The 57127-nt window shown below is 47.1% G+C and overlaps 2 protein-coding genes across 10 annotated transcripts in view; both read right to left on the reverse strand.

Moving 5' to 3' along the window:
• Nucleotides 1-5597: 5597 nt before the first annotated feature.
• On the reverse strand, nt 5598-43968 carry CERCAM (cerebral endothelial cell adhesion molecule). 9 transcript variants are annotated; one of them, XM_043990203.1, is made up of 16 exons: nt 43884-43968; nt 33318-33483; nt 23488-23555; nt 23196-23362; nt 18483-18593; nt 16440-16557; nt 16044-16178; nt 15724-15928; nt 15040-15159; nt 13905-13981; nt 13312-13418; nt 13000-13132; nt 9117-9244; nt 8642-8845; nt 8219-8477; nt 5598-7970 (listed from the first exon to the last, which is right to left on the reverse strand). In XM_043990203.1, exons 5-15 carry the CDS (start codon nt 18554-18556, stop codon nt 8228-8230), a joined length of 1551 nt encoding a protein of 516 aa, XP_043846138.1. In that variant the 5' UTR covers nt 18557-18593; nt 23196-23362; nt 23488-23555; nt 33318-33483; nt 43884-43968; the 3' UTR covers nt 5598-7970; nt 8219-8227. The 9 variants fall into 9 exon arrangements, with proteins under 9 accessions (XP_043846138.1, XP_043846137.1, XP_043846139.1 ...); XM_043990202.1 differs by lacking the exon at nt 43884-43968 and adding an exon at nt 41149-41218; XM_043990204.1 differs by lacking the exon at nt 43884-43968 and adding an exon at nt 38679-39256 and having other exon boundaries at nt 33318-33423.
• Nucleotides 43969-52570: 8602 nt separating this feature from the next.
• URM1 (ubiquitin related modifier 1) overlaps nt 52571-57127 on the reverse strand; it is a 23235-nt gene continuing 18678 nt past the window's right edge. The window contains exons 3-5 of the mRNA XM_043988506.1: nt 56478-56559; nt 54237-54285; nt 52571-53812 (exon numbers count right to left, since the gene is read on the reverse strand). Coding sequence (XP_043844441.1) covers nt 53744-53812; nt 54237-54285; nt 56478-56559 — 200 coding nt within the window. The 3' untranslated portion in view covers nt 52571-53743. The remainder of the gene's footprint in view (nt 53813-54236; nt 54286-56477; nt 56560-57127) is intronic.

The following is a 57127-nucleotide window of genomic DNA, read 5'->3' on the forward strand; positions in this document are numbered from 1 at the left end:
TGAGGTTGGTGACTTTGCACAGGCTTCCCTCACTTAAATCCAATTCACTACAAGTCATGATATCACCCCGATATCATGGTCCTCTTTGAGAACTAAGGATAAACAACAACAAGGGCAACTAAAGCAGCTCACATAAGCTCATGCATTGCCAAGCAGGTAGATGGTACAATGGGCAGAACACTGGACCTGGAGTTGGAAAGACCTGAGTTCAGCCCCAGCACTGTGTGACCTTGGGGAAATCATTTAACCTCTATCGGCTTCAGTTTCCATATCTATAAAAAATGGAGATAATAATAACACTGCCCAGGATTGTTATGAGGATCAAATTAAATAATATTTGTAAAGTGACTTACCTTAGCATAGCACCTTAAAGTGCTATGTAAATGCTAGCCATCATCATTATTCCTTATGTGTACAGAGAGAGGACATATATACGCTATACTAGTTTACGCCACAATGTAGTGTAATGTTTGAGTTGTCCACCAGATGGTGCTTTACTCAAACCACTAGTGGTCTCATCAGCGTCTCTCTGGAACACATATGTTAAATAAAGCCTTTCATTCAGCCAAGTCACATTGTTCTGGGCAAGTAAAAACACACTACTTGTGTTTTGGATTTAGACCAGAGGATGATGAAATATTGCTCAGAATTATTTTTGAAAATATGAAATCAAATGAGATAATTGTAAGGCGCTTAGCACAGTGCCTGGCATATAGTAAGCACTATACAAATGCTAGCTTTTATTTTTTAATAGCTATTATTAGCTATTGTGTATTAACTATCTAATGACATAATTTTATATTACAGTAATAGCTATTATTAGCTCTTGTAAAATAGGAAAATGTTTGGCTCTGTTCCCATCCTGAAAATCCATTTTCTTCTTTCTATCAAACAGCTCCTTACACAAGCAAAACACAAGCAATCAACAGACTGTAGCCACATAGTTTATTCTGCAAAGTGAAAAGAAAAAGAAAATTATTAAGGATTCCCCCTCCCACCCAGAGCTCTCTGCCATTCTTTGGAATGATAGAAAAAGGATCCAAAGCCCCCACAGAGCATGGAAAAAAAATAAGGGTTGGGAGTTTGTGTCCCTGCCTGTGGGTTAGCTGTTTCTAAGGCTTTAAGATAGCTACCAGTCTGGCACCTGGAGCCTCCTCTCCCTACAGTTCTTACATCTGCTCCCAGCCTGATTGTTTCCTGGTTGAAAACAGCATTATTTTCAGCTGTATGAGTCAAACTTGGTCATTGCTGCCACCCACAGTCATCTCAACCATACCAGTGCTGGTCCCAGACATTAGTAATACAAGTGTGGGCCAAGGTAGTTGGCAAATTAGGAGTCTGACTTCCAATGTTGCTTCCTCTCTCTTGCCTGGTGGAAGGGTAGCCTCTGTCTAACTATGGAAGTTATCTTTGCTTCCAGAACTCAGAATAGCTCATGGGAAGTCTCTCTCAAGAGCAAAGGAAGAGAAAATAGGGAACTCGAAGCCTGTGTGCCCTTGAGCACCACTCCATAATTCACAAATCAATTTCCCCTGTGGATAGGTCCCTCATCTCCCAATAGAGATGAGATGCTTGTTACACTGGTAAAGTTAAGAGGGAGGTGTCAACAGTGTTGGCATTGTGTGTTGTATAATTGGAATACTTTGTAGGTACTCTTGTAGAAGATGCAGGCAAAGGGGAGGTAAGACTGCCCAAGTGTTATTATAGATACCCATGATGCCTAAGAACAATGATGTCAAAGAAAAGGGAGAAAATGAAGAATATCCATACCCACACTAATTAACTGTTGTGTGAAAGTCAAATTTATGATGTCTACAATATCAAAGGTTGATTGGAATTGCTACACAATATATGTGATTTCTTATTATTTTCTTTTAAGATGTATTGCATTAGGGGGCAGCTCAGTGGTACAGTGGATAAAGTACCAGCCCTGGATTCAGGAAAACCTGAGTTCAAATCCAGCCTCAGACACTTGACACTTACTAGCTGTGTGACCTTGGGCAAGTCAACCCCCATTGCCCTGCCCCCCCACAATGTATTGTGCTTGATGTGCTAAGCAAGGGGTGGATTGTATTGGGTAAAGTTGTTTGTGGTATTCAATTTATCACAAACACTCCACTGTTGCTGTGTTTATAACTGTAATACTACCTCTGAGACATTGCATCAACCTGTACTCTAACTCATAGTTTGGGTTCCCAGAGGATGGTTGCTACCTAGGGTCCTAAAGGTAATCTTTGGGTTATTCCTCCTACTCTAACTCATGAGCCCCCACTCATCCACTTCCCATTAACAATCAGAAAGTAGATTTAATTGGCTTTTATCAAAGGCATTTAATAAGATAGTATAATAAGAATATTCACGTCAAAACCTGGGTCCCAGTCTTCCACAAATGTACACAGCAGCCTTGGAAAGAGTGGGTTGATGTTTGAAGTATGATGATGAGACAGACATTGAGATGTGGAGGGAACTCTCCTCTATATAGTGATTATATTCTGGGCTTCTGTAATTATACTAATAGCAAAGGGGGAGGTAGAAATTACTTTTGGTCAATAGAGGGATTTACACCCCCCCCCCCCGCCCTGTATTTTTATTTTCCCTTGATACTCCAGGGCATAAAACTATGCATTAGTTCAGCTGATTAACCAGAGTTGCCATAATAGGACCTTCCATAAAAAGAGTATAAACTGGGGGCAGCTGGGTGCACAGTGGATAGAGCACCAGCCCTGGATTCAGGAGGACCTGAGTTCAAATCTGGCCTCAGACACGTAACACTTACTAGCTGTGTGACCCTGGGCAAGTCACTTAACCCCAATTGCCTCACCAAAAAAAAAAAAAAGAGTATAAACTTTGTCAACAAGTTGGTAAAGTACAACTTTGGGAAGTTCTCACTGGATGCTGCCATGGCCTAAAAGAGAACTACAAGAATTCACCAATACAACAATTCTTCAAAAAGCATTGATCCAGAGGTTCCTGGAAGATGTAACCTTAGGCTTGAGAATCAATTAAAGTTGCCTGTTCGTCTAGAGACAGGCAGACTGGACTCTGGATGGACTTGCACAAGAATTCTTTTTTTTTTGTAAGGCAATGGGGGTTAAGTGACTTGCCCAGGGTCACACAGCTAGCAAGTGTCAAGGGTCCGAGGCCGGATTTGAACTCAGGTCTTTCTGGATCCAGGGCCGGTGCTCTATCCATTGAGCAACCTAGCTGCCCCCAACTTGCACAAGAATTCTAAGAATTTTCATAATCAACTGAGACATGAGATAACCAACCCTGGCCCTTTGGACCAGCACGGCTGCAGAATTTGAACTGTGGCCACAAAGGAGCAGTGCTGGGTTAGATCACACAAGTGTTAGCTTCCCAGACAAGGAACAAGATGAGTTGTGGCCATACAACAAGACAGTGCTTTCTCTCTGGTCCAATTCAACCTTCAAAGGAATACAATAACTGGAGTTGGCCATGAAGCAGTAGCTAAGCACCAGCTTTTGCTCTGATGCATTCTGGGAACAGGAAAGCAGAAACCACAGAAGGATAGCCTGTTACTTGCTCAGTTGTCTCATGGTCCATTGAAAGGAAATACTATTAGGAGAATTTGGTGCAGAAGTTCCCAGTAAAAAATAAATAAATAGGGGGTAGCTAAGTGGCACAGTGTGGATGAAGCACTGGCCCTGGATTCAGAAGGACCTGAGTTCAAATCTGGCCTTAGACACTTGACACTTACTTGTTGTGTGACCCTGGGCAAGTCACTTAACCCCCATTTTTCTGCAAAAAAAAAGGTCCAGTGTTCTGAATCTGAGGTGAAGAGGGGCCTAACAGACAAGACTAAACAGAGCAGATAATCTGATCCAAAAGTGTGGCAGAGCATAGAGCCTGGTCCTAGTTAGTACAAAACCTAAACTAAGGAATTATGTAGCTGGAGAGATAAGCAAATTAAAAAATACCAATCAGTATAATTAAAAATTATTGTAGATCTAAAGATACCCCAAATAAGGAGGGAATAACTATGTAACAACCACAAGAGGTGACTAAGGACTTTCCCCAAGTATTATATAAATACCTAAAAACAAATAAAGCAAAAGATTATAAATGAAATAAAGGCTCTGGAAGAAATAATTGAAAGGAGAATAAGTAACTTGGAAAATTTTAGCCAGGTAATAGACTGTGAACATTTTAAAATACTAAACAGAAATCAATGACTCCTGGGGGCAAGTCACTTAACCCTCATTGCCCTGAAAAAAACTTATCAGAGAAACTTGCTGCAAATTGCACTTTCACCCCCAATTTCCCGTTTCTCTTTTCACTTTAGTTGCATTGGTTTTGTTTGCTAAACAAGAACAATTGTTAAATTACAATAATTAAATTAACAATTGTTAAACTTAAAACTTTTTAATTTTTTTTTTTTAGTGAGGCAATTGGGGTTAAGTGACTTGCCCAGGGTCACACAGCTAGTAAGTGTTAAGTGTCTGAGGTCAAATTTGAACTCAGATACTCCTGACTCCAGGGCCGGTGCTCTATCCACTGTGCCACCTAGCTGCCCCAAAACTTTTTAATTTTTTGTAATCAAAATTGTTTCTTTTACCTCTTACAAATCTCTCTATCTCTTGTTTGGGCTGTAATTCTTCTCCATCCATAAATCTTACAGGTTATTTCTTCTATGCTCCTCTACTTGTGAAAAAAAAACAACCAAACTGCAAAGAGAAACAACTTTGAAAGACTTTTAAAACACAATTACCAGGGGCAACTAGGTGGTGCAGTGGATAAAGCACGGGCCCTGGAGTCAGGAGTACCTGGGTTCAAATTCGGCCTCAGACACTTGACACTTACTAGTTGTGTGACCCTGGGCAAGTCACTTAACCCCAATTGCCTCCCCAAAAAGAAAAAAGAAACACAAAAAAACCCAATTAAAAAACCCAATTACCCTCCATCATGATTCCGGAGGACCAATAATAGAGCATATTGCTTACTTGACAGAGAGGTGATAGACTCAAGACACAAAATGAGACATATATTCTTAGACATTGTTAATATGGGCATTTGTGTTGTTTAATTATGCTTATTTATTACAAGTTTTTCTTTCCTCTCTTTTAATGGGGGGGGGCAATAATAATGCAAAGAAAGGGGGCCATTGAAATTTTTTTTAATGCATAGAAGGTATTTGATTGCTTACTACCTCGGGGAGAGGGGAGGGGAGGGAGGGAAAAAAATTGGAACTCAAAACCATAAATAAAAATGTTTATTACTTTAAAAAATTCATAGAAGGAAGTCCAAAAGGAAGCACAGGAAAGAAGGACTGTTTTGAAAGTGACATGAAATTATTATATACTTTTAAAAAAATTAAAGTGCTACAAAATGGATAGTTACAGTTTTATTATCATCCGCTTTTTGTCTTCTGATATGTATACAGAAATGCTCTTTTCTGGTATCTGAGTTTGTGTGTATATATACATATCTGTATACACATGTGTATAGATATATATAGATATGTATACACATATCTATATATATAATTTTAAAGAGAATATGGGGGGCAGCTAGGTGGCACAGTGGATAAAGTACCAGCACTAGATTCAGGAGGACCTGAGTTCATATCTGGCCTCAGATACTTGACACTTACTAGCTGTGTGACCCTGGGCAAGTCACTTAACCCTCATTGCACCCCCCAAAAAATAAAAATAAAGAGAATATGACTCTTACCTACCTCTAGGCTGCAATATTGAATATTCCCACAGAATGGCAGCAAGTTTTGATCCCTTAACTACAGTAATGTGACCTTAGTTACCCTTTCAAAAGGCAGAATTGCACCCCAGAGTTCCCCACCAAGGGTTTTGACCCTTGGAGGGATGCAAGGGAGGAAAGAGTTCTAAAGGTTGGGTATATGTGATGCTCTAGGCAGGTCTTATGCAGATTTCCATGAGAATCAGTTACTGGTCCTGGGATAAGGGAGCATTTCTCCCTGGAACCTGGCTGGTCACTGACTCAACCTGCCCTTTCCCATACCCCTAAACCACAGAGCAACATATGACGTACTATAGGATAGAAGGTCTCTCATACCCCGTGTGACCGAGCTTGAATCTTGCAGGTGATGGGAGGAGGAGTCATGCACAGCAACTCCCTCCCCATTTGTCTCTGAGGGAGCTCTTATGGGCAAATAACCATGGTCTCAGTGCTGGATGCCCCACTTCTCTCCTTTTCCACAGAGCTGGACAAATCAGGGCAGGAGAGCTTCCCGGCCTCCTTAGTCACACAACCAGTATTCAGAGAGGATTTGGGGTTTAGGTTGGAGTGGTCATGATGCTTATTTCTGGATTAGCAAAAAAAGTTACTGTGTTCCACCCTGCTACTACCTTGATGTATGACATTGGGCAAATGTCTTGCTTTCTCTTCCTCAGTTTTCCTCTCTCTGTAAAACTAGGGTCTGGTACTAGTGGCCTCCAAGGTACCTTCTGGCTTCAGTAGCATCCCAAAATTCTCTTGCCTTTCAGGGGCAAGTGTCATACACACCTAGCACCACTAGATGGTGCCAGAGACCACCCCTTGCCTCCTTCTCTCTCCTTGGCCAAATGAGCAAATGATGCTTCCCCAACTTTTTTTTGTTTTGTTTTGTTTTTGGCAAGGCAAAGGGGGTTAAGTGACTTGCCAAGGGTCACACAGCTAGTAAATGTCAAGTGTCTGAGGCCACATTTGAACTCAGGTCCTCCTGAATCCAGGGCCAGTGCTTTATGCACTGCGCCACCTAGCTGCCCCCCTTCCCCAACTTTAAAAAAAGCCATTGTTTGTTGGGAGGATGGCTGACCAGGGAGTTTCTGGGCTGGTGCAATGAAATCCCCACACTGCTTTAGTCTGTAACTTCCCCAAGGGCAAGCACTGGCTTATCTTGGGCCATACCTAATCTAGGCTAGTCTGCACAAGTGGCTATAGCTTGATATATGGAAAGGGCCTAGGGCAGAGGTTCAGGGCACCTGGGTTCTAGTTCTAGCTTTGCTACCAACTCTTGAGTGTCCATGACTTCACTAGGCCTTGATTTTCTCATCTGTTAAACAGTTAACCACTATTACTCTTCCTTTAGAATCAAAGATCAGATTTACATGTGATGAGGCAAGGGCAAAGTTTAAGTGCAAACCATTTATTTATCGCAAGGCACCAGTTCTGGGCTGGATCCTGCTCTATCTTCCTGGGATTGGTCCTCTAAACACCTAACTCATCCTGTGTCAGCAACAGCCTCCAGAAAGAGCTAAAGAAAGGGGGTGGAGAGGGTTTCCCAGGCCGTTTGTTGGTATCATCAGATAGCTGCAAAGAAGTCATTCAGTTTTGCTACTGCTAATAACCTCCTGATCCGGAGCTATGGAATCAGTGAGTGTTTCATCTTGCTGCCTAGTGGTGATGGGGAGCCCAGTTGCCAACCCCAGATTCCCAATCCTTGTTTCTTCTGTATTCTCCCCCTCAGCCTGTGGGAGATTTCCAAATCCATTTCCTCAGCCCTAACTTCAGGGGAAGAAGGATACAGGCTGGAGGTAAGGTGAGAGGGGTAAAGCGGACAGCTCTAGGTTCTAGCAGATCAGCTAAGAAGTCCAGGGTCTCCCCTGTCCTTCCATATGCATATACCATTGGGGAGATACTAGAGCATTGAGACGAAAGTAATGTGTCTGTGACCTTGAAAGAGAGATTCTTGGGGCCTCGGTTCCTGCCTACCCTCAGTGAAAAATGAGCCACCAACTGGCTAGTAGTTCCCTTGCCTTAGCACCTTTGGGGAGAGGGAGAATGGTTTGCTGTTGCTTTGGGGAAGAGGGATGGGGAATCACAGTGGTAACAGCCCTGATTTTGACTCAAAAAAGGAAACACCAAAATGAACAGCAGCAATCTCTCCACTGGACCTAGGGAACCCCCAGTTTCTTCCAGCTCCTCCTGGCTCCTGGCTGGAGATGCTTGTGTCTCCTCTGCTTGTGGAGGCTCATTCATTGATCCATAGACAAACCCTGAGAGATGGGAGGGAGAGAGGGAGGAGAAACCAAAAGAAAAAAAGAGAGAGAGAGAGAGAGAGAGAAATACAGAAACATAGAGAGACAGACATAGAAACAGAAAAAAAAATAGACAGGAAAAGTGAAACAAAGACAAGTAAAGGCCCATATATAAAACTTTGATGCCCTAGAAGGCAGGAGGATCTTGGATACAGAACCAGTTCTCCTCCTCCCTTCCTCCCTCTTCCCAGTCAGTGCTTGCTTACCCCTCAGCACTAGAGCTCATCGTGAGAAGTGGAATGGAAGCTGTGTCCGCTGCTGCCCACCCTGTCCAGCCTCGGGTCCCTCAGGGTCTTTCGAGAGCCGCTCCACCCAGTGGCCCGAGTGTCATCATCCCAGATGGTGGATGTCTCTGTGTCGCTCAGCCACTGAGCATCCCCTGCATAGTGGGTGGGGAAAGCGAGCAGCGGCCTCACAGCAAAGGCTCGTAGGTCCCGGGGAGAGAAGTGCTTCTTGTAGTCTTCACTGCAGGGAAGGGAAGAGGCAGCAAGGAAGCTCGATGTGAGGCTTCCCTTCTGAAGCCTGGGTCTGAACCCAGGAGGAAAATGCCAACAGAGCAGAGCTTGAGGAGCCCTAGGGCAAAGCGTATTAGCCCCATTTCCACCCCCGCCCCTGAGCCTGAGCCTCACTTTGGGTGCCGGTCATACATGATGGGCAGGAACTCATCCACAGGCAGCATCCTGCCCAGAGGCTGGGCCTCCAGCAGCTTACGAGCCCCGCTTAGGGACAGAGTGTAGGCCAAAGTCCAGTAGGAATAGTTGGCCACCACAAGGTGGCGCACTCCTTCTACAGCTGGCTCCTCCTCCCAGGTAACTTGCTTGCGCCCTAGATAACTAGAGGAGTGGGAGCGAGAGAAACCCAGAGAATTACAGAGTCCGTCGTGCCCCCCCCCCCCCCCCCCCCCCCCCCCGCCGCATCACCTCCCCACGCCAGCTAAGTCTTCCCAGCTCTGTCCAGCGCAAGCTCAGAGAGCCGCCTGGAAAGGAGAGGGCCTGACTAGTTAAAGGGACTCGTTCCAACTCAGCCCATGCAGTTTTCTGCCAGCAGAGGTCCTGAGGGTGCTGCCCCTTCCCACCTCACCTCACCCCCAGCCCCATAATTTACATCAGCTCCCAATGCAGCTGCTCCTGAGACACCTCCTCCATCAGCCGCTCCAGCCGCTGCCTGAAGCTGGCCTCGAAGCGCACATCGTCCTCAAACACCATGACCCGTTCCAGGCCCCGAGTGACCATCTGTATGCACAGGGAAGGAGGGACTCCACCCTCAGAACCTGAGGATCCCCCATGCTCATCACCTCTAACTTCACTCCCCTAAAAGTACCGCCTTCATGATATCATGGCTCTCGGGGGCAGCTAGGTGGCGCAGTGGATAGAGCACTGGCCCTGGAGTCAGGAGTACCTGACCTCAGACACTTAACACTTACTAGCTGTGTGACCCTGGGCAAGTCACTTAACCCCAATTGCCTCACTAAAAAAAAAAAAAAAAAAAGGCTGGTAGATGATATCATGGCTCCCCTACTCAGGAACCTCCAACAGACTAATAATTCAAATGCCACCTCATACAAGAAGTCTTCCCTGATCTCTTTCTTCTCTGAAACTTTAAAGCACTTTACTCCTACTTCTCATAAACTTAGTACATTCTACCTAGTTTGTCCATTTCTTATCTCCCCTACCCCATCTTAGTCTTTTTTGTACCATCCTCCTCTGGGGAAACAGGGCACCAAGTAGTTTTCTGTTAGTATGTCCCAAGGGTGCTTCACATACAAACATTTCTTAAGCACCTATTATATGCAGAGCCCTGTGCCAGGAAGTACAAAGTTTGGGTAAGTCAGGTTCCTACCCTAATAAAACTGTTGGGACACAGTGTCCCAAAAGTCTTAGTGTAGCTTTAAGACTCATGGGACACCTATAGTCCTCCAACAAAATATTAGCTCCTCAAAGGTAGGGATTTATATTCTCTCCTCTCCTCTCCTCTCCTCTCCTCTCCTCTCCTCTCCTCTCCTCTCCTCTCCTCTCCTCTCCTCTCCTCTCCTCTCCTCTCCTCTCCTCTCCTCTCCTCTCCTCTCCTCTCCTCTCCTCTCCACTTCACTCCACTCCACTCCACTCCACTCCTCTCCTCTCTCTCCAGAAAGACTAGCACAATGCCTGGCACACAGAGAGAACTTAATAAATGCTTGTTGCTTGACTCACAATAGAGGACCATAAACATGTATGATTTTCTATAATATGTATTCCAAAAAGGTTCAGAGCAAACTTTGTGAAGGAGGCACCATCTGAGTTGGATTTTAAAGGCTGGCAAAGAAGGAAAGCATCCACAGGCTCATAGGATAAGAGGATTTTGAGCTAGAAGAGACTTTGTTGCAGGAGGAAGAGCCTGAGCAGAGATGGAGGTGACAAAGCACAGGATTTGTCTGAGAGACCAAGAGTGATCTGGCTTGGCTGGGGAGTGTCTCTGCTTGAAGGGAATAAGGAGTAATATGAGGAGAGCCTGGCAAGGTAGGGTGGCTAGTATTAGATTGTGGCGGGCCTGGAATGCCATACAAGTCTGAACTGTCCTTGGTAGGGAATAGAGAAACAGCAAAGATTCTTTGGAAGTAGTATGAAGATGGAAGAATGGAGGGATGGGGTGGTGAAGCAGCAAGACCTGTTAGGATATTACTATCATAGTCTAGCTAGGTGTACTATGGTGGCATCGGTGGCAACAAGAGGAAAGGACAGATTTAGCAGATGTTATAGAGACAGTCTTCAGCCCAATGGAGGCATGCCATCGACCTGTCCTTTTATTAAAAGGTGGCATGCCCTATTAATAAATTATACTTGGAAAATGGCCACTTTTTATTTATTGGTTAAATTTCTCCCATGACAGTTGGTGGAAGTAGTGGGATATGATATAAGAATGCCACATCCCAGACCCTTATTAGAAATCTCCCTCCTCAGGAAAGCTAGGTGCTACAGTGTATAAAGCACTGGCCCTGGATTCAGGAGGACCTGAGTTCAAATCCTACCTCAGACACTTGACACTTACTAGCTGTGTAACCCTGGGCAAGTCACTGAACCCTCATTACCCTGCCCCCCCAAAAAAAAAACAAATAAAAACAACAAAAGAAATCTCCCTCCTATTTTATAGGGCCCAAGCAGAAAAATTTATCCACAAGGGGAGAGCTTTCTATTAGGGGAGCTGTGGTTGTGGACTGACTCTCTCCCTATTCATGATAGTCAGATCTTCTCCAGGAAAAGCAGGTGAATGAATAATCTTGCGTGTTGTGATTTGTAAGTTGTTTTGTGTCCTAGTTTATAAGTTTTATGTTATAAAATTTGAAATATTTGGTAGTATTTAAAACCTCAGTACATTTCCTGGACCATCCATCGTTTGTAGGGAATTAATTCATCCATCAAGGAAGATAAGGCACAGCTAGAAAGCTCAGTGGATAGAGTGTCAGGCCTAGAGTCAGTTCAAATCTGGCCTCAGACACTTACTAGCTGTGTGATCCTGGGCAAGACACCTGACCCTGTTTGTCTCAGTTCCTCATCTGTAAAATGAGCTAGAGAAGGACATGGCAAATCACTCCAACGTCTTTGCCTAGAAAACCCCAAATGGGGTCACCAAGAATTGGACATGACTGAAATGGCTCAATAACAACAGCATGGAGGCAGAATTGACAAGACTTGATAAGAGAATGGATAGGAGAGGGGAGGGGAAGGAGAAAGCCAAGGATAACTGCAAGCCTACAAACACAGGAGACTGGGGCAGCTGGGTGGCACAGTGGATAGAGTACCAGCCCTGGATTCAGGAGGACCTGAATTCAAATCTGGCCTCAGACACTTGACATTTACTAGCTGTGTGACCCTGGGCAAGTCACTTAACCCCAATTGCCTCACCAAGAAAAAGAAAAAGAAAAAAACAAACACAGGAGACTGGTAATGGTGGGGCCACAACTCCAGAGTAGGAGCAAGGTTAAAGAAAAAGGCAGTGAACATGGTTTTAGACATCTTGGCTTTGAGTTGCTGGTGGGACATCCAAGTGAAAGAATTCAGCAGGTGGCTGGAAATGTAGGTCTGAAGCTCAGAAAGAAGGTCAGTACTGACAATAGAGGTTTGAGAGTCCTCTGCATAGCTGAAACTAGGAACAAATTGTATCGGCAAAGGAGAAGGCATCAATAGAGCAAAGAGGAATTGTTGGGAGGAGGAAATGCTTTAAAAGGCTCAGGAGAGAATGAGGAGCCAATGAAGACTTTCCAAAGGAGAAAGAAAAAAACAATTAGAGAAGAATGACCAAGAGAATGTGGTGACTCTGAAGGTGGATGAGGAGAAAGAATCCAGAGGTGGTAAATTATACTAAAAAGAAGTGAAGGAGCTTGGGGCTGCAAAAGAAGCCATTAGATTTGGGGACCAGCAAGTTATTGGTGACCTCAGAGAGAACCATTTCAGTAAAGAAATGGGGACAGAGAGGGGTAGGGTAGCTAGGTGGCGAAGTGGATAGAGCACTGGCCCTGGATTCAGGAGGACCTGAGTTCAAATCCAACCTCAGACACTTGACACTTACTAGCTGTGTGACCCTGGGCAAGTCACTTAACCTCTCATTACCTTGAGAAAAAAAAATTGAGGACAGAAGCCAGACTGCAAGGGATGGACCTGGATTGGTTAGAAAGGGCACAGTAACATCCATAGACTACTTCTTTGAAAAGTGGCAGAGAAGGGAAGAGGAGAAACAGGATGGTGACTGGATAGAGCAGAAGAGTCAAGGGATAGCTTTGGAGGAATTGAAGAAATCTGAGCATATCTGTGGACAGAGAGGGAAACAGATTGAAGATGTGAGAGAGGATGGGGTATGTAGCTGCTAGTAGGGCAAGGTCCTGGAGAAGGCTGAGAAAGGTCAAAGGTAGTGGAGGAGAAGCTCTCCCTATGACTAGAGAAAGGACATTGCACGTGCAGTCGACATTTGCAAAGTTGAAATGAACACTTGGTTTCCCCAGGGCCTATATCCTCACCTCCTCCCAGATGGAGTAGTGGCTGAGGAAGCAGCCCACCTCTCCTTTGGTCAGCGTGCGGCCAGAGTAGGGGTCATAGTAGCCGGGTAGAAGGTCCACACCCAGGCTTTTGATGGTGCTGCTGTTGAGTGCACTGTAGGGAGATATGGAAGGGATTGATTTGGTTTTCAAGTCATACCCTCCCCAGACACCCATCTGGGTCCTCACATCTGAAACAGATTTCCCCATTCCCCTTTCATCACTGACTCAGAGGTCAGTTACAGCCCTTTTTCTGGATACCAGCCAGGCCAGCTCAGGCCCCAGGGTCCTCACCTGCCATCCACAGCTTCTAGTACCCGTCCAGCAATCTCCATCTCCCACAGGGAGCTTAGCATCCGTTCTCGGCGTTCAGGCCGACGGGCTAGGCTGATGACAAAAACCTTAGGAAACAGAACTAGTGGGCATCATCATCATCATCTCCCTCTCTCTCTCTCTCTCTCTCTCTCTCTCTCTCTCTCTTTCACATCTTCAATCTCTCTTCCTCAATATCAATCAATCAATAAACATTTATTAAGTGCCTACTATGTGCTGAGTTCAAGGAGACAAAAAGAGGCAAAAGATAGTCCCGGGGCAGCTAGATGGCGCAGTGGATAGAGTACCGGCCCTGGATTCAGGAGTACCTGAGTTCAAATCCGACCTCAGACACTTAGCACTTACTAGCTGTGTGACCCTGGGCAAGTCACTTAACCCCAATTGCCTCACAAACAAACAAACAAACAAAAAGATAGTCCCTACCCTGGAGGAGCTTACAAAATCCAATCTGATCTTCTGTCTACAAATATACTCAGGAATGCAGAATAGAGGCTCAAGGAAGGAGATTCATCCAAGCCCCTCCCTCCCTGACCTGGAACCCATAGGACACATACCTCATCAAACCCCATCTTGTTGGGCCTTTTCGGGGGCAGGAACACATGGGCTGAAGGCTGCATAGGAGGGCCATCCACTGTGATGGAAAGATCCACCCCCAGAATCTGGTCATGAATTTAGCCAAGTTTCTTCTAGCTCTTTGTCTCGTTAACCCCCTCTCTTCCAACCTCCCCGTACCATAGGATATCAAAATTAGAAGGCTCCTTAGAGGTCATGTAATCCAACCCTCTGATTTTATAGTAGGGGAAGTGAGCAGATTTATGTCACACAGCAGGTTAGAAGCAAAGTAGGGACTCAAACATTAGTCCTCATCTAGGACCCACAGAAACTCAGACACAGGGAGGAAGGAGTCCAAGAGAAAGCTGAGGACCCACTCTTATCTTCCATTGCAGAAAGAGTTCAGGACTAGACAATGAGTCTGGGCTCTGGTTCTAGCTCTGCCATCAAGTTAGCTTTGTGGCTCTCGGAGCATTGCTTCCTCTGGCTGGGTCTCACTCCCCTTAACTGTAAAATGATGGGGTTGGCATGGAGGACCGCTAAGATTCTTCCAACTCTGACAGCTTTAGGTACTTGCTTGGCTACTGATTGGCTTCTTGGCCCAGAGCTTTGGAGCTATTGGAATGAAAGGACATTGGAGTTCTGAGGCACTGTATTAGAAAGTCTGAGGTATTGTAGTACAGTTACAAGTGGAGGGCCAGGTACCATGGACAAGTAATGGAACCTCTCTGAGCCTCAGTTTCTTTATCTGTAAAAGGGGAGGCTTAGACAAGATGACCCCTGAGATCTCTTCTAGCTCTTGCACTACTATCCTATAATGCTGGATCCTATAACAAGGGCAAGAGGATATGGAGACAAGGGCAGCTAGGTGGCGCAGTGGATAAGGCACGGGCCCTGGATTCAGGAGGACCTGAGTTCAAATCTGCCCTCAGACACTTGACACTTACTAGCTGTGTGACCCTGGGCAAGTCATTTAATCCTCATTGCCCTGCCAAATAAAAGAGTATATGAAGACCGAGAAAGGGCCAGAACTAAAAGCCAGAGATGGGGAAGGAGAGGCAAAGCAAGGCTATGTGTGTCACTGAAGCTTCCTAGGGAAGAGAAGGCGCTACCTGCCATGGCCCAGCACTCACTCACCCAGGGCTTCCAAGATCAGATGGACAAAGTTGACTTTCTCATCCTCCAGTGTTTGGTGTGATTTGACTGGGACATTCATATACCCGAAACGATGCTGGTTGCAAATGTGAACTGAGACACCTGGAGGAGTGAGGCAAAGTAGAGAGAAGAGAATCAAAGGATCTCAAAGCACCAAAGACGGTTCTTTCCAGAGCTCTGCCTACCCTTTAGGTGGGTCTCCTCCCTAGTGGCATCCTCTCCAGTAAGCTCCCCTCCCCATAATCCCATCCTGGGCTGGTTTACCTGCTTGCCTCCTAGGGAAGACCTCAAACTCCTTTGTGACCCTACTATTCTAGAAATCTATGCTCTAATATTTTATATGACCTAAAGTTCCTTCTAGGGGGCAGCTAGGTAGCTCAGTGGATAGAGCACTGGCCCTGGATTCAGGAGGGCCTGAGTTCAAATTCGGCCTCAGACACTTGACACTTACTAGCTGTGTGACCCTGGGCAAGTCACTTAACCCTCATTGCCCCGCAAAAAAATTAAAAAATAAAGTCCCTTCTACCTCTTGTATTCTATGTTCTAAGGATCCTCCCAGCTCTCCCACCTGGTTCTAAGGTCTCTTCCTGCTCTAACACTCTAGGTTCTAGGTTCCCTTCTAGACCTAACATTCCACGATTCCCAGCCCGACTTGACACCACTCACCTGTAGCCTGGCAAGAATAGGCAAAGACGATAATGTCATCAAAGGGCCACGTATAGTTGGGATGTGGGGGATAGAAGGCCAGTTGGTCAACTCCCTTGCCCCGAAGGGCCAACAGAAAAGTAGAATGTACCATGGGCACTTGGAAACAGCCCTGACGCTGTCGATTCTTGGTAGGGAAGTAATCTGATGTACGCCGGTAATAGCCCTGAGGTGGGGCAAAGGAGACCAGGATTGTCGGAGAGTGGCTAGGCTATTCTCTCCTTGCTCTCCACTCACCCCCACCCCCCACCCCCAAATCAGGCTCCCATTGAGGACCTCACCTGCGGGGTGATCCCACACCAGAAGTTGGAGTAGTAAGTCTGTGAGTCTAGCATAGGTGCCACCACTGGTAGACCCTTCCCAACCAGGAACTTCAGGGTTTGGTTGTTGGTCAGGATGTTGTCAGTGTCTGCAAACTGGGGGTGAACAAGACAGGCTTGGTCACAGACCAGTGTGTCACTGACCCAGGTCAGTCCTTGGCAGGAGTCAGTCAAGGAGTATCCCTACAAGTTTCCCTGCTCCAGAGTAGAGTCAAAGCCTGACTGGGGGTTTCTGGTATGATGTGGAGAAGTGATATCGTGATTGGATCCAGGGATCTGGCCCAGTGGAACTAAGGAGCCTCCCTGAAATTTTGTAGGCCAATGGCCAGGATAAAGGATGGTGTGAGACTCTCTTACCAAGATATAGTCCGCTCCCCAAGCTCGGGCAAAGTCCAGGGCTTCTTGTTTTAGCTCCATGAGGAACTGGTGGCGTTCCTTGGTCCACTGTTTGGGGCTCTCTTCATCTGGGTACAACCTGGATCAAAGATCAGATCAGGCCAAAGATCAGAAACTGGGCCAGTGTCTCTGGGGAAGGGGCCTCAACCACCCCTTGGGGTGACTGACCAGGGAGTTGAAAAACCTGGATTTTGGAGTTCTAACTTTCCCACTACTCAACTGTATGGCCCTTGGGCAAGAAAGTTGTCATCCCTTTAGTTTAAGACTTTGAGTTCTATTAAAATGTAAATTCCCCTGTAAGAGACTACAGCAATCATTAGTAGTTTAATATAAATAAATTTCACTGGAGCCTGTCATGCCTTTTCATGCACTGGGTTTGGGTTAGGATGAGAGATCATTCATTCATCAAGCAGTACCTACTATATGAAAAAGCCTTGTGCAGCTGGCCCACTAAGATAAAAGTTAGGCAAGGCACACAGTCCCCCAGTCTCTTAAAATTCAGCCCACTAGGGACAGCTAGGTGGCGCAGTGGATAAAGCACTGGCCTTGGATCCAGGAGGACCTGAGTTCAAATCCAGCTTCAGACACTTGACACTTAACTAGCTGTGTGACCCTGGGCAAGTCACTTAACCCTCATTGCCCCGCAAAAAAAAAAAAATCCAGCCCACTAACCACTAAACCATCTTGCTTTCTGGGCTAAATAGATTATACTCAATGTTATTGTCTCCTTAACAATTGCTTGTTGTTGTTGATCCCATTTGGGTTTTTGGGTTTTTTTTGGCAAAGATACTTGAATGGTTTGCCATTTCTTTCTCCAGCTCATTTTCTTTCTTTATTTCTTTCTTTTTCTTTTTTTGTGGGGCAATGGGGGTTAAGTGACTTGCCCAGGTTCACACAGCTAGTAAGTGTCAAGTGTCTGAGGCCAGACTTGAACTCAGGTACTCCTGAATCCAGGGCCGGTGCTTTATCCACTGAGCCACCTAATCGCCCCCTCTCTAGCTCATTTTATAGATGAGGACTGAGACAAAGAGGGTCAAATGACTTGCTCAGGGTCACACAGCTACTAAGTCTGAGGCCAGATTTGACCTCAGGTCCTACAGACTCCAAGTCCAGGAGTTCCATCCACTGTACTAGCTCGAGGCTCTGATAATATAAACTTAGATTATAAGAACTAGACAGAGACTTAAAGGTTATCATGTCTAACTTCATGAGAAGTAAACTAAAATCCAGGGGAAATGACTCAGGGATCTTAGTGGACCACAGCTTGACGTAAGTAAACACTTTTTAACATGAGCTAGATGGAGTGAGAAAAAGAACTAGAACCAATGCTGGGAATGCCAATGTTAAACTTCTCAACTTATATTTTTGTTAGGGCTGGCCCAGCCTAAAGCCTAGCTGCTTCCACAGCTGCCTCTAGCCCAGAGCAGGCTAGAAACAGGAAGAGCCTGAGGGCTCTTCCTGTGAACTACAAGTGACATTGTCTTACACCCCTTCCCCTGGCTCCACCTTACCTTTCCAAATTCATTCCATATTATTTCCCTTCACACATGCTACATTCAGCCAAATTCTCCCAAGAGCCATTCCCTTGACTTGGTATTTTCCTTAGACTCAATATTCCGTCTCTGTATCTTCACACGGGTTGTTTGCTCTTCATACTGGAATGCATTCCCTTCTCACCTCTGCCTCTTAGAATCCTGAGCTTCCTTTGTGTCTCAGTTCAAGGGCAGCCCCAACCCACAAGTGCACGGTAGGGTTTGGGCAATGGACTTCTCGGTATAGGTCCTTCCTGATTTTTCCAGTTGTGAGTGCTCTAAATTATTTTGCTTTTTCTTATTTGATCCCCTAGTCAAATGTAAGCTACTTGAGGGCAGATGCAATAGTTTCATTTTTGTCTTTATAGTCCTAGCCTAGCATGGTGCTTACATACAAAGGGTAGGTGCTTAATGAGCAGTCCTTGAATTCAATTAATTTGAACTGAATCCCTGGATCCCCAGCCCTACCCACCTTGGCTCCCCTTCAGGTCGCCACACCACTTCAGCATAGTCCTTGCCCACAGCAGCCAACCACTCCTGAAGCATCTCTGTCGTATTGTCCACATTATGGTCTGTGGCACACCTGTGGTCAGAGCAATCAGGAAGAACGGGCAAGATTAAGTCATCTGTGATTCAGTGGGAGAGACTAGACAGCAACCTGAACTCATTTGGGGACTGAATCCCAAATCCAGTACTAGACCTTTCTAGTTTTATTCCATCTGAGTGCTAACCATCCTCAAGGTTAGGATAGCTCTGAAGAGCCCTAACCAAGGCATGAGTACAGGCATTTTGTCCCAGGGTACTGACAAAACTTTCAGTCCTTCAGCAGCATTCAAAAAATTTGGCTTATCACCTAGTTAAGAAAATAATTGTTGGGGCAGCTAGGTGGCACAGTGGATAGAGCACCGGCCCTGGAGTCAGGAGTACCTGAGTTCAAATCCAGCCTCAGACACTTAACACTTACTAGCTGTGTGGGCAAGTCACTGAACCCCAATTGCCTCACTAAAAAAAATAAAATAAAATAAAATAATTGTTGTTTAGTAGTGTCCAACTCTCCACGACCTATTTGGGCTTTTCTGGGCAAAGATACTGGAATAGTTTACCACTTCCTTCTCTTGTTCATTTTACAGATAGGAAACTGAGGCAGACAGGGTTAAGTGACTTGTCCAAGGTCACACAGCTGGTAAGTGTATGAGGCTGGATTTGAACTCAAGTCCTCTTGACTGCAGAGCCAACACTATCCATTACGCCACCTAGCTGTAGAAAAGCTATGTATAAATTGCCACAAAGTGATGTAAGCAGAATTAGGAAAACAATATACACAACTAAATAAAAAGAACAAAACAAACAGAACTGAATGCTGGTAAAATTATAATGCCCAAGTTTTGCCATGAAGAAGAGATAGAAATAGGTACCTCCAGGGGCAGCTAGGTGGCGCGGTGGATAAAGCACTGGAGTTCAAATCCAGCCTCAGACATTTTGACACTGGCTGTGACCCTGGGCAAGTCACTTAACCCTCATTGCCCCACAAAACAAAAAAACAAAACAAGACAAAAAAAAAAAGAAATAGGTACCTCCTCCCATGGTTTGCAGAGGTGAGGGGCTTTTGTGATATTTTGGTGAGTTTTGATGAACTTTTCTTTTTTTGTTACATGGTTTAGCTTCTTGGGAGGTGGGCTATAGTAGGTCTCCCAAAAGTCTTAGTGCAGGTTCAAGCTTTAATAACTTAAGCTTTAATAGCTTAAACCTCCACTAAGACTTTTCCTATATTGGGAAATGTAAGTGATATAAAATAAAAAATAAATAAAACAGGAAGCCATGAGATGATGACTTGCCCCTCTAGAGATACCCTTAAACTAGCTGGTTTGACTCTAATTCCATCCCCAGAGGAACCTCCCGAGCCTGTGCCTCACTCCTCTCCAAGTCTCCTCACTTGAAAGTCAGTTTCATGCTGTTTATCCTGGGTACAAAAATGGCAAATTATGGCTCTGAGGTCAGGCCTCCTGAGCTAACTAAATTGTGTGTAGGGGGAGGGGTAAAAACATATATAGAATCTTCATTTTTTAAATGAGGAAACTGAACCTAGAGAGGATTACTGACTTGTGCCAAGCAAGTGTTCAATGGCGAAGCCTAGATCTGACCCCACGTCATCTAAGTCCAAATCCTGGACTCTCTCCCATGCAAAACACTGCCTCCATGCAGAGATGTAGTGGAAAGAAACTTGAATTTGGGCATCAGGTCTAAGTTTCAGCTCTTCTACAAACTTAATAAGTAATCATGGGGGTAGCTAGGTGGCGTAGTGGATAGAGCACCCGCCCTGGAGTCAGGAGTACCTGAGTTCAAATCCGGCTTTAGACAATTAACACTTACTAGCTGTGTGACCCTGGGCAAGTCACTTAACCCCAATTGCCTCACTAAAAAAATAAAAAATAAAAAAATAAGTAATCATGGGAAAGTCACTTTCCCTGGATGAGACAGTTTCCCTATTTGCTACAAAAAAGGACAGTATTGCTCTTCTAGGTTGATGAGGAAAGAGTTTAAGTGGACCTCATGTTTAGTGAAAGATTTCTAAAAGTTCAAGGTAGGGGAGTTGGGGGGATGGAAGCTGGGAGGCAAGGGAGAGATTCTTGGGCTGTGAGACAGAGGGCTGGGCTCTGGTAAGGACTCTACCCCTGATTTAGTGGTAACAACCTTCAACCAATTACTCCACTTGTCTGGGACATAGTCTCCAGATCTATAACATAGGAGAGAATGACCACTCCTATCCATCTCTAGTCACAAACTCACCCAAAGTCACTGTGAAGGAGAACAAAATAGCTTTTTGAGCAATTAACAATAGATGCGCTGTGTTAAGTCGAAGGTCCCATTAGAGTTAGGGGAGGCTTTAGTCTTTCTCTGTTGGAGGGATTTTAAACAAAACCACCAGTTTTAAATGTTCCTGTCCCTTTAAAGAGCTGAGAGATGAGAGCAAACGTGTCATTCTCAGCTAGGGGTGGGGACCAACTCTCTGTGCCCAAAATTGTGGGAATTGTGGGAGACCTCATTTGGTCACCAGCCCACACCACCCCTCACCAGCCAAGGGCTGAAGGTTGAGGGGGAGGGGGAGTCAGTCATTCCACCCTGTCTAATCCAACCCTCTGTCCCTACCAGGTCTTATCCCTTCACCAGTTTCCATGGGGGAGGCCTTTGGGCTCCAGGGTGTGTTCTCTGCTACCCTGCTCAGCCTGCTTCAGGGCCTAGGATAGAAAATACCCTATGAGGGAGCCAGAGAAATTGACCCAACCCAACTGGGATTACCCTTAATCCTTTGATTCCCTTCCTTTTTATCCATGTCTCTGAGATAATAGAAGGAATGCCCCGCCACCCCCAAAGGGAAAGGTGTATGAGAAGAGAAAATATAATACACTGGTATCTGATTCGATCAGATTCCAGATTCTAAGAGATCTGGTGGCAAAGGGGTGAAATTCTCTACCAGAGCTGTCTGGACCTCAGAAGGAAAGGGGCTAGGGTCTTATTAGGGCTGAAGACGCCAGCAGTTGAGGACATCCCCCTAGCTTCAGAGTAACCCCCTTCTCCACAAGGCTAACCAAGTCCAGGTGGGAAAGGACAGACACTGAGCAAGCAGTCAGCTGTGCACCCTCCACCGCGCCAGATGAGACCACAGGTCCTGACAGAGCAAATAAGGTTGGAAGGAGAAAGAAGAGAATGAACATGCTTGTTAGGGAAAAGAGGCGGCTTGGAGGGAGGAGTGGGCATAGGGGTGGACATAAAAGAAGGGGGTAATGGCTCGGGAGGGAAAGCCAGGAAAGTGAGAGAGGAGAGGGGGTGAGGTAGAAGGAGAAAACTCCCAGAAAGGGCCGGCGAAGGGGGGCCACTGTGAGCTGGGGGCAGGGAGGCTCCCTGGGGTCTCTCACCAGAGGGCGAGGCGGGCCCGGGGGTAGTCCAGCCGCTCCAGAGCCCCGAGATAGTGCGGCAGGGAGTATCCGGCGTTGCGAGCTAGCACGGCGATGACCACAGCTGGAAGCGGGGGCTCAGAGGACCCCCAGGAGGGGCTGCCTCCGAGCAGCAGGAGCAGCAGGAGCAGAAGAGCTGAGGGAGGCGGGTGCATGGCAAAACGGGCAGAGGAGCGGCGTGGGCCCCCAGGGCTCGGAGAGCCGAGCCAGGCAGGGGGGCTGACCAGAGAGCGGAGAAAGAGCAGTGGGGAACGGGGGCTGGAAGCAAGGGGGAGGCTGGGGGCGGGACCAGGGGAGGAGTGTCTGGAGGGGAGGGGCTAGCCCCGGGACTGGGGAGACCGGTCTGCAGGGAAAGGGTTTCCCGGCCCCTCCCACCTCCAAATCTGTGGACCTCAAAGCATTTCCTCCATTTTGGGGGGACCCAAGTGTCCCAAAGAACCTGAGCCTCTGAGGAGCCGGTATCCCCGCCGGTGTTGGAGCTCAGGAGGCCCAGCCCCCCCACCCCCCAGCCTTGACCTTGGGGCGTGGCAGAGCCGATCAGGGGGATGTGGCTCCCAGAGCTGTCTGGCCGGACCCCTCCTTTCCCTCCCTCCCTTCCCCCAGGCTCCAGCCTGCAGACTTTGGATCTGGCCCGAACATCGGCATCTGGCGGGTTCCCAGAACATGATCTGAAGGGGAGGTGCGGAGCGGGCTGTGGGAATGGGGGATTCTCAGGCATAGAATTTTGGAGTCATAAGACCTTAGAATGTCAGAACTGGGAACAGGGCGTGAGGGAGAACCTTAGAGAATAGCTAGTTCAACCCCACTCGTTTTACAGATGGAGAAACTGAGGTCAACTTAATCGTGACCCCACGCAGAAGGGAAATCCAGCTGCCGTTCCTTCTGGGGCGGGGCGAGGGAGCGCGGAGATCTTTGAGCAAACTTTGCCAGGATTCCCCAGAACCCCTCTTACTCAGCCCCCCTCTGCGCCATCTCCTGGTTAAAGACTAAAAAGGCAGGAAATGAGAGAGTGGAATTTGGCAGCTCCAGGATTCCCAAGTTCTCCCTCCTCCTGTAATGGGGTAGAAGAGGGACAGGAAACGGGGTTTGCCCCTGGAGTAAGTAGACAGGGAATCCTCCACCATTCTGACAATTCACATAAGCAGGAGCATCTAGGAAAGAATGGGGGCATGGAGGAGGTTGCAGGGAGGGAGGCTGGAGGAGTAGAGGAAGGGGATAAGTGTTCATCTGACCTTTTTATTCTTCCAATTCTCCATCAAAAAGTCTTTAGTGCTCAGGTCGGATAGCGATGTCCAGGGTGCTGTGTTCTCTTTCTCATGGTGGCTCTTCTGAATTACAGGCCAGCGTCTCCCCCGAGGATAAGGACATACTGACATTGATGTCCCACCAGCACTTCAAACTGCAAGAGTTCAAAACCAAACTTTATCTTTTCCCCAAACCTCCTTTTCCTTACTTCACTCCTGATCGCCTGATCTCCCATATTTGTAACCTCGGGGTTACCTTTGATTCTTCCCTCTTCCTCACCTCTCACACATTCACCAGGTCCTGTTAATTCCATCTCCACCCTTTCTTCTCTCTCCTCATTGCAGCTCCTGATGGGAGTGGAATAGATATACTTACTTCCATTCTTTAAAGCTCAGCTTAAACAACTCCTCTTCCTGGAAGCCTTCTTTGATAGATAGACTCAGTTGGTAGCAACCTTCCTCCACTGACCTTTATTATTTAGCACTTTATTTTTGAAACCCTGCACCCTTAAAGCCACAGGTCCTGTCCCTATCACTATCTAATACACTGGTCATGCATTATTGTGTGTTCTGGTGATCTGTGTTTTATCACCCAGCTTGGATTAAGCTTGTTGAGGGCAAGAACTGAGTCTGTTTCAGCTTTGGATCTTTTCCAGGACCTCACAAAGTGCTCTATGTGCTGCAGACATTTAATAAACATTTGTTGGGGCAGCTAGGTGGCACAGTGGATAAAGCACCAGTCCTGGATTCAGGAGGACCTGAGTTCAAATCCAGCCTCAGACACTTGACACTTAACTAGCTGTGTGACCCTGGGCAAGTCACTTAACCCTCATTGCCCTGCAAAAATTAAAAAAAAAAAAACATTTGTTGATTGATTAATGTCACTTTTATCATCATCACCATAAGCTTCATAAACAATGTGCCTGGGGCAGCTAGGTGGCGCAGTGGATAAAGCACCGGCCCTGGAACTCAGGGAACTCAGGAACTCCTTACTTCTTCCTTGGCTATTCCAACAACTTGTTAATTGAATTCCTGTCCTCCACTCTCTCCTCTCTACAATATATCTTCCTAGGGCACAAGTCTAGCCATAGGATTCTCCTGTTCAATAACCTGCAATGGCTCCCTATTACCTCTAAACACCCCCTTATCCCCACACACATACACCTTTCTAGACTTGTTTCATATTACTCCCCTTTACACTCTGAATTGAAGCCAAACTGGGTTACTTACTGTTCCTAGACTTGGCATTCTCTTCTACCTTCTACTTTATTTCTTTGCACAAGCTGTCCCCTATGTTTGGAATGCCTGCCTTCCTCACTGCCAACTATTAGAATTCCTGGCTTCCTTGAAGGCACAGCTGGTGCCAGCCTCAACAGGAAGCCTTTCCTGGTCCCTTTATATGTCACTGTTTCTCTCTCCTCGGGTAATAATTAATATGCTTATTTTTATATTTTATATTTTCCCTCTAGAATGTAAGCAACCTGAGGGCAAGGATTGTTTATAATTTTGTTTTTATATTGCCAGTGTCTAGCACATAGCAGATGTCTAATGAATACTCACTGAATTGGATTGAATCGGATTGGTAACTTAGCAGCAACTTCAGTGTGGTACCCTGAAAAGAACGGTGGACTGAGAGGAAATCTTGGTTCTTCTATCCCTGGCTCTGTTCTCAACTCATTGTATATGAGTTGGGGCACTAATAGTGCCACCTCACACTGATATAGGATGTGTTGGGTTTTTTTTAATTTTGCAGGGCAATGGGGATTAAGTGACTTGCCCAGGGTCATACAGCTAGTAAGTGTCAAGTGTCTGAGGCTGGATTTGAACTCAGGTACTCCTGAATCCAGGGCTAGTGCTTTATCCACTGTGCCACCTAGCTGCCCCTAGGCTGTTTTTAAAATGTACAAATGACTTTTGATCACAAGCCCATGACATATGTAATACAAGTCTTATTATCCTTATTTCACAGATGAGGAAACTCACCCAAGATGACATCAAGTGGAAGAGCTAGAAATTGAACTCAGATCTCCTCTGCCCAAGACCAGAGTTCTTTGTGCTACCACAGTCTGATCCCCCTTCTATCAGCCTCAGTTTTCTTATCTTTAAAAATTGTTTTTAATTTTTTGGATTAAATTGTCTCCAAGTTTTCTCCTTCATTATCTTCCCCCCCAAAATTTCTAAGTTCCCTACTTCTGTTGGAACCACAATCATCCTTCCAACCACCTGGTTTGGAAACCCTGGAGTCACCCTTCACTATTCCTTCTCCTTCCCTCTCCCTCCCTATCCAATATACTCTTGTCAAATATGTCTCCTCAATATGTCTTGAATATGTCTCCTTTCCACTCACCGGCCACCTTCCCTATTTCAGACCCTCATTACCTCTCACCTAGATTAAATAATCATTTCCTAATTTGTCCCTCCCTCACTCCAGTCTCTCCCCTTTATCCACATACGTGCCAAAGAGATATTCTTAAAGTACAGTTAAATTCTTAAAGTACACAGGAGAAAGGTGTACACGATAACAGCAATAATATACAATGATCAACTGTGAACGACTTAGCTATTCTCAACTACACAATAATCCAAAACAATTCCAAGGGATTTAAGATGAAAAATGCTATCTACCTCCAGAGAAAGAACTGATGGAATCTGAATGTAGATCAAAGCATACTTTTAAAAAACTTTTTCTCAGGGCAGCTAGATGGCACAGTGGATAGAGCACCGGCCCTGGAGTCAGGAGTACCTGAGTTCAAATCCGACCTCAGACACTTAACACTTACTAGCTGTGTGACCCTGGGCAAGTCACTTAACCCCAATTGCCTCACTAAAAAAAAAAACAACTTTTTCTCTTTTTCTTTCTTTTTTGGGGGGGTCTGTTTTCTTTTACAACACAATTAATATGGAAATATGTTTTGTATGACTACACATGTATAACCTATATCAAATTGGTTGGTTGGTTGGTTTTTGTCCTTTGTGTTCAAAGAGGACCAAAATGATATCACTATGTTAGGGGTAAGGTATAGTGTGTCCAACTGTGGCTGATCAGACCAATATGGGCTTGGAAGGCTCCACCACAAGCTGGGCACCTATGGTCCATATGAACATTTGGAGTAGAGATATCTCTAAATTTGTGCATCTCACGTTTCTTTTGAGCTACTATAATTCTGCTTTGCTCATAGAACAAATCACCTTCTTTGATGGGGGCACACCATGCTGAGCAATCCTGTTCCAATGTCTCCCATGCCTTCCAATGGATTCCAAAGTTCTACTGGTAGACCTTGAGAGGGTCCTTCTATCAATTCTTCTGACCTCCATGTGAGCACTTAAATTGTGTGAGTTCTCTGTAAAATAAGCTTTTAAGCAAATAAGTCTGGCGTTAGAGCATGACCAATCCTGGGCAGCTAGGTGGCGAAGTGGATAAAACACCGGCCCTCGATTCAAGAGTACCTGAGTTCAAATCCAGCCTCAAACACTTAACACTTACTAGCTGTGTGACCCTGGGGAAGTCACTTAACCCCCATTGCCCCGCAAAAAAAAAAAAAAAAAAGAACATGGCCAACCCATCAGAATTGTGCTCTCTGCAGTAGAGATTGAATGGTTGGCAGTTCAGCTTGAGAAAGAACCTCAGTATCTGGTATCTTATCTTGCCAAGTGATCTTCAGATTCTTCCTAAGACAGTTCATGTGGAAGCGATTCTAATTCCTGGCATGGTGCTGCTATACTTTCCAAGTTTCGCAGGCATGCAACAATGAGCTCAGCACAATGGCTCTCTAGACCTTCAGATCGGTAAGCAGTATAATACCTCTTCTCTCCCACACTTTCCTTCAGAACCTCTCAAACACTGAGCTAGCTCTGGTAACGTGTGTGTGTGTGTGTGTGTGTGTGTGTGTCGACCTTATCCTCCTGGAAAGTATACTGCCAACGTAAGTAAACTTATCCATACATAGTATTCGAATTTTCTCCCTTTGCTGCAACTGATGGTTCCACATATGGATGGTGGAGGGATGGCTGGTGGAGAACCTGTTTTCTTATTGTTAATTGTCAGACCAAAATTAACACAAGCAGCAGAGAATCAAGCTATAACCTGTTGCATCTCTGTCTCAAAGACTGCACTGAGCCCACAATCATCTGCAAACAAAAAATTGCATACCAACTCTCCCTCCACTTTGGTCTTGGCTTGTAGCCTTTTCAAGTTAAATAATTTATCATCAGTGTGGTAGCTGACCTCGATGCTACTTTCATCCTCATTGGAGGTACCAATGATATCACTGAAAACATCATGCTAAAAAGCATGAGAGTAAGTAGGCCTACAGCCCTGCTTCACTCCACTGGTAACTGGGAAAGCTCAAGAGCATCATCCATTATCCACAACCCAGGCAAGCATGCCATCATGAAACTAGCATACAATACTGATGAACTTCTCCAGGCAACCAAATTTTGCCATGATCTTCCATAAGCCTGCACAACTGATAGTATGAAAGGCCTTGGTCAAATCAACAAATGATATGTACATACCTCTGTTCTGATACTGGAAGCAAGCACCATATCAACTGTTCCTCATCCTTTCTTTCTTTCTTTTTTTTTTTTTTGTGTGTGAGGCAATTGGGGTTAAGTGACTTGCCCAGGGTCACACAGCTAGTAAGTGTCAAGTGTCTGAGGCCAGGTTTGAACTCAGGTCCTCCTGACTCCAGGGACGGTGCCCTATCCACTGTGCCACCTAACTGCCCCTGCTCAGCTTTTTTTTTTTGCAGGGCAATGGGGGTTAAGTGACTTACCCAGGGTCACACAGCTAGTAAGTGTCAAGTGTCTGAATCCGGATTTGAACTCAGGTCCTCCTGACTCCAGGGCTGGTGCTTTATCCACTGCACCACCTAACTGCCCCTCCTCACCCTTTCTTAAGCTACAGTGGCTCTTGAATAGATAACCATCTTCCTGGTGAAGAATCAGCCTGTTAAGAAGGGTTTGGACAAGGATCTTTCCAGCAATAACTAAGAGAGAGAGGATCTCCCTCTTAGTTATTGTCACAAGACAACCTATTTCCTTTTCCTTTATAGAGATGGACAGTAGAGGCATCTTGGAACTACTCAGAGATAACCTCTTTTTGCCATAAAATCCAGAAGATTTTAGTCAGCTTTTGTATGAGCAGTGGACCCCCTACCTTGTAGATCTCTGCCAGAATGGAATCTATACCAGGAGCTTTGCCACAGGAGAGGAACCTAATGGCATTCAAAACCTTTTTTTCAGTTGAAAGTTTGGCTAGAGAGGGATTGACTCCAATCTGCGGTAAATGGCTAATGGCTTCAGCAATGGTTGATGAAAATCTGTTGAGAATGCTATGGGGGCAGCTAGATGGCGCAGTGGATAAAACACTGGCCCTGGATTCAGGAGGACCTGAGTTCAAATCCAGCCTCAGACACTTGACACTTACTAGCTGTGTGACACTGGGCAAGTCACTTGACCCCCATTGCCCTGCAAAAAAAAAAAAAAGAAAGAAAGAAAGAGAATGCTATGTAATTACTCAGTCCATCTCTCCAGGACCATGTCCTTATCACTAATCAATGTGGTTCCATCATCACTGAATAGTTGAGATGCACCATAGGTTTTTGACTCATAAATAGTCTTCAGGTCACCATAAAAGCACTTTGGATTGTTATTATCAGTGGAAAGTTGAATTTCATCTGCCTTCTTACTGAGCCAAGAATCTTGCATTTCTCTAAGCTTTGCTTGTACTTTATATATTTTTTTGGGCAGGGCAATGAGGGTTAAGTGACTTGCCCAGGGTCACCCAGCTAGTAAGTGTCAAGTGTCTGAGGCTGGATTTGAACTCAGGTCTTCCTGAATCCAGGGCCAGTGCTTTATCCACTGTGCCACCTAGCTGCCCCAAACTCAACAATTTTTTTTTTTTTTAGTGAGGCAATGGGGGTTAAGTGACTTACCCAGGGTCACACAGCTAGTAAGTGTTAAGTGTCTGAGGTCAGACTTGAACTCAGGTCCTCCTGAATCCAGGGCTGGTGCTTGATCCACTGCACCACCTAGCTGCCCGACCTTGTACTTTACTTTTGATGGAATTAAACACTGCCTTCTTACAAATGGATGAGCTATCCTCCTGGTAAACCCTATAGAGGTCTCATTTTTTTGTTTATTAGCTTCTGAATTTCCCCATCATTTTCATCAAACCAGTCTTGATGTTTTCAAATATTCTGGCCCAGTTAAGTAAATGTAATGTTGTACACCAAACTCTGAAAGTTGCCCATTTCTTTTCTGTTCCTCTATTGTTAACCGTGTGTTGATTCAGATTTCCCTCCAACTTAGCCACAAACTGTTCACACATGGAGAAACACTCTAAACTGTTGACCATAAGTCTTCTGGTTGTCTTGCCTTGGATCCACTACTTTTGTTGAATGCAAATTTTTAGCTTGGAGAGGATAAATCTATGATTGGTCTAACACTCTGTGCTACACATTTCCTTTATCTCACATTCTGTCCGTCTCTTTTCCTTATAGTGACATAGTCTATTAAATGCCAATGTTTGCTGCCAGAGTACATCCATGAAGTTTTATTGCATTTAGGTAAATGGAAGACAGTGTTGGTCATGAGGTTATGAGACCCACAAGTGTTCAGTAGTAAGTGACTGATGCTATTGCTGTTTCCAATTCTGTTCCTCCCAAGGACTCCCTGACATGTTTGATAGTCTGTGCCTACTCTGGTGCTACAGACACCTAGAATTTCAAGACTGTTCTCTTTTGAAACATTGATGACAAGGGCCTCCAGGTCTTCATAAATTTTTTCCTTGACCTTATCAGGGTTCATCATGGTGGGAACATGCACACTAATGATGGTGGTGGTGCTCCCCTGCAAATGGCAATTGCATTATCATGAGTCTGTCATTCACTCCTTTTGGGAAGCATGCAAGCTTATTGATGAGATTAGCGGGGTTTTTTGTTTTTGTTTTGCCAGGCAATGGGGGTTAAGTGACTTGCCCAAGGTCATACAGCTAGTAAGTGTCAAGTGTCTGAGGCCAGATTGGGATTCAGGTCCTCCTGAATCCAAGGCTGCTGCTTTATCCACTGCGCCACCTAGCTGCCACCAGATGAGATTAGCTTTGATTGCAAAACCTACTCCAACTTCATGGTGGTCTCCATCACTTTGGCCACTACAGAAAACAAAAACAAAAAAAATGTATCCAGCTCCAAGTTTGGGAAGCTGACCTTCATTTGTCAGCCTTGTTTCATTCAGGGCTGCCACTTGGATGTAATACCTGCTGAATTCTCTCACAACAAGAGCTGTTTGTCTTTCTGGTCTACTGGCTTTTGTCCATAAGCGTGTATACATTCCATGTACCAATGGTAAATGGAATTATCTTCTCAAAAGTTCTTGTGCTTTTTTTAGGTTTTTAGCCACAGAGTAGGATCCTTACCTGCTTCAGTAAGCAGGGTTAGGTGAAGCAGAAAATTTTTAGGGCACCTTTTCTAGCTCCTTCCTCATTCTAGGAAGTGAACAGTGTGATCCTTAAAAAAGGTTGCTCAGACACTCAGGGGCTGCTTAGTCCTACTGCTGTTTTAGTCCAGTGAGAAAACAACCGAATGCCCTGGTCCCTATGTGCCTGTGTGCAGGACTATGACTACAGCTCCCAGTGTTTCTGCACCTGCTTCTTTGCCACTTGTCCATCACTATAGGACTTTGAGGTAGGTAAAAATGCTAAAATGGTATGAGTAATGTCTTTTGATTACAATATAAATTGGATTTAAGTGAGGCAGAGTTGTGCCTCATTCTCTCTTCCAGAGTCAACAAAGTCCAATGACAAGACAAGTCAGGATGACTGGCAATGACTCCAGATGCAGTGAATGACCTTGGCATCTTGGATAGCTTGCCAAGTTCTAAGAGCTCCATAATGCCTGCTTCTGTCTTCATGACCCATTGGAACAAATCATTCACATTTGCCCCGGGAAGTCTTCACATACTTGGGATAAATATCCCCCTAATTCACCAATGGGTTTGTGGCTTGTCAGTTACACTCAACCTGGTTTAGCCCAGCTGCTGAAGAGGCTTACTGGGCTATGGCCACTGAGTATGCTATAGATTCTTGGAGCCACAGGTGAGAATTGGGTGGCAGGTAGACACCAAAGGTAAAACGTAGCCCTAAAAAGGGCTCAGCAGCCCACATTCCAGAAATGCTAGCCCACCCTCAACAACCCTTGTACCCCTATATTAAATTGCTTGCCTTCTCAATGAAGGGGAAGGGGAGGGAGGGGAGAATTTAAAACTCAAAATTTTTTTTGGCAGGGCAATAAGGGTTAAGTGACTTGCCCAGGGTCACACAGCTAGTAAGTGTCAAGTGTCTGAGGCTGGATTGGAACTCAGGTCTTCCTGAATCCAGGGCCAGTGCTTTATCCACTGTGCCACCTAGCTGCCCAAACTCAACATTTTTTTTTTTTTTAGTGAGGCAATTGGGGTTAAGTGACTTACCCAGGGTCACACAGCTAGTAAGTGTTAAGTGTCTGAGGCCAGATTTGAACTCAGGTACTCCTGACTCCAGGGCGGGTGCTCTATCCACTGTGCCACCTAGCTGCCCCTCAACATTTTTTTAAAACAATGTTAAAAACTGTTTTTTAAATGTAATTGGGAAAAATAAAATATTTAATGTGTTTAAAAGTACAGTTCTAATCATGCTCAAGAAGCTTCAAATGGTTCTATTAACCATATCATCTCCTTTTTTTGCATTTAAAGCTCCTCATAATCTCTTTTCAGATTTTATTTCATCTTACTCCTCTTCCTACACACTTAGTTCCAGCCAAACAGCCCTACTTGTTGTCTCCTATGCACTGGATTCCATCTCCTATCTCTATGCCTTTGGATATGCTGACTTGTGTTCCGGGAAGGCTCACTCTCCTGATTTTTTGCCTCATGGCATCCCTAGCTTCCTTAAAGACTCAGCTTAAGTACCACCTTCTACCAAAACCCTTCCTGCTTTCCCCAATGGTTCAATCCCACCCCTTAAATCATTTTGTCTTTACTCTATGCTTTGTATTTATCTGTGTACCCATTTCCCCTACTAGAACAGAAATTTCTTTGGGACAGGGTCTCTTTTCACTTTTGTTTCCACTTCCCCCAGCTCCCAGTGAAGTGCCTGGCACATAGTAGTAAGGTATTTAATAAAAGCTTGTTAGATTTAATGGAAATGAATTTCCTGCTGTAAGAGTCAATAATTTTTATTGATTTCATGATCAATACTATTGCCCTTTTAAAGGAAAACAGCAGCTCGAGGCAAAAGATCACAGTATTTAGAGGTAGGCATTACCTAGTCCAACTCCTTATTTCACAGATGCAGAAATTGAAGCTCAGTGAGGTCAAGTGACTTAATTAAGGTCACACTGGTAACAAATATCAGAGGTCCCATTTGAACCCACATCTCTGGTTTCAAATCCAGTGCCTTTTTTCCCCATTACCCTATCCTGTATTTCAAATCCAAGGAGGGACGTCTAAAATCTTTAAAATACCTTGTTCTAAATTCTCCACATTAGGAGGGAGCCAGAATGTGAAAATTTCCCCCACAATTGAGGACCTATTCCCCAGGAGCCCTGGCTTCTGAGCAGTGTGGGAAGGTTCAGACCACAGCTACTCTTTGCCCTCCAAAAGAAGTCCCTCTCTTGTCCTCTGAAAGTCTATTTTCTACTTCAAGGAGTACTGCATTCAGATTCTCCTTCATGGGATTTGGGGGACATGGTACTGGAACGAGGGATGGAAGGGAGGTTAAATCAAGGCCACTGGCTGCTGGAGAGTGGAGAGGAATGGAGACGGAGCAGGCTCAGTAGAAGTCACATACTTTGGGTGCAGCTAGGTGGTGCAATGGATAAAGCACCAGCCCTGGATTCAGGAGGACCTGAGTTCAAATCTGGCCTCAGACACTTGACACTTAGCTGTGTGACCCTGGGCAAATCACTTAACTCTCATTGCCTCACCAAAAAAAAAAAAAAGTCACATACTTCAAGGCCCTATTCCCCCACACCATCTGGCTTCAAATACCTTCATCCCTTGGTTTCCTTGGTCTTCTCTGGGAGATGGGAGAGACGAAAATTAGAGAGACATGTGGCTGCTTGGAAAGGGACTTACCCAGTCATAAGATCTAAGGCTTTAGGGAGGTGGTAGTGGGCCCAGCACTTCTGGTTTTCAGTTGCTTGTTCCAATGATCCTGCTTCCATGGCTTTATGTCGATTCCCTGTTGAATTTTGATGGGTTAGGCAAAGACCAGCTGAGGTGATTTTGCTTGCCTGAAGCCCTGAAATGAAAAGAATTATGAAAGGGACTGGCAGAGCAAAGGCCTGAAGATGGGAGAGGGGAAAATGAGAACAAAGAAGAGGTAGGGAAAAGAGTCCAGGTCAGCAATACAAAGTTTATTTTGTAGGTCTCTTGTTATTTTCATCTTGTTTCCTCCATTAGAATGGGAGTTCCTTAAAGTCAGAGACCGTGTTTTTGCCTTTATTTGTACTGCTAGTACTTAGCACAGTGACTGACACGTTGTTGTTCAGTCTTATCTGACTCTTTGTGATCCCATTGGGCATTTTCTGGGCAAAGATACTGGCATGGTTTGCCATTTCCTTCTCCAGCTCTTTTTCTTGGGGGGCAGGGCCATGGGGGTCAAGTGACTTGCCCAGGGTCACACAGCTAGTAAGTGTCAAGTGTCTGAGGCTGGATTTGAACCCAGGTCCTCCTGACTCCAGGGCCGGTGCTTTATCCACTGCGCCACCTAGCTGCCCCTTCCAGCTCATTTTATAGATAAGTAACGAGGCAAACAAGGTTAAGTGACTTGCCATGGGTCATACTGCCAGTAAGTGTCTGAGGTCACATTTGAACTCAGGTCTTCTTGACTCCAGGCCTGACACTCTATCCACTGCACATTTTAGCTGCCTTAAGCACACAGAAAGTGCTTAATAAATGCTTGCTAATTGATTGGTTGGTTGATACCAGAACATAAGACAATCACATAGGTAAGCTGAAGCTAGACTGTGGTTGATCTTGAATGACCTAAATGAAATTCAGGAGCTTGCCCTTTCTTTGATAGGCCAAAAGGAGCTATTTTCATCCTTCATTTTGGAAGAGGAACAATGACATCTTGGGTAATATCTTGACTTGCCTATAAACTGGATTCAAGTGAGGCAGAGTTGCACAAAGTTGTCAGCCCTATTCTCTCTTCCAGAGTCATCAAAGTCCTGTGGCAAAGTCAGGACTACTGATGACGACCCGGGACGTAAGGGGTGACTTTGGTGTCTTCGGTGTTTGGCGGAGCTCTAAGCACTCCACATGGCCTGCTTCATCCGCCTTCATGGCTGGTAGAGCAAGCTGTTCTCATCCATTCCATCAGCAGTCTTCGTGTGCTCGGGGTAGAATTCCCCCTCACTTACTGATAGGTTTGAGGCAGTCAGTTACCCTCAACCTTGTTTAATCTGTCTGCCAAGACAACTTTTTGGGATGTGGCTGCTGGACATGCTACAGCTTCTTGGAGCCACAGGTGAAAATTGAGTGATAAGTGGACACCAAAGGTGGATGAGCAGCCCTGAAAAGGGCTCAGCAAGCTCTCACATCAGAGGTGCTGGTCCTCCCTGAACATCCTATATACCCTAAAATGAGCTACTGAAAGTTTGGAGTAGCATAATTATAGGAGGGCCTTAGGAAAATTGTTTCTGCAGCCTAAGAGATAAAAGAAAAGGCTGGAGGGAGGGAGCCCAGTTGAGAGCCTTTTACAATAAGCTAGGTAATTGGGGCAGCTAGGTGGCGAAGTGGATAGAGCACTGGCCCTGGGTTCAGGAGGATCTGAGTTCAGATCCGGCCTCAGACACTTAACACTTACTAGCTGTGTGACCCTGGGCAAATCACTTAACCCCAATTGCCTCACCAAAAAAAAAAAAGTCAACAATAAGCTAGGTAAGAAAAGATGATCCAAACTAAGATGCTTTAAGTAGGAGTGGAGAAGAGGGACTGGATGTAAGATATACTTCAGGGAGGCAGCTAGGTGGCACAGTGGATAAAGCACTGACCCTGGATTCAGGAGCACCTGAATTCAAATACAGCCTCAGACACTTGACACTGGTTGTGTGACCCTGTGCAAGTCACTTCACCCTCATTGTCCCACAGAAAAAACCAAAACAAAACAAAACCCAACAACAACAAGAAAAACAAAACAAAACAGGGCATCTTCAACTAAGTCAACTACCTCCCAAATAACTGGGGGATCTTTTTAAACTTCCGTCAGCCTGTAAATCTTGTCTCTTTTGGGGGAATGATGAACTCTGGATGAATATATATATATATAAAACCAAAAATGTTCCAAAATTACAGATTACCAAATGGAAATAGAATACTAGAACACAGATTTGCACCATGTGATATGATATAGAGATCACTATTTCAGTAGCCTGGGAACTCACCTCATTTAAACACCATTGAAAACCTATGGACTATGATTAAGACTAGCCTTAGGAAAAATGGACCATTCTTCAAAGGTATGCTTAATCCCTCTGTGGTTTAATGATGAAGAATTAAAGATTATGTGTCAAAATCTTGTGAATGCAATGCCAGATTTTGTAAAAACACGTAATTACAGGAAAGGAGATACTGTATATTAATGGGTTTTTAAATTTTAAGATGAAAAAAAGTTGTAAAGTTTATCATACAGTATGTTCATCAATTTAATTATTTTGTCTCAGTGAATTGTTTTTCATATTTCTCTTGATATTCTTCAACTGAAAAAATGGTTTTAGACTAGCTGAGACTAAAGTCTCATCCATCTCTAAATCTGCCACCCTACGATTTTTTGAGAGATATAACCCCATTGCCTTAATACTAAGTTAATTCCCTGAGGCATTAAAGGGGACCTGGAGTCACTCCTATCTTTCCCATTCCTTACCTCTTAATTCTTGGCCTCAAAAACAACTGGTTAGCTTCCTGGAGATGTATTCTGCTTCCCCCATCTGTCCAGTCCTTTCAAGTTGTTGGCCAGGACTATAGGGCAACCCTTGGGCAAAATACTCAGTCTACTAGATACACAGCTAGAACCTTGGACCCCCAAAGGGAAGGCAAAGCTAAATGTGAGTAGTGCTGAAATTGGAAAACATTTTCTTTTATTGTTTGTTGTTGTTGTTTTTTTGTGAAGCAATGAGGGTTAAGTGACTTGCCCAGGGTCACATAGCTAGTAAGTGTCAAGTGTCTGAGGTCACATTTGAACTCAGGTCCTCCTGAATCCAGGGCTGGTGCTTTCTCCACTGCGCCACCTAGCTGCCCCCTTGGAAAACATTTTCTAGAAACATACCATTTGATTATTCACACAATTCCAGCGAACTATTTAGTAAGATGTGTTTTATCCCAGAGATTTAAGGAAGAAAAGACTCATCTGTGATCAGCAGCACAGTTTGCACAGAAGTCTAAAATAACCAAAAAAACCCAATGCATTTTCTCAAGTAGGTGAAAGAAGACAAGGCAATAATGCTTAGAATCAGAGCTGACTCAACAGACCAAACAGCCCAAGGTTGCAAAGGTAAACAGTTCTAACTGAGGTCTGATCCAAATACCAGGTTTTTTTTTTTGTTTGTTTGTTTTTTTTTAGTGAGGCAATTGGGGTTAAGTGACTTGCCCAGGGTCACATAGCTAGTAAGTGTCAAGTGTCTGAGGTCACATTTGAACTCAGGTCCTCCTGAATCCAGGGCTGGTGCTTTCTCCACTGCGCCACCTAGCTGCCCCCTTGGAAAACATTTTCTAGAAACATACCATTTGATTATTCACACAATTCCAGCGAACTATTTAGTAAGATGTGTTTTATCCCAGAGATTTAAGGAAGAAAAGACTCATCTGTGATCAGCAGCACAGTTTGCACAGAAGTCTAAAATAACCAAAAAAACCCAATGCATTTTCTCAAGTAGGTGAAAGAAGACAAGGCAATAATGCTTAGAATCAGAGCTGACTCAACAGACCAAACAGCCCAAGGTTGCAAAGGTAAACAGTTCTAACTGAGGTCTGATCCAAATACCAGGTTTTTTTTTTTGTTTGTTTGTTTTTTTTTAGTGAGGCAATTGGGGTTAAGTGACTTGCCCAGGGTCACACAGCTAGTAAATGTTAAGTGTCTGAGGCCGGATTTGAACTCAGGTACTCCTGACTCCAGGGCCGGTGCTCTATCCACTGTGCCATCTAGCTGGCCCTCCAAATACCTTTCAAAGCAGTGAGATGACAAAGAGCTTACATTGTGGCAAAGGAGCACAGATTTTGAACTGGAAAGGACCACAGAAGGTATTTAGTTTGACCTCCTTAGTTTACACATGAGGAAAACTGAGGCCAAATGGGGCAAGTCAAGCCTAGGAAATAAGCTCCCCCTGACCCAATTTGAGGAAGCCAAGAACCCATGACCTGTTTCTCTTTGACTTATCTCCGCCATCCCCAGAAAACATGTCCCATCCAGGTAGTTGCTATTTCCATAGAGACCAGGAGGTGGCAGTAGTGTCCACAACTTGACCAGGACGCTCTGCTCCTTCTATTCCTCCCATCCCGGGAGCCCTGGAGCAGGAGCCACTGGGAAAAATAGGGTAGTTTATCTAGCACTCAGATCCCAGACCCAAGACCCTGCCCCAAGCCCTGGGCTCATTTTTCACAGCAATGGGTCAGGAGACATGGGTCTGCTCTTCCCTGTGACCCAGGTTGATGCTGCCTATTTTCAAGGTGTTAGAGGTGGGAAGAGGGTCTGGGTATGGTCCAAGATGTTAGCCAAGGTGTTTTTTGTTTCGTTTTATTCTCTTGGTGTTTGGGTTGTTTTGTTGTTGGGTTTTTTTGAAGACTGGGAGGAAAAGGCAGAGCATAAGGCAGATGGCAGTGGGGTGGCCAGGCCCAGAGAGGCCAGCAGTGGGGTGATCAAGTTGTGGAGGCCAGAGGTATGAGGGCACCTGATGAAAAGACCATTTTAAAAAACCTACCAGGGGTGGCTAGGTGGCTCAGTGGATAAAGCACTGGCCCTGGATTCAGGAGGACCTGAGTTCAAATCCAGCCTCAGACGCTTGACACTTACTAGCTGTGTGACCCTGGGCAAGTCACTTAACCCCCATTGCCCCGCAAAAACAAAACAACAACAACAACAAAAAAAAAAACCCTACCAACAAGAACATGCAAAGTTACTCTCATTTAGGATCCCTCGTTTGGTGGCTAGAAGCTGAGGTGGGTGGTTCTTGCCCCACGTCTAGCCCCACCTGCTACATGGAGTCAAATATAGCTTCATTTTACCTTGGAACTAGATGTCTGGGTCGGGGGAGGATTGGCACCTCTCTCCTGCCTATTCAACATTGGGATTTTGCTAAGAGATAAGAACACCTTCATCTTGGGGTGCCAGGTGGGCCAAAGGTCGGTGCCACCTCCTTAGTGAATCCAGGAAAAAAAAACAAGCCCAGGCTAGGGATTTCTCTGGAGAGAGGGATGGAGATGAAGAAAATACATTCTTACCAGGCAGTTGTCTCTTCCTCCCTCCTTCTCTGTTATCCTCTTCTTCCCTCCCCGGGGCCTTTCTTATCTCCTTGGTCTCCTCCAATTTTCTCTTAGACAAGGGGACCCACGATCAGCCCGAGGATCAGTTTTAGGCTCCCTCTCATCCCCAGAAGCTTCAGCAGAAGCATCCCAGCCAATTCAGAGTGGCTTGGATCTGATGAAGAGATGGCAGCTAGAATTCTGTTCTGTTCTGCCCTGGGGAGGACCCAAGGCAGGGTGGAGGCAGAGTCCACTAACTCCATCTCCTCCCTGCCTGAAGTGAGACCAACACCCTGGAATCCCCGACAGATTCATGCTACTACCAGGGCCTGGAACATCTGGGCACCTGTTCCAGAAATCTCCACTGACCCTGCCCCGAGATCTCTTGGGTTTCCACACTTTTCTCCTCTCCCGGTACCCTTGTTTCCCTTCATCTTTTAGGGACCCTAGCAACAGAGGACTCTGAGGAGGAGGAGGCTGTGCCTCCGTCCTCTGGAGGCTGGGATTCAGCCAGCTGTTTTCCCTGGGAAGCCAGCTGTTTTGCCCATTAGGAAGCAGTTCTGGCCAGCCCTGCTGTGGCCAACTCTGCTAAAGTCGTTTTCTCCTTGCTGCAGCGTGGCAGCCCCATTCAGTGCCCGGCCCAGTAGCAGTGTTAACTCCTCCAACTCCAGGGTTTCCCCCACACACACACACTCTACCTCCATCCCCGGGGTCTGTACTAACCCCTCTAAGGAGAGTTGCTCCCTGCCTCTATCCACCCAGACCCTGAGAGCACCAAGGGTCCTGGGAGCGCCATCCCAGGCTGCTACCCAAGTATTCTCTCCTCTATCAGAGGGATTGTCCTCAGGTGACCCTAAACACCCACCCCCACCCCAAGCAGTGGACAGTGCTTAGTGACTAGGTAGAGAGGCAAAATGTCTTTTCTTCTCTGCAAACCTGCCTGGCAGAACATAGAGATTATCTCAGATATTACTCTTGGGCTCTTTTTGGGGGGTAGGTAGGAGGGAGAAGTGGGGAAACCATGCAGTGTACTTAAAGAGACAGAAGATGCTAGCTTACCAAGCACCACAGCACCCTGAGCTAGAGCTGGAGAAATGCCCAGGCTGCTGAGAGGGGCTCAGGAGATCATTTGGGTCCAGGGAGCAGAGCCAACGGTTGGAAGAGATCCAGAGTTAGAAAGGACAGCCCTCTCCTCTGGGTCAAGCCAGGCCAGCCCCAAGAGAAGAGGCTATTAGACACGGCCTGCAGCACAGTGACCCAATCAGGAAAAGTCCAACAGGACACAGTCTCCCAACTAATCTCGGGGGCAAATACCCTTTGGTTGCTGAGGGACAGGTAGGTCAGAGCCTGGGGAAAGTCCAGTGAAAGTAGATAGAACTAAGAAAGCCTAAAGGCCTCCAAGAACTAGAGTACTGCCCAAGATGGAGTGAACTGCCCCCAGAACTGGGGGGAGTCCCCCCAGCACCCCCAGGCTTCTTTGGGGAGGATGGGCAAGGGCTAGGCTTGTGATCCCAGCACTGGGTGGAATCACAGGGTCTATGAATGACCCTACAGGATGCAGTGATCCATGTTCTTTCCCCAGTTAGCTGCCCTCCCCCTCCCCCTCCCATGGGTCAGTCTCCCAGTCCCAACCTAGACAGCTGGAACTGGGCAACACAAAAGGCCTGAGGGCAGGACAATAACCTTCTGTCCATTCCCAGATGCTGGCCTGCAGGCCCGGTCCAAGCTGGGGGCCGAAGCCCCGGAGGGGCCGTGCCAGGCCCCCCGCGGGCAGCAGACAATGTTGGCAGTGATGGAGGGGAGGCATTTCAAAGGGTTTTGTTCCCCGGCTGACCCCCGCCCCCCACCTCAGCCAGGGGTGAGGCCCTAGCCCCACCTCCAGCCACCCAGAGCTGCCGAAGAGCGGCCGGGAATCGGGAACTGGCCACATTCTTGACCCCGGGGGAAAAGTTTAGAAACTCAGTGCCTAGCGGAACAATAACAGTGTCATGGAGCAGATTTAGGAGTAACTCTTACCATCACAAAGCAGGAGACAAAGGGGAAGGGGTTGGGGGTGGGGGAGAGGGAGGGAGGGAGGCCTGGAGAACTCAGGAACTGCCAGGGGCCCCTGCTCACCACTCCAGGCCAGCTCCCAGGGCCCACTTCCAAAGTCCCAGACCACTGGTTGGGTAGAAGATGAAGGATTGGGGTGTGGGACCTCTACTGTAGAAAGGATTTAGATATTCAGATTGCAGGATTTGAGACTTTATGCCTTACTTTCGTGAAAAGCAAATTAGATACCTGGGAGGAAATCTGGGATAGGATCCCCCTACCCCAACTAATCCCTAGCAGGTCTGGCCATGGGAAAGGACCTCAGGGCTAGAGCTGGAGCTACTTCCTTTCTGACTCGGAAAAGATCGGGTTCCCTGGCGCTTAAAAAACAAACAAATCCACAAAGATGAATTCTTACCCATCTGGGAGTAGAGACAGGGGGATGGACAGAATAGCCTCTCAAATCCCTTCCCATCCAGAGACTTCTCTGGTCCTATGAATGTGCTCAGTTATTCTAGCACTGCTTCCACCCCAACACTATTGGATGGGAGCTGCTCCCTAATGCTGTCAGATGAGGTTGGGACTTGGAAAGGAAGGCCCTGAGCACAGAAAGAATTTAGACCCAAGACCGATGCTCTGGAATAATCCACCCAAGGATGAAGAATCAAACTCCCAAAGCCACCCACCCAAAGCCCTAGATATGGCTAAACTAGGGATACTGTTTGGGGGTGAAGATAGATAGTCTGGGTTCCCCTGGAGGGATTGGGCTTTAACTATAGCAAGATGGATCTAGGTTGGAAGTTACAAGAAGGTACCCAGCTGGGAGGTTTGGAAAATTCCCTTTTCTAGAGATTTGTAAGGAAAGAGAATAATTTAAAGACTAGTTTAAAGAAAGAGGTATGGAACCTAGTACTATACCCCCAAGGTTACTAAATTGACCTAGTGATACCATTACTAGACTTTTTCCCCTAAAGAGAACAAAGAAAGAAGAAAAGGACACATATGTATGAAAATATTTACAGTAACTGTGGTAGCAAATAACTTGAAAACTAAGAGGGTATCTACCTATTGGGGAAAGGCTAAATAAATTATGGTATATGAATATAATGGAATACTATTGTGCTATAAGAAATGATGAAAGGGATGGTGTCAGAGATACCTGGGAAGATGTGTATGAACTGATTCAGAGTGAAGGAGAACCAGAACAATTTATCTAATAACAACATTATAAAGACAAACAACAACCAAAATAAATAAATAAATAAAAAGACTTTGAAAGGCTTAAGAACTCAGATCAACACAATGACCAATTACAATTCCATAATGAAACTCATGCCACCCGTGTCCTGACAGAGAAGTGATGGACTCAGGGTACAGACTAAGACACTTTTTGGTACGTGGCCAATGTAGGAATTTATTTTGCTTGATTGTGCTTGTTTGTTACAAAGGTTTTCTGTTTCTTTTTTCTTTTTTCCAATAAGGAGGGAAAAAAGTAGGAGGGAGAGCGGTTTGTTCACAAACCAAAAAATTGATTTTTAAACATTTAAAAAGAAAATTAGCAACATAATAAAGCCATATTAATAGCAAGAACAACAAAAACAATATGATTACATCACCATGTACAGAAAAGGCTTTTGACAAAATACAACAGCCATTTCTGTTTGAAAAAACAACAGTAGAGAACATAGGAATAAATAATTTTCCTTGGAGAATAAAACACGAGTACAAGATAACTTCTCAGCTTCCTTTCTAGCCAGAAGAATTTGATTCCATAGATGCACGATCCCAGAAGTAGCAAGAACTGAGAATCTCTCTCTCTCTTGTCTTTTTATCCCCACCCCCACCCCCGATCTGACTTCCTGATACCTTTCAAGTTAGGAGTTGGGAGAAAGCTCCTCCCAATACTTTAAATACTGTGTCCCAGGGTAGGCATTATGAAATTATTAAGGGCAGTTACGTGGCACAGTGGAGAGTGTTGGACCTAGACTCAGAAAGACCTGAGTTTTAAGCTTCCCTCAGACTCTAGCTGTGTGACCCTGTAAAATTGGGATAGTAAAAAGCATCTACCTCCCAGGGTTGTTGTGAGGGGAAAATGAGCTAATATTTGTAAGACCTTTGTAAATTTTAAAATGCTATATAAATGCTAGCTATTAATATTATGAATCCCTTCCCAGAGGGAAAGTGACATTCCTATGGGGAAGAGGTCAAAGACTTAGAGGCTACCTGGAGGCAAAACAGCACTAAACTAGAAAGGAAAATGTCTGGATCTAGACCCTGCTCAGCCACTAACTTACTGGGTGGCCTTGGGCAAATTTCTCCATCTCTCCGGGTCTCAGTTTCCTTATTTGCAAAATGTGGGGGTTGGATCACATGACCTTTAAGTTCCCTTCTACAGAATCAGGTAATAGATATGGAGCTGGAACAGACCTCGGAGGCCATTTGGGCTTACCCCCTAGTTTTAAAGGTCAGGAAACTGAGGCTGAGGAGGCTTTAGTAAGTGACAATGCTGAGTCCTCTGGCTCCATAGTCACCCTTTCCATTTTGCCTAGCTGCTTCCCTTAGCTCGAGCTTTTTGTAATTTCATATTTTGAAGTCACAAAAATGATGTAAAATGTAGACATCCTGGCTCCAGGTCTCCAGATTCCTGCCTCTCTTTCTCCCTAGATTTCACTTCTGAACTCTCCCTCATTCTGGATCTTCCCTCCCTCCCCACTACCTATGTGGTTATGGCCTCCATTAGAACCCCTTGCTACCTGTCTGATATAGGCCACCCAGAGAGATAAAGAGATTCAAAGGATGGATGAACAACAAACAGTATAGGACTCTGAGAAACAGAAAGATGGGGACAGTGAGAAATAGGAGAGGAAACAAGCAATCTTTACGAAACTAGGGGACTCCAATATCTCCAATATCTGGGGTAACAATTCCTTTAGATGCAGTGGAGATCTGTAAAGTCCAGAGTTATCTTCCAGAGTTAATTATGCCTCTATTTCACCTCCCTAGCTCCCTTTGGGGCAAAAGGATCTAGGAGTCTATCTACCTGCCCCTTGGATACAGAAGTCACACACACATATTTCCTTTCCGCCACGGAACCCTGACCACGGCATTCTCCAACCCTGCCCTCCCACCTCCCCCATGAGAACAGCCACTCACCCCAGGATAAGGATACTCTGGGGGCTGGCTCCAGGGCCTCTTCAGCTGGGGGTTGGTAGGGGAATAAGGGGATCTTCACTGCCACAGACTGATTTCCCTGCCTGATTCCTGTCAGCCTGGGCTGCCACCTGGCCCCAGACCGTATTTGTTCTTCCTGAGGTTTTTTTCCTGGCAGCTGCTGGACAGGAAAGAGGCTGGAAGGGGGGAGGAAAGGGGGCAGATCTAGAGGGAGGTGGTTTCTGGAGAGTAAGACCTGACTCCAGCCTTCCTCCCAGGAGGGGATGAGATTGGAGGGGCACCCACCTGGCCACCCTCCCCTCCAGCTGGCTCTCAAGAGAGAGGAAGGAGGGAGACAAGAAAGAAGGGAGCGAAGGAGAAAGGGAGGAAGGGAAGGAGGGAGAGCACACCAGAGCTGAGTCCAGTCCTCTTCCCCAGACCCAAGGTGTTTGCCTTTCCTTGCTACACACTGACTCCATTCAAAGCCTTTGGATCCCTGGTCAGGATGAATGCCAAGGCACCAGAGAGAGGGATCACGGCTCCCTTTTCTCTCCCTCATCTTTTACCATTCCCTTTCAATGATTTGAGGTGTTAGGACATCTTTTAGAGGGAAGAGGGAAGAGGGTAAGGAAGGAGAGAGAGAGAGAGAGAGAGAGAGAGAGAGAGAGAGAGAGAGAGAGAGAGAGAGAGAGAGAGAGAGCGCACAGGGGGAGGAGGTGGGGAGAGAGAGGCTAGAGACAGGAAAAGGGAAGGGAGAGAGGAAGAGAAAAGGAGAGAGGCTGAGGGTGGAAGGAAAGAGGTTGGGGGAAAGCGGGAGACAAAATAGTTTTAGTCAAAAAGAGAAGAGGAAGGGCAAAAGAGGAATGTGACTTCAGAAAGAGTGAATCAGTACAAGGTGCCAGAGATGGGGAAACTGAAAATAGGGAACTAGACAAATGTGGAGAGGCTGAGAACCAGAGAAATCCAAGTCGAGGACTGAGACTTGACAAATAGATCAAGGCCAAGAACCTAAATTGAGAGTGTAAGAGGGCCAGGGGAATGGAAAACTGGAGTCTGAAAGAGGAGCATTAGGAGCTGCAGCGAGCCAGAGAGCACCCCAGTCCCTGACTTCCTGAAACGCAGCCTTGGGGGCTGACCTGTGTCTCATATCCAGAATGGGGACCTGGACCAGTTATCGAGGGATGGGGGTCAGGGGCAGAGAAAAGGGCAGTGGGAGTGGGTTAGGTGAAAAGTTCCCTGAAGCCAGAGAGGCACCGGTTGGGGCCAGGGGTTCCCATCTCTGGGGGTCCTGCCCTCTACTCGGCCTGGCTGTCAGGTTGGTGTATAAAGGGGGTGGAAAGGTCAGCTGCGGCCTTTCAGGCCTGTGGGAAAAACCCGGCCAATCTCCCTAATCCATATTTATTGGTGTGAGACACGAGGGGGATGCCCCCCTTTCTGGCTGGTCCAGGTTAGCCCTAAGACAGGCCCCATGTCACCCAAATCCTCTTATTTGCTTCTGGATTGGCTACTTGGGGTCCTCCCCCTTCCCTCCTCCCCACTCCCTCTCCCCCCCATACCCACCCACCCCCCTCCAATTGGAGTTGCCAAGCAACCGTGGAAGGGTAGCCGAGATATTTTCTTTATTACAAGCGGCAGCAAGAAAGCAGCATGGCCCCGGGGAACTGGGATGGGGATGGGGGGAAGGGCTAGGGGGGCAAGTATCCCCTTCTCTGGGGGGGGAGACCCAGTGGCTTCATCAGCTCTGGTTCCTGCAGAGGGGGGGGGCGTCTAGGGACTGAGCAAAGAGGAGAGATGTGAAGGAGGATGAGGAAAGGAGAGAGATGGAGACCGACTAGACCAGAAAATATCAAGCATAATATCTGGGTGGCTGTATGTTCACTAGTCAGATCTTATGGGCTAGGGGAGCCTATCATTTCAAAATCAGTTCAGATGGCAAGACTTCTATGTACTTCATCATATTACCAGGAACTTTCTAACCTCAAAATACGGACATGGACTCAAGAGAATGGACTTTAGAGATCATTTAACACATTCCATTCACTTTACAGTTGAGGACATGGAGAGCTAGATAGGGAAAGTGAGTTGTCTGAGTTTACCCACTAGTTAATGGAAGACCCAAGGATGTGATCCAGAGCTCCTTCCATCAGGCCAGCTTCCTTGGTCAATAGGGTCCAACTTACATGCTGCCCCTTAACACCAGGCTCATATGAATATTGATATTCAAAGGAGGAAAAAAAAGAATACAGTGAAATCTGTATTATCCAAGAAATGTAAAGAATGTTATGAACAGGATTTGGCTTCCTTCCAAAATTGCAGGGCCTGCTTCCCTGCCTTAGTACCCACAGTTAAAGGATATGATTAGATCTTGGTCTTCAAAGTAAGAAACTCTAGGTCATCTTCCTAACATCAGTTTATACTGTGGAAAATTGGAAGTCATACTTATTTGGTGCCACAGGGAATGGTTTATGTATATGATTTCAGGGGCCATAGGAAGATTCACCTACCCCAGAAATTATCCCTCCCAAGTCCCTTATTCCTCAAATTCCTCACTTCTTTGGTTTTTAAAAACATCTATCACTTAAAAATGCAAATTCCCTTTTTGAAGGAGAACTTAAGTGGGAAGGGAATGTGCATCTATTAAGTGTCTACTGTATGCTTTACAAATATTCTCTTATTTGATCCTCACAACAATCCTGTGATGTGACATGATGATCCCCATTTTTAGTGTTCGTCAGTCCAGCTTAGAGGGATTTCTTTGAGGTTTTTTTTTTTTTTAGAGATCAGCTTTTGGGAGGGAGAGAACAGAAAAGTCTTGGGATGGATGTGTGGGTGAGGTGTGTGTTTAAGAGGGGAGAAAAGGATACCAAAAGGGGGTGGGGAGAAGGACATCTTAGATGAACTTCAAAATCTTTTCCATCTGGCTTCAGGGCATCTCCTAAGTGTTGCTGGTGTTCTGTTTTGGTTTTTTAAACTTTTGGGGGGGGGCGGGGCAATGAGGGTTAAGTGACTTGCCCAGGGTCACACAGCTAGTAAGTGTCAAGTGTTTGAGGCTGGATTTGAACTCAGGTCCTCCTGAATCCAGGGCCAGTGCTTTATCCACTGCACCATATAGCTGCCCCCAGGTGTTGCTGTTTTGAGAAAATTGCAGACCAGCTCATTTCCTTATCATTTACCTCTTCTACCTCTTTCTCCATCCCAAGCCCCCCAATCCCATCCAGTTCCCCTTTAAGGGTAGGCTAGGGAAAGAATTCCAGGTCTGGTGTTATAACCACTGTGCCACCTAGCTGCCTTAATTTTCCTTATCTGCAAAACTAGGGAGGCAGTGCTTTAAGCTCTATATTCTAAGTTCTAATATTCTATATTCTAAGGTTACTTCTAACTTTGGCTTTCTCCATTCCCGTGAACATTCTAGGTAGTTGAGATTTGCTTAGGAGAGGTTTTATTGTTATTAATACCAGGCCAGATCCTTGACTCTCTTTACCAATAATCTCACATCTCTGGGACAGGAACTACAGTCTAGAGAGATTGAGGCTTCATTCATATAGCACCACAGCACTGGAACTGCCCCGAGAAAGATTCAGAATTGTAGATGCCTCCAATTAGGGCTCTAAGATTCCAGATTCTAGATTCTTAGGAGGACTTGAGGAAATTACCTCTTCAAAGTATCCCCTCAAGGCAGTGAATCAGAGGAAACTGCCTGGAGAGGAAGGAGAGGAGGTCGGGGAAGGGAAATCTAGAAGGGATAGGTGCTGTGAAAGGTCCTAGCTGGCAGGGATCCTATCACTCTTTCCACAGTAGGATACTCTAATCCTACAAACAGGAGGCCAGTTCCTATTGCCTAAGGCTCCATCTCTTCTCCCCCCCCCCCACTCCTTTCACCCCACCTCCTCTTCTCTGTCGGGAAGAGAATGCTGAGAATTGGGCTCAGAGAGTTTACTGACTCCAAGAAGAGAAAGATTAAAGATTCTGGTGGTAACCTTTCTGTGGTTTGTTTCTAGCTACTTAGCTCATTTTCCACAATTTCTGCCCAGGCCCTCTGGAATATTCCAGGAGTCCACCTAAATCTTCCTCAGATCAATGCCTGCCTGTTGTTCTAGCAGGACACAGGGAATACAAGGGAGTAGTAGAAGAGAAAGGGCCTTAGCCCTTTCCCTGCCTGGACCACACATGATCTTTGGTAGGAGCTTCTAGCTGCTGGACATTAGCCTCGAGGACGCTGAGACTAGCCCTGAGGCTGCTTGGAGCTTGGTTGTAGTGGGTGGGGATGGGGGTACAGTTCTACATCCCCCAAAAAAACTTTTATCTTTTCTTCTCGGCTAGGGGAACACTAGCCTTACCTAGGCCCTACATAAAACCGAGGGAATTTCCCTTTTAGAGAATGTTTTCCCCTGTACCACACGTCTCTCCAACAACCCAAGCACCTCAAGAGGTTTGTGTTGGGGACCATGGGACCCTAAACCAGTACTGGAAAACTAGGGAGGGCGCTTAAGATGCACATAGGGTTAGTCTGGGGTTGGGGGAATCTAGGCTCTCAGACTGCTTGAGAGGACTCAAAGGGCTGCTGGTGGAGAAGAGTTCCTAGTTGCATCCTTTGAGCTGGTAGGGTGGCTAAGGGGGACATTAGGGAGATTGGTCTGAGAAGTAAAGGGGGAGGGGTCCTTGGGCCCCTCGGTGGAGTCCTTGGGGAGGGGGGAGGGCAGTTCTGGGAATGGTAGGAGCCAAGGGGAGGGAGGCATGAGGCTGGGGGTCCAGGGCAGGGTGCTCAAGGGACTGGGGTGCGGGCTGTTGGGGGGGAGACCCGCGGGGAGGGGCGCGCTATGTCTTTAAGAGCTGCCTGACTGCAGGTTGCAGCTGTCGTGGTGGGGCTCTGGAGACAGCGGAGATTCATTACTCCACCGACACAATGACCATTGATCTCCCCGTGGTGTTATTCAAATCCAGTACCAATTGCAGCCCATCCCCATTCTTCGGCGGCCGCCGCAGCAAGGCCCGTATTGTTGGAGGGGACGACTAAAAGCCCGCCCCGAGGCCCCCGAGCCGCCAGAGGCGCCTGCTCCGGCTCAGCCCTGCGCCTCGCCCTGCGCGTCCGGGGGGACGACGGGCGCCCCCCCCTCCCAGCCTGGCCCGGCCCGGCCCGGCCCAGCGCCGGCCACCCACCTACCCACCCCACCCCCCCCCCCCCCGCTCCCAGCTCGGATCTCCAGGGGAAGGAGTGACTCCGGCTGCAGGTGGCCCGGGGGCCCCCCAGCTCCGCACGCCCGGTTCTCTCGCATTCCTCCACTCCTGGTCTCTCCGGGGGCAGGGAGAGAGGGAGAGGGACCCCTATCCCCAGCGCGGCCGGACAGAGAGAGTACCCGGGAAGCGGAAAGCTCAGGAGTCGGTGCGTGCCGGGGCCGCGGGGCCGGAGGAGGGGGGAGCCGCGGGCCGGGGAACCCAGTAGTCGGGCAACACACCCCCCTCCCCGCCAGCGGGCAGACTAGGAGGTCCCAGCCGGCTGTCGGGGGGCCCCGATGCTGGGGAAGGGGCAGCCAGAGATGCGCCTTCGATTCTTTCTGTTTGATGCTTTCCATCGACCCGGACGCGGGTGCCCGGCTCGGGAGCCGGGAATGGGGAGCCCAGAGTCCGGGACCAGCCGGGTCTGGGGCGCCAGCGTCTCTGGCTGAGGGCAGCCGGAGTCCCCGCTCCAGCCCCGCCCAGCCCCGCGTCCTGGGGGCGCTCGGAGAAGCAAAGCCGGGTTTTCCCGGCAAACTGGACCTTCTATCTGGATCCGGGTTGGAGCTCGGCCGCAATCGATTTGGATCTGTCCAGGAGGACTAGGGGAACCACCGCAATTAATCAAGATCCGTCCCGGGGGTAGGGGGCGGTGGGCGGCTGGATCTGCTGGCCACCTATGGAGGTCTGCGAAGGAAAGCCGCGATGGGGAGATCGGTCAGGCGCGGAGCTCCTAGACCCAGGTGTCCGAGGTGGTGCTTTCCAGGAGCTGGGCGGCGACTGGAGGTGGGGAGGGTGAGGGGGGTTCGGGGAGGACGGGGAGCAGGGGTTCCGCCGCTGATTGTCCAAACGCAATTCTTGTGCGAGTCTGCAGCCAACCGAGAATTGTGGCTGGACATCTGTGGCTGAGCTCCCGGCGCAACCGGGGAGATCAAGAGGTTGGTGGGGGGCGGGTATCCAGCAGTGAGTAAGGGGGATCAGGGCGGGACGAGCCCCCCTCTGAGGGCAGAGTCCCTGCCCCGGGTTCCCGGCGCTCGCTCGCTCAGGTTCGGGAGTGAAATGCGCCAGACGGATCCTTCATCCCTCACGGAGGGGGAATCGCTGGAATTCCCCGCTCCGATGGGGCGCGCGAAAGGCAATCATTTATCCTCACCGCTCATCAGCACCATCATCATCGCCACCACCCGCGCTCTCACGGTCACCGCCACTGTGATCACTATCGCGATCGCTGCACTTGCTTTTGTTATGATCTCCCACTCCCCAATCCCGGGTCCGGAGAGGAAGGCACAGCTCGGCTGGGAGCAGGGTCGGGATGCCGAGGTTGGGTCTGGGGGCTAGTGTGAGGCCAGGGGAGGCGGGAGAAGGGAGGGAACGACGGAACCAGGGAAGCCGACTCGCAAACTCGTTTAGAATTTGGTGCGCATTAGAAAGCGAACATACAACCCAAACGAAATCGGAGTCTTCCCTGGTTCCTTCCGAAACAGACAGATTCGGAAAGCTTCGGCTACCACTCCCGGGGCTTGGGAGCCAAGCCGGGCCGGGCAGAGCCCAAGCCTGAGCCAGAGCCGGAGCCCGAGGAGCGGGCGTAGTAAATTGCCTGCACTTTCGAAGCAGATGTTGGAAAAGAATTTTTATCAATTAAAAAAAACAACAAACAAACAAGCTGGAGAGATTTACATTCATTATTCATATATTTAAAGAAAATAAGCGCGTTTCTCCCCCTCCCCCCAGTCTCGGTTTTCACCTTTGGGGCCGAGCTTGGGATCCTCGTGGGCGGGGAGCCAGATCGAAAGGGCCTGTAGTTGGCCGGGGTACTGGGGATGACACTCAGCGGGACTGTCTTCAGCACCGGGAGTTCTGGCGGGGGTAGTCGGGGGCGCTGGGAAACTCGTCTTTCTGAGCGCTTGCCTCTCGCCTAGACTCGTGGGCGTTTGTTTGGAGCCGGGCTGGGGTTATTTCGCTAGGAGAGACTGGGGGACCCAGGTGCCTCCCGCCTCCGCAGCAAAGTGTACTCCGAGAGAGATGAGAAACACCAGGTCCTTCCCTCCCTGGAAACAGACAGGCGGCAGGGGCGGGGGAATCCCGCGTGGGGCGACTAGCCAAGGGGAGCTCCCTGCGGCAGCCGCGTGGGTGGCTGCGGGAGGCGGAGGGAGTCGGGAGGCCCAGCTAGGGCAATGTGACGGAAGGTCTTAAGACTTAGAAGGGTATGTATGGGTTACCCAAAGTAAAGCTAAATGGAAAGGTAATTGAATTAACTCGAAAGCATCAATAACACGCAGTTCCATATAGGCAGGCAGCACATAGTTGCTACTGTACCCCAAAGGACATACAGAGAAACACACCCCAATAGGTTCACACGGACACCGTTTCCTCATACAGACCCTGAAGGGAACTTGCTTACAGAAATACAGGCTCCCACCCATAGATCCCTAACTTTTGTATGAACTGTTCAGAGGCCCAAACCACACACCACATAACCAGAAATCCGGCGACAACGTGCATCCAAACACATTACCAGTTTTAACCGATCCTACCCAGCCCAGGGGGGTTTCACAACGAACACCCCATCTCTCACTCTTGACACCCCAAGGCCAAAAAGATCTAAGTCCCTTAGGGAGACGGGTGAGGGAGAGGAGCCTGGCATTAGTCTCATTTGAAGAATGACTGGAGATGGGGAGTGGGTAGGAGGTATTCTTATCCCCTCTCCCCTTTCAACTTTTCCAGAAAAACTAAGTAGCTGAGGAAAATACTTTTTTCTTTGTCCTTGGCACCCTTTCTCCTCCACTCCCTTAGTTTTGGGACTGAGGGGATAACATTCTCCTCCTGCATGTTCAGAAAGAGGATCTTTGGGGCCTAGCTATGACCCTGGCTCTAGCCAATCAGTTTGAGGAAAGAGTGAGCAAAACAGCTTTCCTTCTTTCTACAGTAATGAAGAGAAAAGGTAAAGAAACACCCAAGATTGGGGACAGGTGTAACTAGCATGTACTGAGAATTCTCAATTGCCTCTAATGGAGATAGGAGTTTCTCTGGAGTTGGAATGAATAGGGGATGGGACCATAGAGAGCTAGTGAGATTGGGAGGTACAGGTTCCTGAAAACTCAGTCTGACAGGATATGTGATAGACTAGAACTGGACCCTATGGTGGATGGTAAAATACTCAGGATTATGTATATAAAGGAGAGGGGTGTGAGTGGGGATCCAGCTCCCACCTTTACTGTGAACTTGACTCTGCTGAGAGGTCCAGCTCAAGCTGGCTTCAACCTTTCCTGTTCCCCCCACACTTCCCCCACAACATCATCCTATCCCCAGATTTTGTCCCCACAATTTTGGGCCCCTAAACCTCTCCGTTAACCAGGGAGGTGAGGATGATTCTCTGCATCCTTGGGACATTTGCATCAAGCCAGGAGCTGTGCCATGAGGTCACTGGGATACCAACAACTGACCCAGCCCAGCTGTATCTAGGATGAGGCTCCAGGCAATAAAGAAAAAAAAGACAGGCATGAAGGCCTTTATTTGCCCAATGCCGGCTGTTACAGGCACCGCCATGTTGACTTCCAGATGGGTCTTCGTGCTGTGGGGAGAGAAGCTGGAGGGTCCCGAATATGTCACAAAGCAATGTCTTGTGTCCTGGTTTTCTGGTAGCCATTAAGTTCACAATGGTAAAATCCTAGGCACTGGAGAGGAAACTGAGGCCCAGCGAAGAGACTCATAGCCCTCCCCAGTGAGGCACAGAGCCCAGGTGTCTTCAGACGGTACATGACAGACGACAGTTTTTTGTCTCTGGGGGAGGGGGCCTGGGAGTCCATCTGGTGGCCTGTATACTGTGGGGCAGGCCTAGGTCAAGGGCTAGGGGAGTCAGAGGAGCAAGGCTGGAGCAGCTGGGGGCATCCAGGCAGAAGGAGGAGGAAGAGGCAGCACTGAATAGGGGCCCCCAGCTGAGGCTCAGTAATGAAACTGGAAGAAGCAGGTGGAGCCCTTGGCTTCTGAGATGAGGAAACTGAGGCAAGGCAGCTCAGGCACAGATTTCTTGAGCTTGAAAGGGTCCTTAGAGATCATCCAAAGACAATTTCACAGACAAGGAAACTGAAACCCAGAGTGATGAATGACTTGCCCAAGATGACACAGTATAGAGTGTTGGACCAGCTCCCTAGGAGGCAGGAAGCTAGGGAATGGGAGCTCACAAAGATGCCTGCAGAATGGTGGGGGCAGAAGGGCCACTACTGCCTCCTTCTGAGGCCGAGATTATGGATGGGGGCAATCTGTGGCAGGTGTCTTGGCAGAGTCACCCCCCCTCCCAGACTTGGGGAAGGAGGTGGTAGTAGCTTCTTCCACTAGCGCACAAGCTGCAAGCAGCACATTTTTAGTACCTGGCCTCATTTCCCTTCCCGGAGGGAAAGCTGCTAAGGCTGGAGAAGGAGTGGGGAGGATGCAGCAAGGGGAAGAGGCGGGAGAGCAGGGCTGCCTGGTGCTTTTGCTCTGGGTCCTTCCCCATGAAGACAAAGTCATGGGAGGCCTGGTGTCCCACATGCTCCGGCTGTGGGGGAAGGGGGAGGGGGAGGATTTCTGTCTCTTTTGTTCCCCAATTGGGATGTTTTCTGCCCTGAAGGTCCCTGGGAGGTGGAGGAACTGAAGGACAGAGGAAGACAGATGCTCTAACCACCATGTAGTGTGGAGATGAAGAGGATGCTGTCCTGGTCCTGTAATTGGTAGTCCAATTCACCCTGGAGATAGAAAAGAGAAAGAGGGGAGAGAGAAAAAAAGAGACAGAGAACAGGAGGGAAGAAGGGAGGGAGGGAGGGGGGGGGAGAGAGAGAGAGAATCAAAATCAGCAACATTTTGACACTCAGTCTAGGCATGCAGAGGGCTATGAACCCTGAGAGGGAATATGGGGTAGGCAAAGATGTGACTGCTTCAGAGGGAGAAGAAATGGGTTTCCTCAGCTGGCTCTAACACTAGCTGTCTCAGTTGGGGCTAAGCTTTGTGCAGTTTTCACCTATCTCAGTCTGGGTTCTTGGACAGACTCCTTCCACTCAAGGGCAAACAAGAGGACAAGGAAAGGGGAAAGCTCACAGTTCTGACAATGAGAAGTAATAGGAAATTGGGGGAGGGCCTTTTGAGGGAAAAGCCGCCCACTCCTATACTGACCTGCAGCTCCCAGTCAGCATCATTGATGAGAACCAGAATCCCTGGCCGCCTGTGGGAAAGAGAATTGTAGAAGCTGAAAGCTAGGAGGGACTTTAGAGATCACCAAATGTGATCCTCTCATTTTATACAGAAGGAAACTGAGACCTAAAGAAGTATCCAACTTATCAAATGAGATATTATTTATCAAGCACAGCGTCTGGCACATTAGATGGTGCTTGTCCTCTGCAGCCCCACCCCCACCCCCACCCCTTCCCTTTGTGTTTAGAACAGTTCTACTGATGCTCACTCCACTAGACCATCCTGGTAGATGAGCACCAAAGACTGGGACGGGGCCATGAGAAGCTTCTGGAGAGGAGAAAAAAGGTGAAGACCCTAGAACCCATACTGAGGCACTGGCTGGAAGTTCTCAGAGGCTTTTCTAACATCCGCTCAGGAGTTTGTATCTTAAAAGATCTCCGGGGCGGGGGGGGGGGGGGGGGGGGGGGGGGGGGGGGGGGGGGGGGGGGGGGGGGGGGGGGGGGGGGGGGGGGCGGCAGCTAGGTGGCGTAGTGGATAAAGCACTGGCCCTGGAGTCAGGAGTACCTGACCTCAGACACTTAACACTTACTAGCTGTGTGACCCTGGGCAAGTCACTTAACCCCAACTGTCTCACTAAAAAAAAAAAAAAAAGATCTCCCAGGAAGAGTAGTTTACAATCTTCCAGGGCAACGACCTGGAGTCCAACAGGATGTCCTTTGTGATGAGTCTACTGACTAAGCTGGGTTCATTTTATCTTCTTGTAGGAGGAGATGAGAGCCACTGGACCCACCCCTCTTTGCAATCATCCAGTGCAGAAGTAAAGATGTCAATGGCCAAGTCCCTTGAAGTCTGAGTCAGATAGGATTTCAATGGTCTAGAAACAGTCTGGAAGGTGTAAATCAGCTTCCAGGGAAATCCAGTGGGCATCACTCTCACTTGGCGAAAGGCTGTGATCTATAGTCAAATCCTACAACGCCCTTAATAAAAATGTCAGCCCCAGAATTAACCCCCGAAGCATCCCATTTCTGTGGTCAGGTCAGGTCAGTGAAACTGAATCCTCGTTCAGGTTTCTCCCTCAGTCTAGCTCTTGGCAGTAGAGCGCTGGGGACATGTAAGAGACACACTCTTATCTCTTAGGAAGCAAGGATAGCTTTGGGATTTCCAGGCCTGCTCCCCAGGGTGACCTGCACCACAGAGGTGCCGTAGACAGGTACTCCCCATCCTTTGCCATGACCCCAGGCAGAATGCAATGATTGTCCTTTTTTCCACCAGGTTGGCCTCATTTTAAAAATAAAGTGATTTCCCAGTGGATCAATTCTGGCTGCTTCTCAAAGAGGATGGACCTGGCCCTGTGATGGGTGCAGAGGAAGCAGACGCTGAGGCAATGGATAGCGGTAGTATGGATCTGACTGTTTCAATCTCACTTGCCATTGATAGCAGGACAGGGGAAGGTCATAACCACAGGGCAGAGCCCTGTGTTAGCTGGTAGCTGGTGGCTTATAATATAGGAAGGGCATCATCTCTACAGATACCCAGTTAAGCAGAGGGATGGCTGTTTGCACTCAGGTCCAGCAATGTGCTCGTACACATAGCAAAATAATTCATTAGAAGCATAGAATGCCAGAGCAGGAACAGGACTTCAGAGACACTCTACCCCACCTCCCTTTATAGATGGAGAGACTGAGGCCAAGAGAGAGAAGCAGCCTGCCCAAGGTCACACAGAGCCGAAATCATTGCCTGGGCTATATCACCAATCCTCCTTCTATCTGGAAATAAAGATTTAAATCTCAAATTCAGTCCACAGGAGAGATCCTACGGGGGAACAAAGAGACACACAGCAAGTGTAGGTTTTTCTTGGGCCAACTGTTGTATCACCCAAGATTTCTATCCCTCCTCTTGGTCTGTTACTTCCTCTGTCTATGGGGGAGAAATAACCTCCTCAGGAAAAGGGCAACGATTAGAACCCTGGCTTATCCTCAACCAAGGAAGGTTGGAGGCACCAAAGAGCCTATCTTCAAATGTCTTGTTCCCTAAACCATTGAGGATTCAATCAAATAACTAATCAATCAACAAGCATTTATTAAGTAGTCACTATGTATCAGACACTGTGCTAGGTCCTGGAGACACAAGTACAGAGAATAGAACCCTCTTCTTCTGTGTGATACACCCCTTGTAGGGCATCCCTCCCCATGTCTTCAGAGGGGAGAGGAAAAAGGGCCTTACACGCTATCTCCCTGGATGAATAACTCTGGCCGCTCTTTCAGTAGGTTCTTCCTTATCCAGATAAGAAGGTTTCGGATATCCCCTTAAAAAAAAAAGAGAGAGAGAGAGTGGTGAGACCTCTCAGTTATGTGCCCAGGGAGTCCAGCCTAGCCCAGCTCAGTAAAATGATCAGAAGTTCTTTGATCCCAAGTGACATGCCACTAAAATCTCCACAGAGACCCCATTCCACTGAGCCAGGGAAGCTACTAGATAATTATGCTAAAATGGGGAAGAAAGGAACACAAGTGTATTAAGCACCTACTATGAGCCAGGCACCTGGCCTAAGCTTTTTCTCATCTGATTATCACAACAACTCTCTGAGGTGGGTACTGTTATGAACCCCATTTTGCGGGTGAGGAAACTGAAGCAGACTGAGTTAGAACACTTTAGAAAGGGTCGATTAATTATGAAAAGGGAATTTAGGGATGAATAAGAGAGAACAGATTTAACCTCAAGCTAAAATAAAATAGAGAAAATATCTTGACTGAGAGAGTGGGAAGACTCTAGAATAGATCACCAAAATAAACCCTGGAAGAGGGCTTGCTATAGATTATGGGTTATCATGGCTGGAGGGAAGGTCTCAGCTAATCCTTGGTATAACTAGGCTTTAA

Source organism: Dromiciops gliroides, chromosome 2 (assembly GCF_019393635.1).
Source record: "Dromiciops gliroides isolate mDroGli1 chromosome 2, mDroGli1.pri, whole genome shotgun sequence".
NCBI classification, from domain to species: domain Eukaryota; kingdom Metazoa; phylum Chordata; class Mammalia; order Microbiotheria; family Microbiotheriidae; genus Dromiciops; species Dromiciops gliroides.

What these genes read in the sequence shown, in the direction of transcription:
- CERCAM (XM_043990197.1), bottom strand. Translation starts at nt 22,118, where the DNA reads ATGCACCCGCCTCCCTCAGCTCTTCTGCTCCTGCTGCTCCTGCTGCTC. An exon ending in GGGGAGCGGACTATATCTTG is followed by an intron (nt 16,179 to 16,439) that starts GTAAGAGAGTCT and finishes GTTCACCCCCAG; the next exon opens with TTTGCAGACACTGACAACAT. An exon ending in GGTGTGGGATCACCCCGCAG is followed by an intron (nt 15,929 to 16,043) that starts GTGAGGTCCTCA and finishes GCCCCACCTCAG; the next exon opens with GGCTATTACCGGCGTACATC.